Raw genomic sequence first — 72,089 nt, forward strand, 5'->3', positions numbered from 1 at the left:
TCTCTCCGAATGATGCTTCCCTCCTGGACCTTGTTGAAACCCTTTATGTATTTGAAGTTTTAGATCATGTCCCCCTCCCCTTTTATCCTCTAAGCCAGTGGTTCCCAAATTAAGTCCTCAAGGACCACTAGCCGCGCAGGTATCCTCTCATTAGCACAGGCGGCCCAATCATTTTTGGCGGAACCACCTGTGCTCAAGCAGAGATAGAGAGAGGAGGAGGTAACAGAGCACTACTCACGGACATCACAAAAATAGCAAAGGTGTCGCCCCACCAACGCGTTTCACGCCTAAACGCTTTATCAAGGTGTTTATCATACCTTGATAAAGTGCTTAGGCGTGAAACGCGTTGGTGGGGCGACACCTTTGCTATTTTTTTTATGTCCGTGAGTAGTGCTCTGTTATCTCTTCCTCTCTATCTTCATAACCACAACGGAGGCACACCGAGAACCTTTGGAGACAGGGATATCCGTGTGGACAACATACAAGCGGGCCAATTTGGTTTATGGGTTCCCATATCATGATTGGACTTTAGGTATGAAATTCTTCTGTCTTTGTACATAACCTTCACTTTCACTAAGTGGTAGGTCACCGAACCAGTATGCTACACCATATACCTGTCCATTATTTCATCAGTCAATTCCTGAGGTTCGCTATATGTGTTATCATTCATTGTGTCTGTTTACTGATCTTTAGCACCACGCAAGTTCTTTACTTTCTCATGCAGAGATATACTTAAAACCTGCGCTGTTGGTGTTACTTGAAGACTGGATTTGGGACCCACTGCTCTAAGCCATACGTTTTTTTTAAAGTCTTTCCTGATGAGCCTTATGTTGTAGATCAGGGGTGCGCAAACTTCTGCTGCTGTACCCCCTGCCTGCTCTCCCCCAGTGCTCACCCCCCCCCTTACCTTAGTGCAGGCGTCAAATGATGCCGCGGGGTCATGTGACGTAAAATCACGTGACCCTGCAGCGTAATTTCACACCGCATTGCCATGGCAACGAGTCACCCAAAGCCGACTGAATCCCGGTAATTGAGTTACAGCGGCCTCGTGCGGTCTCCCGGGATTTAATTTAAATGCCTTGAGAAGATCGTGGGGCCTCTGTAACCGCCATGCCCCCCCCAAAAAAAATCTCACACCCCCCAGTTTGCGCACTCCTGCTGTAGATTATGCACCATTTTAGTAGCCCACTTTTTTTGCTAATCTCCAATTTACTACCTTCCGGAGACCTGGACTCCAGAGTTTAACACCGCTCGCTAGGTGAGGTCTCACCACTGATCTATAATGTGACTTCACGCCCTCTCTTTCTGCTGCTAATCCCAGTCCCTATACAACCCCACACCCTGCTGGCTTTCCTCGTTGCTTTGTTAGGCCACGTCCCCACGCGCTATGACGTGCGCGGCCCGAACAAGATACGGCCCTCTATGGGGCCGGCAACCCCGCCTGCAGAAAGCGCGACCACCTTTGGCTACATCACGGTGGTGGCTCAGCCAATGAGGGCGAACCAGCCGCGTGACGTCATGGCCGCCCCACCTCCACGCCCCCCCGTTTCGCAATCTCCTGCTCTTCTCTTGACGCGTGTCCCAGGCCACAGATCGCGGCTGAAACTGGTGCACGTGCCGCCAGGCGCTCCGACGCACACAGTGACTGGGGCCGTAGCCTTACATTGCTCGCCTACTTTTAAGTCACCGGAAATAATGACTCTCGGGTCCCTTTCCTCTACAGTAATCGATATGGTGCCATTATTATTATTTTGTGGCCCAAGTGTATTATTTTGCACGTATTAAATTGTAGTTTCCACGCGTGGGACCCTTCCTCCAATCTACCTAAAGCAGTAGTCATTTTGCTTACCACTCCTGAATGGTTAACCCTGCTGCAGATCATTGGGTCATCTGCAAAAGACATCCTTTCACCTGCAGACCATTTGTAATGTCACTTAGAAAGATATGAAAGTGCACCGGTCCCAGTACAGACGCCGAGGTATCCCACTGGTCACCTTCCCCTTCCTCCGAATGTTCTCCCTTTACCACAACTCTCGGTCTCGTATCCTTCAACCAATAATCTTATCCATCGAACCCTTAGAGTCCAATCCAAAGCATTGCAAATCTGTCAGTTTAGGAGTCTTGTATGTGGGACAGTGCCAACTGCCTTACTAAAATCTAGGTAAGATGTATCTACTGCCCCAACCTAATCTCAAATAAATAAATTAGGTTTGTTTGACATGATCTCCATGCGTTAAATCCATGCTGCCAGTCCTTGTAGGGAGCAGGATTGGGGGGGGGGGAGGGAGGGGATATTTGCTGTCCTTGTAGGGAGCAGGATTGGGGGGTGAGTGGGCATTAGCTGTCCTTGTAGGGAGTGGGGTGGGGGGGGAGGTCAGTCGCTGTCCTTGTACAGACCCCTATTTCAGGGAGGGCACTCACCGTCCTGGTGGTTGTGGGGGAGCAGGATTTCAGGCTGGCTGTGGAGGGAGTTCCCCGAGTGAAAGAAGGACGTGGAGACCAGACGAGACTTTCTCTGCTTCAGGATATGCTGCAGGACCTCAAACAGGACGTCACCTGCGGAGGCAGACGTGTGTCACATGGCACAGTGACACACACTGGTACTTATGCTTCCATACACATAGCCTTCCATACACATAGCTGCTCTTAAAAGACGCCACCTACAAACAGGGGCACACAATATCTCACACCGCAGCTCACTTAAAAAAGGTGCAGTCCCAGTTAGTAAAGAATTTAACATCATTATTTTTTTCCCCTTAAAATTATATTTTCACCTGTTATTACATATATATGAAGGATTTGGGTCCAACTGACCCGATGGTTACCAACATACTAACTGGGTCCTCCCCTTCAGGGGAAACAAAATGGAAGTTTAAATCTCCTGCAGCATATGGGCCGATAGGAAACCGCTACGTCATTTATCACGTCTTTCCTACTGGAACGTGGGATTTAAAAATCCATTAAGTACCGGGAGCCCCTTCCACGGAAAGTATCTTGGGAAGAAGGGGGTCCTCTTAGCTGGAATTAACGAGGTTGTGCTCTGGAGACCCCCTGCTTCCCGCCCATGCTGAAAAAAGGAGGACCATTTAACTTGGAATTCTCCTTTAAGTTAAACTAATCATGCTAACAGCAAATATTTGGCTTCTTTTAATGATTTGAAAAGAAAGGACAAATTATATTTCTTTTGGGTCCCTAACTGGAGGTCGTGTTTGTCAAAGACATGTTTCCTTTCCCCTTATCCCATCCTGTCCTTATGAGAGAGCCAATAAAGATAAGGGGAGGGGGAGCCAATAAAGATAAGGGGAGGAGGAGAAGACAATGCTTCAGGTGCAAATAGAGTGTTTGGGGGAAACACTGGCATTGGTACATGTTGGTTCTAGGATTGACTGCACTGTATAGCACAGACTGATATACAAACACACACAGACATACGGCCACACACACAGTGCACAGAATGTCACGAGCCGCAGCGTCATGCAGACACAATAAAACTGGTACTGAAGGGGTCACAATGTAAACTCGCCCCATCCTCCCCCTTGTCACAGGGTCCTCACCGGAGTGATGGGAGCGGTATCTGAAGTCCTCCTTGGTAAGAAGCAGCAGCGCTTTCCCATTCATCTCGAAGGTGTTACTGTCGATGGGGTGCAGGGAAAATTCATTCTCTGCCCAGCGCAGCCACTGAGACACGTCCTCTCTGGTCCAGTGTGCGGGAGGCAGCCCTGCACGGGTACAAGAACGTCATCAGAACCGGCGCTGACCCAGAACCCGATCCTCCCAACCGGGGGCTGCAGCAAGAAATTCAAAACAGACTTGGTGGGTCACACGTCCCTGTCCCTCATTTTTTCAAGGGAAAGGATTGCCAGTTAGCAACAGCTGGCGGGATGGTAGCCAAGAATCCCACCACAGGTATAAAAACACTGCAGGGAAAGGTACTGTACACAGTATTCTGCAAATGCAACAGACTCAGAAACTAGGACAAATCGTACACCTCACCTTGGCCAAGGAGGAAAAAAAAAAAGGGAACAATTGGGATTCAAGGGCTAGATTTGAGCCTCTGTGATGTTAAATGTTTTATTGTAAGTTTCAGGTGAAGACAAACCTCTGACAGGCCAAATACAGAGACCGAGGGCTGCTATACAACTCATTGTTGCCAACGTTCAGTGTTATAGCAATTAGAATGTTCCGTTGCCAATGAACCGCATGATGCATGTTCTGCCATGTAGTTGGTTTTCCCATCATTGACTATTTACTTCTGTTGGATTATCATGAAGGTTGTATAACTTAAAACCTGTTGGTGACCCTTGAGGTCTGGAGTTGCCCACCCTGGAACTACAGGCTAGCAACAATGGGTGGTAGGGATGGGCGCTAGTTGGCAATTTGCCCTTGAACAAGTGAGCAGCAGCGCATAAATCCCCGGTTTTGTGTTTCAGATAATTGACACCTGGTGGGGGAATATCCCACACACCTTAATAGTTGCTCCCAAATGTAAGCCCTCAAGCATGAATGGTTTCTGTTTGGGCAATGCGAAGGAACACTTATGAGCGAGCCCGGTCACATCCGAGTCCAGTCCACAAACATACTTTCACTGCAGCAAAGGATTCTGGGCAATGGCTCACAGACGTGAACATGATCATAAGTGTTCTTGATCATCGCTAGACGGTGTGTGTCACTTTTTTTTTACTCATAACTGGAAATCCACCAGTCATTTCCCTAATAATACATGTCTGGAACCTATCTTTATAAAACACTTATTTTTGAAAATATTAATCTCCTACCTAAGAGGGCATCAGTGTGCATTACGCTCATAGCTGAAAGGAGCCGAGCCTTCTAATATTACGACACAAAAAGTCCCATGGACGGGAACACGTTCCTTAAAAACAACTAAAAAAGCAATGCCTGCTGCACAAATAAATATTCGCAGTGTTTGAAGACCGAAACAAATCTCTTTATGGAATCTTGTTTAAACTCATAGTATTATTTTCAAAGCAAATGAAAACAACCCCATTACTGTCCTGGAACAGGAATATCTATTTCTGCTCCCTCTGTTTAACTCCCCCCCCCCCCTTCTTGCAGCTCTGCCTGCTAGCTTTATTTTGGATGTAAGCTTTCCCTGCAGCTTCACTCCATGTGCAAATGGATTGGATACATTTAAGATACTTTTCACTCTCCAGTCTGCTAGGCCTTAGTTGCCCTGGCAACATCTTCAGTCCTCCAGGTTAATGGACTTTACCATTCTCCCCTGCCTGTTTTCACAGGTAGTTTAGCCCTGACCCTATTCCTGTGTTACAAGCAGTACACACTTCCTTTTCCTTCCCGACACGGGCTGAGTGAGTACTCCTATGCCCTATACTCCTCTTGGCAAGGCCATTTCCTTTTTACCTGCCTCTGATTATAAAGCACCCACACAGAGAAGCACTCTCTCACCACCATACCATCCACAAGTGCCTATATATGATTTATGCTTTCTCAATAAAGTAAAGAAAATATAGCAGGACTTGGTTTGCTTTGGAAAAGAGGCTGAGTTAAAGCTAACTGGAGCTATTCACACATCACACGTGACCCTGGTTCCAGGATAATTACCCTAAAGCTCCTTCTCGATTATGGTTGGCAGTGCCATCATATACTCAGTATCACAAGCACGCTGCCTAGGGGTTACATTTGACTCCTCCCTCACATTCACAATATTCCTAAAACCTGTCGATTTTTCCTCTGTCGCTGAAGTGCTAAAACTAACGTAGTCCCTCATTCTCTCCCGTCTCGACTATTGTAACCTTCTACTGTCCGGCCTTCCTGCCTCTTGCCTGTGCATGTGCCTGTGTGTGTGCCAACTGTAAATATTACTGTATGTACATTTGCATGTCTTAGACAGGTTTGCCACCCTATCTTTCCCCATTATCGCCCAGCATACAGTGCTTCCACTGCAGCAAGGGATTCTGGGAAATGACATGCAAATGTGCACACAGTGTCACCTTTTGTCTCAAGCTCGTATTACACAAGCAAATCCTCAAGCCAATGCATGCTGTTTTAAATACAGCTTTTAGACAGAGGCTGGGATGAGATGCAAAGCCAGTAAACCCACTCACAGACATGTTTCAACCTTGATGGGTATCATCAGTGTGAGGTTGGTTGTACTGGTTAAGCTGGTTTGAGACTAGACTAGGTATTCACCACAATTATTAAGGTTATGGTGGGTAAAAAAAAGTGACAAAAACCCTCCACAGTAAAGCATAAAGCAACTGTAAATATTACTGTATGTTCATTTGCATGTCTTAGACAGGTCTGCAACCCTATCTTTCCCCATTATCGCCCAGCATACAGCGCTTCCACTGCAGCAAGGGATTCTGGGAAATGACATGCAAATGAGCACACACACACACATATATACCCATATGTTAATTTCTAGACACTGTCAAGTCTAAATATGACTCTGTAAACGGGCTGTTTTGCTATTCCGGTGGCCTCCTTTTGGGGAGTACAGTGGATAAAGCGCAGACTCGAGCTCCCATGCAGAACATAAAGAGGCAGGATCTTCTAATCAGAACATGTCCAAAGAGAAGAGATTCTGCCCTATGTCAGAACTGTTTGAAAGGAAATATCTTAAAGATCATTGACGGACATACTGAAGCCCAAGAGACACGGACAGCCTCCGCAGTTTATATAAAATCAGTAAGACTTTCTTCATATTTAATATAGTATTTTAACCGGCGACACTTACAAAAGGCTGTGCAGCCCCAGGGTAAAGCTGTGCAAGTCTCGCTACGCATGGCTGTTTTGATCTGTATATTATTCAGTTCCGATCCAGTGGATGAAGCATGATGGTATTTGAGAGAACAGAATAGGACTAAATCATCCCCTGAAATGTACCTGCGTTTATTAAATGGCCCTTTGGTGACTTGCCATTAGAAGGATATACAACGTGCACTTATTCAGCAATGCATGAACCACATTGGCTCCAACTAGCACAATATTTAAACCTAGTTTGTGTGTATCTGCTCATAAGGGGGAGAGTCACCCGGTAAATATATGAGAAAGACATAGGTGATTTAAGTCGCTTTGCTCCGGGTGCAAAATCATAACAAAATCATGTGAGAAGCATGCTAACAAGTTCTATATGTGCAGCAGGAGGGCAAACCGGGCCACACACAATCCGCTATTTTGTTTTTTAATATATTCCCCTATACCGCCTCTCTCCCCCGATCCCCCTCTTTTAAAAACTAGTAGTTGGAGAGCTTGCAATCTAATTATTGATACCGCAGGCAAAGGGATATAAAGTGATGGGTACACTGACAGGCACAGTGCAATGACCCCTAAAACATCTCCATCTAAAAGAAATAAGCTAGAAGTGTGGACATTTTCCCAGTTTGAATGAAAGCTTCCAGACCCCCCCTATAATTATTTAAAGTAGCTGTACAGAGCTATGAGCTGCATGCGCACAGTGCCGTGTACAGAGCCATGAGCTGCATGCGCAGTGTCGTGTACAGAGCTATGAGCTGCATGCGCACAGTGCCGTGTACAGAGCTATGAGCTGCATGCGCACAGTGCTGTGTACAGAGCTATGAGCTGCATGCGCACAGTGCCGTGTACAGAGCTATGAGCTGCATGCGCACAGTGCCGTGTACAGAGCTATGAGCTGCATGCGCACAGTGCCGTGTACAGAGCTATGAGCTGCATGCGCACAGTGCCGTGTACAGAGCCATGAGCTGCATGCGCAGTGTCGTGTACAGAGCTATGAGCTGCATGCGCACAGTGCCGTGTACAGAGCTATGAGCTGCATGCGCACAGTGCCGTGTACAGAGCTATGAGCTGCATGCGCACAGTGCCGTGTACAGAGCTATGAGCTGCATGCGCACAGTGCCGTGTACAGAGCTATGAGCTGCATGCGCACAGTGTCGTGTACAGAGCTATGAGCTGCATGCGCACAGTGCCGTGTACAGAGCTATGAGCTGCAAGCGCACAGTGCCGTGTACAGAGCCATGAGCTGCATGCGCACAGTGTCGTGTACAGAGCTATGAGCTGCATGCGCACAGTGCCGTGTACAGAGCTATGAGCTGCATGCGCACAGTGCAGTGTACAGAGCTATGAGCTGCATGCGCACAGTGCCGTGTACAGAGCTATGAGCTGCATGCGCACAGTGCCGTGTACAGAGCTATGAGCTGCATGCGCACAGTGCCGTGTACAGAGCTATGAGCTGCATGCGCACAGTGCCGTGTACAGAGCTATGAGCTGCATGCGCACAGTGCCGTGTACAGAGCTATGAGCTGCATGCGCACAGTGTCGTGTACAGAGCTATGAGCTGCATGCGCACAGTGTCGTGTACAGAGCTATGAGCTGCATGCGCACAGTGCCGTGTACAGAGATATGAGCTGCATGCGCACAGTGCCGTGTACAGAGCTATGAGCTGCATGCGCACAGTGCCGTGTACAGAGCCATGAGCTGCATGCGCAGTGCCGTGTACAGAGCCATGAGCTGCATGCGCAGTGCCGTGTACAGAGCTATGAGCTGCATGCGCACAGTGCCGTGTACAGAGCTATGAGCTGCATGCGCACAGTGCCGTGTACAGAGCTATGAGCTGCATGCGCACAGTGCCGTGTACAGAGCTATGAGCTGCATGCGCACAGTGCCGTGTACAGAGCTATGAGCTGCATGCGCACAGTGTCGTGTACAGAGCTATGAGCTGCATGCGCACAGTGCCGTGTACAGAGCTATGAGCTGCATGCGCACAGTGCTGTGTACAGAGCTATGAGCTGCATGCGCACAGTGCCGTGTACAGAGCTATGAGCTGCATGCGCACAGTGCCGTGTACAGAGCTATGAGCTGCATGCGCACAGTGCTGTGTACAGAGCTATGAGCTGCATGCGCACAGTGCCGTGTACAGAGCTATGAGCTGCATGCGCACAGTGCCGTGTACAGAGCTATGAGCTGCATGCGCACAGTGCCGTGTACAGAGCTATGAGCTGCATGCGCACAGTGCCGTGTACAGAGCTATGAGCTGCATGCGCACAGTGCCGTGTACAGAGCTATGAGCTGCATGCGCACAGTGCCGTGTACAGAGCTATGAGCTGCATGCGCACAGTGCCGTGTACAGAGCTATGAGCTGCATGCGCACAGTGCCGTGTACAGAGCTATGAGCTGCATGCGCACAGTGCCGTGTACAGAGCTATGAGCTGCATGCGCACAGTGCCGTGTACAGAGCTATGAGCTGCATGCGCACAGTGCCGTGTACAGAGCTATGAGCTGCAAGCGCACAGTGCCGTGTACAGAGCTATGAGCTGCATGCGCACAGTGCCGTGTACAGAGCTATGAGCTGCATGCGCACAGTGCCGTGTACAGAGCTATCACATATAGAAAGCAGATCTGAATCTGAAACTGGCTGCATGAGAAGCAGGACAGTGTCTCGGAGAGCTGTGGAGTTAACTCTTTACACTCCAGCTATTCTACCTGTCTGGTGAGCACTGCCGGTCTCAACACCAGAACAAGCGGAGATCCGCTGACCCCTCACAGTGCAGCTACGCACAGGACAAGCGGAGATCTGCTGACCCCTCACAGTGCAGCTACACACTGGACAAGCGGAGATCCGCTGACCCCTCACAGTGCAGCTACACACAGGACAAGTGGAGATCCGATGACCCCTCACAGTGCAGCTACACACAGGACAAGCGGAGATCCCTGACCCCTCACAGTGCAGCTACGCACAGGACAAGCGGAGATCCGCTGACCCCTCACAGTGCAGCTACGCACAGGACAAGCGGAGATCCGCTGACCCCTCACAGTGCAGCTACACACAGGACAAGCGGAGATCTACTGACCCCTCACAGTGCAGCTACGCACAGGACAAGCGGAGATCCGCTGACCCCTCACAGTGCAGCTACACACAGGACAAGCGGAGATCTACTGACCCCTCACAGTGCAGCTACACACAGGACAAGCGGAGATCCGCTGACCCCTCACAGTGCAGCTACGCACAGGACAAGCGGAGATCCCTGACCCCTCACAGTGTAGCTACTCACAGGACAAGCGGAGAGCCGCTGACCCCTCACAGTGCAGCTACGCACAGGACAAGCGGAGATCCCTGACCCCTCACAGTGCAGCTACACACAGGACAAGCGGAGATCCCTGACCCCTCACAGTGCAGCTACACACAGGACAAGCGGAGATCCGCTGACCCCTCACAGTGCAGCTACACACAGGACAAGCGGAGATCTACTGACCCCTCACAGTGCAGCTACACACAGGACAAGCGGAGATCCGCTGACCCCTCACAGTGCAGCTACGCACAGGACAAGCGGAGATCCCTGACCCCTCACAGTGTAGCTACTCACAGGACAAGCGGAGAGCCGCTGACCCCTCACAGTGCAGCTACGCACAGGACAAGCGGAGATCCCTGACCCCTCACAGTGCAGCTACACACAGGACAAGCGGAGATCTACTGACCCCTCACAGTGCAGCTACGCACAGGACAAGCGGAGATCCGCTGACCCCTCACAGTGCAGCTACACACAGGACAAGCGGAGATCCGCTGACCCCTCACAGTGCAGCTACACACAGGACAAGCGGAGATCCGCTGACCACTGACAGTGCAGCTACACACAGGACAAGCGGAGATCCCTGACCCCTCACAGTGCAGCTACACACAGGACAAGCGGAGATCTACTGACCCCTCACAGTGCAGCTACGCACAGGACAAGCGGAGATCCGCTGACCCCTCACAGTGCAGCTACACACAGGACAAGCGGAGATCCGCTGACCCCTCACAGTGCAGCTACACACAGGACAAGCGGAGATCCGCTGACCCCTCACAGTGCAGCTACACACAGGACAAGCGGAGATCTACGGACCCCTCACAGTGCAGCTACGCACAGGACAAGCTGAGATCCGCTGACCCCTCACAGTGCAGCTACACACAGGACAAGCGGAGATCCGCTGACCCCTGACAGTGCAGCTACACACAGGACAAGCGGAGATCTACTGACCCCTCACAGTGCAGCTACGCACAGGACAAGCGGAGATCCGCTGACCCCTCACAGTGCAGCTACGCACAGGACAAGCTGAGATCCGCTGACCCTTCACAGTGCAGCTACACACAGGACAAGCGGAGATCCGCTGACCACTGACAGTGCAGCTACACACAGGACAAGCGGAGATCCCTGACACCTCACAGTGCAGCTACACACAGGACAGGCGGAGATCCGCTGACCCCTCACAGTGCAGCTACGCACAGGACAGGCGGAGATCCGCTGACCCCTCACAGTGCAGCTACACACAGGACAAGCGGAGAGCCGCTGACCCCTCACAGTGCCGCTACGCGCAGGACAAGCGGAGATCCCTGACCCCTCACAGTGCAGCTACGCACAGGACAAGCGGAGATCCGCTGACCCCTCACAGTGCAGCTACGCACAGGACAAGCGGAGATCCGCTGACCCCTCACAGGACAAGTACTTGACAATGGTTCCCACAGAACATGCAAAGAGCAAACAATTTCTGGGATCCCAATAGCAAAGAAAACATACCAGAATAATTAAAAAAAAACATCCTTAATCTTACTATGTGAAGTAATTTTTTCTGTGTGGGGGATCAGGGTCTAACACTCACTGCCAGGGAATCTCAAACAAGATCTGTGCGAGTCAGTGTATGGCTCAGAATGATATAGCTTTCAGGAAATATATTGGATGCTATCAAGCAGTTTCTGACCATTATACTGTAGTTCTATATTAATTTATGTCCCAATGCAGCATCGCATCAACTGGTCTTTGTTAGGCTCTCAAAGGAGAATTTGGGGAGGACTATTTCTCATGTTCCTTGCAAACAAAGGGCATTTGAAATCCCTTTATAAATGTCAGTATGAGCGTCAAACGACCCGACGGGAATTTCCTCTTAGCTGAGAATTTCTGGTGACGTTTCCTTCAAACGTAGGGGACTTTAGTCCCTTTCTGAAGTGTCTGTATAAGTGCCAAACGGTCTCCTGACAGAAATGTTCCTTTCCTGAGGAGGGAAGAGTCATTTCCTGAGAGGAAGAGAGGGCATCAAACTGCCTTTTAGCCCTTCTGTCCCTATTACTTTTGAAGCGGTACGTGGAGAGGCTTAGGCCCGTGGTGATGTCATACACACATCCTCCATGTTCCCGGCTATAGAGAAATCCGCTGTTCCCCAGAAAGTACACGTGATTGGGCGCTCTCCCGGTCACATGATCACAGGAGTGCACGTGATTGGGCGCTCTCCCGGTCACATGATCACAGGTGAGTGCACGTGATTGGGCGCTCTCCCGGTCACATGATCACAGGAGAGTGCACGTGATTGGGCGCTCTCCCGGTCACCTGATCACAGGAGAGTGCACGCGATTGGGCGCTCTCCCGGTCAGATGCCCGCAGGTATTTCTTACCTGTGTGCTTACGCTGCCATCCCTTCCCCTAGTGCTGGACGACAACCAATAGCAAAGAGTTCCTTCTATCGATCCCACCCCTAAGTGGGCAAGAGACTCAATGGTGAAAGGTCACACAGGTTCCCTTCATCACCGTGTCGCTAAGCAGTGGGATAGGCAGACGTGTTGGGGGGAGACCTTTACTGGACCCACCAGAATTGAAAGAGTTAATACGCTTCTCACTTTAACCCTGCACCTTGGAGTCGGGTTTCAGAAAGTTCACAATCGTAGCCATATTTTGTGGGCCGTGCGGATAAAATTTAGAAAAACAGTGGGTGATTCAATTAAATAACACAAATAGGATCGTAAAGGCAGCGGGAAACCATAGTTACATAGTTGATGAGGTTGAAAAATACGACACATGTCTATCAAGTTCAACCTATGTTAAATTTAGATGACGGATAGTTTATCCTATATTTGTATTTACCGTATATTGATCCAGAGGAAGGCAAACAAAAAACCCCAGTGACACATCATCCAATGATCTCTCATAAGGGAAAAATGAACGTCTTCCTGACTCTAAAATTGTCAATCAGATTTCTCCCTGGATCAACATCCTTCCAATGTATATGTATTTGGTGTATCCCTGTATACCTTTCCTAAAAATGTCCAACCTTTTTTTTGAAGACCTCTATTGTATCTGCCATCACAGTCTCCATGGGTAATGAATTCCACATTGTAACTGCCCTTACTGTAATGAACCCTTTCCTTTGTTGATGGTGAAATCTCCTTTCCTCCAACCTTAATGGGATGAACCTGTGTCGTTTGTACTGTCCGTGGGATGAATAGTCTCTCTCTATGAGCTGTAAAATTCAAATGCAACCACACACACAGGTACGTTGTTATGGTCATCAAAATGTATACTTTCTGTAAAGTCATACCGATACACCAGTTTCTCCCATTAACTGAAAATGACACACACACACACACACACACATCAGAATTAAGTAATGGGAGGAGCGGCTCAGTGAGTAAAGACACTGACTGGCACTGAGTTTGAAGCAGGGGGACCTGGTTCATTTATTTCCAGGTGTCGGCTCCTTGTGACCTTGGGCAAGTCACTTTATCTCATAGATTGTAAGCTCCACGGCTCATGGACCTGTGCCTGCAAAATGTCTCTGTAAAGCGCTGCGTAAAACTAGCAGCGCTTTTCAAGAACATGCTATTATTAATGATTCCTGAATACATTCGTTGTAATTACCATAGTTGGCGAGTTACTGTTCTAGCCGTCACTCCTACACATTTCGGAGCTTTAACTGCAGTATGACCACACGCTTAGGCCAGGTCCCCGCAGGGACAATAGCCCCTGCACAATGGGACCGGGCCCGCTGCGAGGGGGGTTGCTACGCTGCGCCGACAGTGACTCCTGCTCCCAAGAGAATCGAGTGCAGGAGTCGCGACGGAGCGCTAAGCCACGCCCCCCCCCCGGCGGTTAAGCCAATGAGGGCGAACCTGCCGGGTGACGTCACGGTCATGCCCCTCCTCCCCTCCCCGTCTTTTGGTCTGCAGCTCCCTGCAGACCAGGGGAATCGGCTGCACGCGCAACCAGCCTCGCTGACGCGCGTGCAGCGCAGGTACTGGGGCCGCAGCCTTAGTTTTAGCCTATAATAAATATATCATACGGGGTTAATAGCACCAGGCACAGAAGTCAAAATTGCCCAAAGAGCTAACAATCTCTCCCCATCTTTAGTGCACCGCTGCGCACGACAGCCCCATCACCGCGCTCTCGTCTTCTAAGTCTCACGCATGAAAGTTGTAGTTTTCCCGAGTTTATAATTTCAAGATTTCTCCCCCGTACGGTACAATTCGGGGTCTGTTTTCACCTCTCAGGTTTTATTTCCCTATAAAATATCCCAAAACCTCCATTAATGTGGCTGCTAATACCTCCTGGTGATATTTGTAGACATCAAAGAACCTTATCTGACAAGATTAAGAGAAGATGGCTTTTGTTTTAATAAGACCCTTTGATGTTTGCCTGGAAAACAGCTCTGTGCTGTTAAAATGGGTCACATTACGGGACTGCAGCTTTGTACGGCATTTTGCTTTGGGCCCAGAACCTCCGTGATTTTGGTCCTTTGCGATTCACATCTTGGGTGCCTTCCAGGCAGGAATGGGTTAATGGTGCATCCAAGCATGCACTTGCCCCTGTTCTCTCCCCCCCACCCCCATTAAACTACACTGGTGCTTTGCCAGCGACTCCCCCACAATTGTATTGTATTGTATGTCTTTATTTATATAGCGCCATTAATGTACATAGCGCTTCACAGTAGTAATACATGTTGTAATCATATAAATAACAAATAATATAAATAACAGGTCATGGGAATAAGTGCTTGAGACATAAGAGTAACATTAAGGAAGAGGAATGCCTGCTCCGAGGAGCTTACAATCTAATTGGTAGGTAGGAGAACGTATAGAGACAGTAGGAGGGAATTCTGGTAAGTGCGTCTGCAGGGGGCCAAGCTTAATGTATCATGTGTTCAGAATATCCACAGTGCTATTCATATGCTTCTTTAAGCAAGTGTGTCTTAAGGAGGGTCTTAAAGGTGGATAGAGAGGGTGCTAGTCGGGTACTGAGGGGAAGGGCATTCCAGAGGTGCGGGGCAGTCAGTGAGAAAGGTTTAAGGCAGGAGAGGGCTTTAGATACAAAGGGGGTAGAAAGAAGACATCCTTGAGAAGACCGCAAGAGTCGGGATGGTGCATAGCGAGAAATTAGGGCTGAGATGTAAGGAGGGGCAGAGGAGTGTAAAGCTTTAAAAGTGGAGGAGAAAAATTGAGTGTGAGATGCGGAATTTGATCGGAAGCCAGGAGAGGGATTTCAGGAGGGGAGACAGATTTAGAAAAGAGTAGAGTGATTCTGGCAGCAACGTTTAGTATAGATTGTAGGGGAGACAGGTGAGAGGCAGGGAGGCCGGACAGCAGGAGGTTGCAGTAATCGAGACGGGAGAGAATGAGGGCCTGAGTCAGAGTTTTAGCAGACGAGTAACAGAGGAAAGGGCGTATCTTTGTGATATTGCGGAGGAAAAAGCGACAAGTTTTAGAAACGTTTTGAATGTGAGAGGAGAATGTGAGAGAGGAATCGAGTGTGACCCCTAGGCAACGTGCTTGGGCTACTGAGTGAATGATGGTTTTTCCAACAGTAATGTGGAAGGAGGTAGTAGGACCAGGTTTGGGAGGAAGTATAAGGAGCTCTGTTTTTGCCATGTTAAGTTTCAGTCGGCGGATGGCAATCCAGGATGATATTCCAGACAGACATTCAGAAACTTTGGTCTGTATAGCAGGTGTAAGGTCAGGGGTGGAAAGGTAAATTTGTGTGTCGTCAGCATAGAGGTGATATTTAAACCCAAAAGATGTGATTAGGTCACCTAGAGAGAGTGTGTAAAGAGAGAAGAGAAGGGGTCCCAGGACAGAGCCCTGGGGTACCCCCACAGAGAGATCGATAGAGGAGGAGGTGTTAGCAAAAGAGACACTGAAAGTACGATGGGAGAGGTAGGATGAGATCCAGGATAGAGCTTTGTTCCGAATACCAAGAGTATGGAGAATGTGAAGGAGAAGAGGGTGATCCACGGTGTCAAATGCTGCAGAGAGGTCGAGTAATATGAGCAGAGTGTAATGACCTCTGTCTTTGGCAGCATGAAGGTCATCAGTTATTTTAGTGAGGGCTGTTTCAGTAGAGTGAGCAGTGCGGAAGCCAGATTGTAGAGGGTCTAGAAGAGAATAGGTGTTGAGAAAGTGTAGCAAAATCGAGAGAATACAAGACGTTCAAGGAGTTTGGAGGCAAAAGGCAGGAGGGAGACAGGTCAATAGTTAGAAGGACAGGTAGGGTCAAGCTTTCTGTTTTTGAGCAATGGTATCACGGTTGCATGTTTGAAGGAGGATGGAAAAGTACCAGAGTAGAGGGAAGAGTTAAAGATCTGTGTGAGCATAGGGATTATAGAAGGAGCAAGAGGTTTTAGGAGATGGGAAGGAATGGGATCAAGAGGGCAGGTGGTAGAGGGAGAAGAGGAGATCAGCAGTGACACATCCTCCTCCGAGATAGCAGAAAAAGAGTCCAGAAAGGCAGTTAAACTACACTGGCGCTTTGCCAGCGACTCCCCCACAATGCACTTCACCTCCACAGGAAGATCCCAAGACTTTCAGAGCAGGAAATTTCCTGCCGTCAAGCGGACATCCCCCTGAGCTGTTATCACACAGCACAGGCTTTTCCAGCCGGGCCCGAGGGTCCTAACAACGGCAGGCCGCGAGATACTGCGCTACTACCCGGACCAAGGACTTCTTTACCAGCCTGTAGCCCCAAACAGACACGTAGGGACATATCTACTAAGCACTGCTACTCCACAGGCAATTTCTAGCATGATTTAGTCATTATACTGTAGCTCTTGGGGATTGGGTGTCAAAAGAAGCTAGTTATTCAGAATGTGCCTCAAGAAAGCAGTTTATCATGATATTTTGTTTGGCATATGGGGCAATAAGAGGAGTTGTAGGGAGCGGCTATATGGCGTAATAGGAGGAGTTATAGGGAGAGAGGAGAAGTTATAGGGGGCAATAGGAGGAGTTATAGGGAGAGGTTATATGGTGTAATAGGAGGAGTTATAGGGAGAGGTTATATGGGGCAATAGGAGGAGTTATAGGGAGAGGTTATATGGGGCAATAGGAGTAGTTATAGGGAGAGATAGGAGGAGTTATAGGGAGAGGTTATATGGTGTAATAGGAGGAGTTATAGGGGCAATAGGAGGACTTATAGGGAGCGGTTATATTGAGTAAAAGGAGGCGAGAGAGAAATACAAGGAGAGTGGAAGGGGAAGGAGAGAGGACAGTTGAGACAGAGACCTTTGGTTCCCGTAATGTGTGTATTATAAGGAGCACTGGACATCGTCCCTAAATTAACCCGTGGCCACCAGTTGTCCCTGTCTGAAATGATAAGAAACACATCAAAAATGCCCAAATTGTTGAACCTCGACGTGCCGTAACTGCATTGAGAAGTGTTACCAGGTGGGAGCGGTTCTGTAGGACCGGTAACCCACGGAAATGGATCGTCCATCAGCACCGATCCGGATGAATAAAAACGGGGGCGGGGGGAATTCAAGGCGATTTCTGAAAGAGGTGCCGGCCGATCGAGACTGCTCCCCAGTAACCAAGCGGCCTTCTGCCCCAACACCCCCCTCATATTGGGCTCGAATAAGGCATCGTATGGAATAGCACCGCTCAGTAGGCAGGGCCCGTACGTAGGACCCGACGGGTAAGAGGCAGGCGAATGAACGGCAACTATTTCCTGTAATGAAGAAGCGCTCTGCGGTTGTTGACATTGTGCAGAGATACTCTGCATGGCTATATAGTGCAGCATATCCATATTTGTTCTACCTATTCCCCCCCCCAAGTGATCTGCTGCTTTTAACCACAGAAAGAATTTAAATAATAATAATACTGGCATATTTTATCAGGAAGACTTCCGGATGATCAGACACTTTCTCCCTTATAGACGTTCCCTCGGATCTCCGCAAGTCAGTGGAAGATAGTGAGACCTCCCTTGTTCGCCCCTCAAATCTCCGTAAAAGGAATTGGGGCGGAAGGAGTAGCCCGGTCACTACCTTTGTAGTGGGTAACCCGGGTTCAATTCCCACTGTCGGCTCCTCTTTGCCAAGTCTATTTTTTCCCCTCCCCCGCCCTGTACCTCTGACACGGAAATTAGACCGTAAGCTCTTCAGACAAGGGACTCACGGTGCCTGCAAAATTCTACGTACTTCGCAGCGAACGTGGTCATAAAAATAAAAAAAGGGGGGGAAAAAATATATAGCCGGGGTAACCCAACTCCTGCAGTGCGGCGTTTAAGGGTTAAGTTGTGAAGGACGGTCAGGCCGTGCTCGTTAGGACTTTCGTGCGTCATCTCGTTAGGAAACGCTGGCTCCTTCCAAGAAGCCTGCGGCAGGAAACCTCACCGACCCACACAGGAAATTCCTTCCTCTGCAAGTTCCCCAAATAGGAAATTTCCCCCATACTCAGAGAGAGGGGGGGGAGGGAATAAGGGAGGGAGGGAAGAAAAGGATATATGGGGGGGAAAGAAAAGGATATATGGGGGGGAAGAAAAGGATATATGGGGGGGTGAAAGAAAAGGATATATGGGGGGGGAAGAAAAGGATATATGGGGGGAAAGAAAAGATATATGGGGGAAAGAAAAGGATATATGGGGGAAAGAAAAGGATATATGGGGGAAAGAAAAGGATATATGGGGGGGAAAGAAAAGGATATATGGGGGGGAAAGAAAAGGATATATGGGGGGGAAAGAAAGGATATATGGGGGGGAAAGAAAGGATATATGGGGGGGAAAGAAAGGATATATGGGGGGGAAAGAAAGGATATATGGGGGGGAAGAAAAGGATATATGGGGGGAAGAAAAGGATATATGGGGGGGAAAGGATATATGGGGGGAAAGAAAAGGATATATGGGGGGAAAGAAAAGGATATATGGGGGAAAGAAAAGGATATATGGGGGAAAGAAAAGGATATATGGGGGGGAAGAAAAGGATATATGGGGGGAAGAAAAGGATATATGGGGGGAAGAAAAGGATATATGGGGGGAAGAAAAGGATATATGGGGGGGGAAAGGATATATGGGGGGAAAGAAAAGGATATATGGGGGGAAAGGATATATGGGGGGAAAGAAAAGGATATATGGGGGAAAGAAAAGGATATATGGGAGGGAAAGGATATATGGGGGGGGGGAAAGAAAGGATATGGGGGTGGGAAAGAAAGGATATATGGGAGGGAAAGAAAAGGATATATGGGGGGGAAAGAAAGGATATATGGGAGGGAAAGAAAGGATATATGGGGGGCAAAGAAAAGGATATATGGGGGGAAGAAAAGGATATATGGGGGGAAAGAAAAGGATATATGGGAGGGAAAGGATATATGGGGGGGAAAGAAAGGATATATGGGAGGGAAAGAAAAGGATATATGGGGGGGAAAGAAAGGATATATGGGGGGGGGGAAGAAATTATATATGGGGGGAAAGAAAAGATATATGGGGGGAAAGAAAAGAATATATGGGGGGGAAAGAAAAGGATATATGGGGGAAAGAAAGGATATATGGGGGGGAAAGAAAGGATATATGGGGGGAAGAAAATGATATATGGGGGGGAAGAAAAGGATATATGGGGGAAAGAAAAGGATATATGGGAGGGAAAGAAAAGGATATATGGGAGGGAAAGGATATATGGGGGGGGGAAAGAAAGGATATATGGGAGGGAAAGAAAAGGATATATGGGAGGGAAAGGATATATGGGGGAGGAAGAAAGGATATATGGGGGGAAAGAAAAGGATATATGGGAGGGAAAGGAAATATGGGAGGGAAAGGATATATGGGAGGGAAAGGATATATGGGAGGGAAAGGATATATGGGGGGGGAAGAAAGGATATATGGGGGGGAAAGAAAAGGATATATGGGAGGGAAAGGATATATGGGAGGGAAAGGATATATGGGAGGGAAAGGATATATCGGAGGGAAAGGATAATGGGGGGGGGGGGTGAATTGATTGGGGGGGGGGTGAGCATAGTGCGGGTACCAGTGTCAGCTCCCTGTGGCCTTGGGCAAGTTAACCATTTAGCCTCAGGAGCCACATTTAGATTGCAAGCTCTTTGGGGCAGAGGCACATAGTGCCAGCAGAATTATATGTACAGCGCAGCACAGACTATCAGGGCTGTGTCACAAACACATACAGTCATTATTACACCACCACGGACCATAATGAACTCATGGCAGTGCTGGGTCGAACAATGTGTTGTGGAAATGTAAGGGTTAAATACGGGTGAACGACGTCTTAAAAAATAATGCGTAAAACACGCAGAAAATACGAGCAAGCTGATAGAAAGACGGAGGTAAAGTCGCCCTCATCACCAGATGCTATAAAAGGTATTTTTAAACATTTTGGAACCACCCATTTTGCAGACAAAGTATCCCCTACAAGCTCATCAACGACTGGCCCCAAAAAACAGCTAATGGTGCAGGACAGTACAAAATCCAGGAAATTAAAAAAAAAAAAAATTTTTTACAGGCCACAAAGTGAAATTGTCACCTGCAGGGTATAGGGTTATTTATTATTTTGGGTAACTGCGGGACCGTCGTGTTAAATGGTAATTGACAGATTTGAGTGGGAAAGTCCTATCTTTGATTTATTTTTTTGCCATTCAGTCACCATTGCGCAGAGCGAGAGAGCGAGAGAGCGAGAGAGCGAGAGAGCGAGAGAGCGAGAGAGCGAGAGAGCGAGATATTATTATTATATTATATATACAAAGATCATATGTCTTAGACAGGTCTGCAACCCTGCCTTTCACCATTATCACCCAGCACACAGTGCTTCCACTGCAGCAAGGGATTCTGGGAAATGACATGCAAATGAGCACACTGTGTCACCTTTTGCCCGAAACCCATTTTTACACGGAACCCTTATAAAGCTAATGCCCGCTGTTAATACAGCTTTTAAGCAGAGCATGAGAATCAGATGCAAAGATGGATAGATATAAACGTTTGAAAGAATAAGCATGCGGGAGGTTAAAATGGGTCTCTCCGGAGTCCAGTGCAGTTTGAAGGGTGGCATAGTAAGCTCAGGCGCGAGGGATTGAGCAAACCATGCTTTTTAACACTCTCAGGGGGTAAGATACTAACATAGTGCAGGAGCGGCCAACTCCTGTCCTCCAGGGCCACCAACAGGTCAGGTTTTCAGGATATCCCTGCTTCAGCACAGGTGGCGCAGTCTTTGACTGAAGCAGGGATAGCCTGAAAACCTGACCTGTTGGTGGCCCTGGAGGACTGGAGTTGGCCGCCCCTGTCCTAGAAGATAAGCTAACAAAAGCTGTAAAGTAAAAATGCAAAGAGAAGTGATCCCAATAAGATCCCTCATCCGCCGGATCCTTTGCCAGAGACATGTATGTGTTAAACATATGAAAAGTAATAACATTGTCAGCACAGACCGAATTACCCAGGCTGAGAGACACAACGCACCCTTACAAGTGAACAGTGCAGCCGCATAGCACAGCGCCAGAGACGCCTCCAGCAGGAACACGAGACATTTCCCATGTTATTGTGTCATTTCTGCCTGCAAATTCCCCCTTCAGACGGCCCTGCGAGCAGCCTCCTGATGCAACGGTCACATTTTTTGTGCATGATTGCGCTGTTGCCTGCAGTCTGTGGAGGAGAGCGGCGTGGGCTGCTACAATCCAGGGCACAGGATCTGGGGAGGATTAGCCTGGCATGCCCTGGGCATAATGGACACGTATCATGCCAGGGCAAGACTTCACAAGCAAGGCACGCCGCTGGCAGTGATAACAACACTCATTCTTCTTGCACAGGTAACATACACTGCACTGTACACAGGATTAGCAGCTGCAATTAGTAGCTGTTGCAAAGATCTTATAATCTACATGCTTGTGCCTGTGTCACAGGTAGACGAACCCCTGCTCAGTCTCTCTGAAACCTAACTGCAGTGATAGGAGTAATAGGTTCAAACTAAACATGAAAATAGAAGCAATTTGAAATCACGTATGTATGTACATAGCGCAATACAATACACAATGGGAATAAGCGCCTCAGACATAAAACAATAGGAAAAGAAGTCCCTGCCCCGAAGAGCTTACAATCTAAGTGACCTGTACTGCCTTTATCTCTGCCATAACTCTCCCCAGGGGCGTAGCTGTAGCCCGGGCTCTTGGGGGGTCCGCTCTTCACCCCACCCCTATCGGTGGCCTATCGCTCTCTTCCGACAGGTGGGGGAGATGGTATGCGGCGGTGGGCCCCAGCGTTAAACAAACAGAGGATAAGCCGGCAGAGGAATCAGCAGCTGTTACACAGGCAGAGCAGGGCAGCAGGGGAGGAGCGCCCTCTAGCAGCAGACACCGGAAGTAAGAAAGACTTCCGGGTCAGAGCACTAGAGCGCGCTCCTCCCCTGCTGTCCTGCTCTGACTGTAGCTGCCGATTCCTCTGCCGGCTTATCCTCTGTTTAACGCCGGACCACCCACAGGTAGGCATGGAGGAGGAGAGATGGATAGAGATGGAGATGGACAGGATTATGGTGAGGGAAATAGAGAGGTGATGATGATGGGGGGGGGAGAAAGATGATGATGATGATGATGGTGGGGGAGGTGATGGTGGGGGAGAGAGGATGAGGAGAGGGAGGGATGATGATTATGATGGGCAGGGGGAGAGATGATGATGAGGAGGGATGATGAGAGCGAGGATCAGGGAGAGGATGGGGGGGGGGGGAAATAGCAGTCAATATTTATATTAATGGGGCCCTGAAATGTTATTTTGCCCGGGCCCCCGCCCATGTCTAGTTACGCCACTGCCTCTCCCAGTCCTGCCTCCTGCATGTCTCGCTGGTCACTCATTTCCAGGCGTGTGAAGAAATCTGCTTATTTTAATCACTTGAGTAACAAACTGGATTCTTGAATATATATATTTTTTTTTTAAACCAAAATATTTACACTTGTATGAATAATAGAATATGAACAATATAGTTTCACAAATTACAGAGCCCAGGAGACTTACAAGGAAGAGAGGGGTATACATACGCAGGTCCACCGCCAGCGCGGCCGGACCGGACAACTGCCCAGGGCGTGGTGCCTGTGGGAAGCCCGCAGGCCGGACCTGGAAGTTGAGCCATACAGGAAGTAGGTTGCGACTTCTGCCACCAGCCGAGAGCCACGAGAAAGAAGCAAAATGAATCCTCTGCCTCCCCATCGCCAGGCTCCCCATCTGCACCCCCCGCGTTAAACAAGCGGTCAGGGGATGAAAGAGTGACAGGCAGGCAGAGCGGGGCAGAAAGCCAATTCATATCGGTCACTGTATGGAATCCTCATCTGCTTAAAAGCTATTTTTGGGGGAACCCAAATCCAGGTAATTTCCCTTTGCCCACTGAATACAGAAGTGGGGGCAGTTTAAAAGGCTGGTGATCACGGTGTTAATCGCTAGTTCTGGGGCGGCCAACTCCAGTCCTCAAGGGCCACCAACAGGCCAGGTTTTCAGGATATCCCTGCTTCAGCACAGATGGCTCAATCAGTCCCCGATTCAGCACAGCTGGCTCAGTCTCTGCTTCAGCACAGGTGACTCAATCAGTGGTTCCGTGCTGTAGCAGGGATATCCTGCAAACCTGGCCTGTTGGTGGCCCTTGAGGCCTGGAGTTTGCCACCCCCCCCCCCCTGAGCAAGTTGAAGCAGAAGCTGGTTCCGCCTCCCACCTCCCGACGAGGGTGGACGCGCAGAGATAGGTGTAGGGGTTAGGGAGGCAGTACTCACGCAGGTGTGCCGGCAGTCTGACGGCGTCCCCTTCCATCCTGTAAGTGCGAGGTCCAGGAGCATGGAGCGGGGAGGGGGAGGAGGAGACGCAGTTTTGCCCCGGGCTCTCGGGGGGTGAGAAGGTAATCTGCTCCTGCTGGAACACGTTAAAAAAAGAAGAAGAAGAGAGAGTTGGGTTAAAAGTGCAGCCGGCACCAAGGGACATGAACAGAGTTTGCAATTAAGTACGGCAAAAGAAAATACCGCGTTGTGAGCACACTCGCACAGGTCTGCAACCCTGCCTTTCCCCATTATCTCCTAGCGAACCGTGCTTCCACTGCAGCCAGGGATTCTGGGTAATGACATGCAAATGAGCATACTGTCTCACTTTTTACTTCATTTTCATTTTAACATGGAGCCCTGTAAGCTTCTGCCTGCCGCATTACACCGCGTTTCAGCACAGCCGGGGTTAAAGTGAAAGAAGTCAGACATGGGACATGTGCCACTTTGCAGATTGGTTTTGGGAATTGGCTGGCCCTTCTGGCAGTGTAGAGAGAATATACATGTATATATGTATGTGCGTGCGTGCGTGCGTACATACATATATACATACTTTATGAGAGGGCTTTTTGTTTTTGTTTTTAAGACACCACATCTCTCACACGGCACAGAACCATTTTTACAGGTGTAGAATAAAAGGCCAGGCACGTTCTGTGCTACCCCATAAAACTTAAACATGGACATGCAGTCCCCTCTGGATTACAGCACACAGAAAGGAGAGGTCAGTGTCCCTGTGCACAGCATAATAAGTGGCCATTCGGAGTGCTGGTACGGCGCTGCTTGCGCAGTCCTGCTATAAAAGGCTACCAAAAAAAAAAAAAAAAAGGACATATTTGACAATTTGCTGTAAGTTTTCCCTTCTGTGCCTTTGGCATATGTGGGATTTTGAGGTATTTTTTGCACGTGAAGTAGTATTTTGCGCCAGTTGTAGGCACCTAAACGTGTCTTTGGGCCATTGCACCATATAGAATAAAGTGTAATGGTTACCTACGTTTATAGAAGCTCAGACGACACAGAAATTATCTGCACAGAATGATCCTTCGCGGAAGAGTTGGGATCAAAACATTTGACATGATTTCAATAGCTTGGACATCTGGACCACCGAGGTCAGACAGTGTCCGTCCACTGCACTATTTAAAGTGTCTGTTTGCCTGCATCTTTACATCCTCCAATAGCGCAGTTTGAAAGTTGAATGCTGAAGCAGAGTTTCTCTGTACCCGTCTGCAAAGAAGGGGGGGGTGGGGGGGAGGGGTCGCCGTGTTGGTCCTTTCTTCCGTGTAGTAACACAGGAGGGAGAGGGGGGAGGGGGTATGATGCCTTTTATTGGACCAACAAGTAGTCGAGATGTTACAAGCTTTCCAACGTCTCGGGGTCAGGGAAACCCGATGAAGGACCCGGAGAGGTGCGACAGCTTGTAACTTACTGCTTGTTGGTCCAATAAAAGGCTTCATAATCACCTAGTCCCTGTCCCTCCTTTGTCTGTACACGTCTAACATCCTACAGAACTAGGGCTGCTTTCATCTGCACCAGCAGCATGCTGGGAATGGGGAGGGGGGCAGATTGTACTCCAATAGCAAACAAAACACAAAAAAAAGACACCTCTGTCCCATAAGTGGAGCTCATCTACTGGTGTTAGGAGAAGAGGCACAAAAAAAGTTCTCCGGTTAGTGTGCTGTGACGTCATACTCAGCACCGATTTATATTTCGGGCGGGGTTCTGAATGCACTTTTTAGGTATTCAGTGTATGAACGGCTCTCATCTGCCCCCACGCTCTCACTCGTCCAGTGTGAAATTATTTCAGTTATAACCCGCTTCTCTCCCGGCATCTTCATATTCCAGCAGCTGCCAATGCTTCTTTATATAGACTCCTGTCTGCCTGTCCCCTCTGCCCTCTGTCTGATACTTGCCCTCTGTCTGTCTGCCCCCTCTGCATTCTTCTCTCTAAGCGCATACTATCGCGGGCGAATCGGCAATATCTGCCATTAACGTTAAGTTGATGATTTCTGGGTCTCATCTGTTACCCTCCTCCCTCCCTGCTTAGACCCCCTTCCCCACTTTGTTTCCCTTTAGCTTTTGTTTTTTCGCTGTACCTCCTGCTTCTTTGTCCCTGTCCTGTTACCAGTCTCTTTTCGCATCTCACACCTCTGCTTCTTCCACCAACTCTTCTACTTCTGTCTCCTTGCCATCTTCTCTCCCTTCTCTCCTTACCAATCTTCTCCACCTTCTGCTTCTCTGCGTGTCCTTTACCTCTTCCCCCCCCCCCCATCATCTTACATCGCTCCTATTACTCTTTTCTGTAGCCCAACCGCTTTCTCTCTTTCTCGTGACCCTCCAACCTTCTCTCTCACCCTCCTGTGACTATCGCCCTTCTGTTCTGCTACTTTCTCTTCCTATCTTCCCCCTGCTTCCTTCTCGGTCACTCTCATGGATACACTTCCAAGATCTCCGGTATGTTGGGGAGAGTCATCTCTGCCACTCGCAAGCAACTGGATCAAGCCCAACGAAGAACGGAAGACAAATAGAAAAACCGGTTGGACGAACATGAGTCAACATGGAAAAGCCCTAATCCGAGTATCAGGAATCTGAGCTAATCGCATGTGCAGCCCCAGCAGAGGACTAGGGCCCAGATTCACAAAAGGGTGCAAAGCTTTAGCACGGCTCTAGTCCCCTTCATATGTTAAAGTGTGCTACAGCTTGGCACCCTTTAGTGGATCTGGCCCTGTGTGTAGTTATCAGCTCACACCTATAACAAGTCAGTTATCAGCCCTTTGTTGCATGCACAACAAGTTACAGTTACCAACTTCCATCTCAGAAATACACACAACTAGTTGTAGATAACCAGCTCGCATTTTACACACAGACAACTCGTTAGATGCTTGTGTCTATCTCAAACCCCAGCATTACAAATAGTTGTAACCAGGGATATCCTGAAAACCTGACTTGCTGGTAGCTCTTGAGGACTGGAGTTGGCTACCCCTGTACTAATGTATGAGCGAGGCCATTCATTAATGAAGAATGCCACTGGGTTTCAGACAGACACTAGAGTCTGACAAAAGAAGGCAGAATGAAACACTGCAGAACAGCAGCCAGCCTAGCGATTAGCAAACATCTACTCTAAGTTCCACGTGAACCCAGATGGATACATGGTACTGATGGTTATATATCCATAGTCACCAACAGGAGGGGACAGCCAGACCTGCCCAGTTCCTCAATCCCAAGTCATACCCCTACACAGCCTCCTTTTCCTGCTGGACCAGCACGGGTCGGTCCTCCATCACCCCAAATACTACCCCTCGATGCAGTGACATGCCCACACTCAGGTGAGCACTGAACACCCCCCCCCCCCCCGCCCCCTCACCTCTCCCTATATTCTGCTATTGTAGCAGCTTTTGTAACACAGTTATAGCCAGATACATTTTTGCAGTTTATTTCAGTTACATTTATGAATTATAAAAGCAGCATTTCAACAGATTCTCAGCGCGAGTTTACGTACTGTACTTCCCCCAAAATCCACTCTCTTCCCTTTAACTCGCGCGCGGTTAATCTGTTCACTTCCATCTACACACACTGTCACTGTAAACTGCTGTAACAGCAGCTTAGAGAGTTTGGGTTCTGTTCTGGAGACCACATCTACAGCAGGAGATTAAAACAATTAGGAGATTGTACAAACAAGGGTTCCTCAAATGGTGCATGAACTGGATCATAACACGTCTTAGGACAGACTAGAGCAGTGGTGCGCAAAGTGTGGGACGCGCCCCCCAAAAGGGGGGTGCTGGATTTTTTTGGGGGAGGGGGGGGGCGCGGGCAGAGGCCCTGCACTCTTCCCCGCGGGATTTAAATGAAATGCCGGGGGGGGGGGGGGATCTCGTGCGGCCTCTGCAACAATAAAACGTACCTTGATTCAGACGCTGTGACGCGTCGCCATGGCAACACGGCATCAAATAACGCCGCGGTGTCACGCGGGGTGATGCCACACGGCCGTCTCCATGGAAACGGGGGTCACGTGATGTCATGTCACGTGATCTTGCAGCGTCAAAGACACCGCACAGAAGCGAAGGAGTGGGGGGGGGGGGGGCAAGAGCAAGGGGGAGCTGGCAGGGGGGCGCAGCTCAAAAAGTTTGCGCTCCCCCGGACTAGAGGAACCAGTCTTTTCAAGTATATCAAGTCTTTGTAAAATGAGCAGCTGCTTTAATTATAGGTGCAGCCTCTTGTAGAAAGTGAACTAATGGCTGTGAAAGGTTTAATATGAATGCCTTGAAAAACAGTGTACCCGTGGGTTCCCCAGGCACCCATAAAGTGTCCCCTGTAATTTTTAGGTCCTTTGAAAATGGTACCAAATACAGAAGAATCTACAATGCATCTGATCTCAGACGCGCTATTAGAGAGGGTTGGGGTTCCTTACAATGCATCTGATCTCAGGCGTGCTATTAGAGAGGGTTGGGGTTCCTTACAATGCACCTGATCTCAGACGCGCTATTAGAGAGGGTTGGGGTTCCTTACAATGCATCTGATCTCAGACACGCTATTAGAGAGGGCTGGGGTTCCTTACAATGCATCTGACCTCAGACGCGCTATTAGAGAGGGTTGGGGTTCCTTACAATGCATCTGATCTCAGGCGCGCTATTAGAGAGGGTTGGGGTTCCTTACAATGCATCTGATCTCAGACGCGCTATTAGAGAGGGTTGGGGTTCCTTACAATGCATCTGATCTCAGACACGCTATTAGAGAGGGTTGGGGTTCCTTACAATGCATCTGATCTCAGACGCGCTATTAGAGAGGGCTGGGGTTCCTTACAATGCATCTGATCTCAGACATGCTATTAGAGAGGGTTGGGGTTCCTTACAATGCATCTGATCTCAGACGCGCTATTAGAGAGGGCTGGGGTTCCTCAGAATTTAGCATCTTGTTTCCTTGAACACTTGGATAACATCAAATTAATAGATGCTCCTTCCTGGTAAAAAAAAACCAGCTAGAGACACAGAGGACAAGGAAACAAACGCCAAGTCTCAATGTACAATGTTTACAACTGTTGGCAACTTAAAAACAAACAAATACATCAATCAATCAAGATTTAACCCATTAAACCAGGGGTGCTCAACTCCAGTCCTCAAGACCCCCCAACAGCTCAGGTCTTCAGAATAACCCTGCTTCAGTTCAGGTGGCTCAAACTACGACTGAGCCACCTGAAGCAGGGATATCCTTAGTGCCGGACCTGTTGGAGGGGGCGGGGGGGGTTGGCCACCCCTGCCTTAACCCATAGTTTCCCAGCCTGAGGGGGCCCGGGAGGCTTAGAATGAGAACATCAGAATACAGCATATGCCCGCTACAAAAAGGGACACATCCCTGGAACATGACATCATAGGAGCCCCGCATGTTTCAGAGAAAGAAGCGGTAGAACAAGTCATTCTGGGAAGGGAGCGAGGGCGGCAGGTTCAGGGAAAATATGAGGAAGTGCTTCTTCATGGAAAGGGTGGTGTATACATGAAATAGCATTCCAGCGGAGGTGGTAGAGACTTATTCACTTGGGGAATTGACACAACTGTATGCTAAAACCCAAGTATCTAACAGGGTCCGAGGTGTCCCAGCGAACAGGAGGACGAGCAGAGTGGGCGCCGGCAATTTCTCGGGTTCTCTTAACTATTATCACCCTGTTGGCTAGGAGCAAGTTGGAAGCAATAGTGGCCTAACTGGGGCAACTGCCCAGGTCCCCTCACTGTAGGGGTCCCCCCAAATTGAGCCGATGCTGTGATATTTACATGACAGCTTATTACAGGGGTCCCCAAGCTTTTTGTGCCCAAGGGTACACTTGAGACTTCAAGAGAGTGGCGGGGCACCCACCAATTAACACACACACACACAATACTTACCTTGGGGGGAGGCCTCCCAAGCTGCGCCAGTCCCGCTAGTGGATGCGAAAGCTGGGCCCGCAGACCGGCACGAAAGGCATGCAGCAGCGGTCGGCGGCACGCTACTGACCGACAGCCGGCAAGCTTCCGGTAGCTCGCCATCCACGTGTTGGAGACCCCTGATCTATGCCGTATTATCATCAACTGGGTGGCCAGTCAGTCGCGGGGACCCACAAAAGGCTTGGCGGTCACCGTGGTGCCCGCTGGCACCGCGTTGGGGACTCCTGGCTTATTGTTACTCTAGTGTATTTTTCCCATTGCAATGACCTTTATTCATTTTAGCTTCGGCCTGTGGTAGGGGGGGGGGGAGGGGGGCGTCACGTGATCTGGAAGAAAAACGTCACGAAAAAAACCAGGGTGTTCTAAAGGGCCCCCATTGACTCCCTGGGTTCTAAGAACCTGAATGCAAACCATGCACAATGCACATCTTTCTTATATTTCTGAAGATGTCAGAATGCGCAGCACCGTGTGAGATACGAGATCCCAGGGAGAAGGTGACCCCAGGAGAAAAAATAAATAAAAGAAGGTAGTGTAACTCAGGGATCAGCGATGCCGTTATTAACCCATTATTCCCCTCCGTCCTGGGCTGCCACGGAGCTTATTGGAGCAGCCCAGTGTTACGAGATTTCCAGCCGCTGGGAGACGGGGGGGAAAAAAAGTTCGAGGCACGACAGCAAAGAGTTAAACCGTTGGCTGCTTTGCATGCAATACCCAAGGCAGACGAGTAGCTAACTATCAAGAATAAAATAAATACATGCAAATCTTTCCCTCCTCGCAAGCGCTCTTTCACAATATTGTTGGAATTAAAAAAAGAAAAAAAAAGTCACTTGTTAAATAATTTATGACACACTGGTACAAAATGTGAAGTCTGCCCACAGCAGTCGAAGACTAAACCAACCGTGCTGAATCAGGGACGGATTGAGCCACCTGTGCTGAAGCAGGAATATCCTGAAAACCTGACCTGTTGGTGGCCCTTGAGGACTGGGAGTTACCCACCCCTGACCTAGAATCTAAGGACAGGCATGAAAAGGCACAGTCGTCAACACCCTAAGGATTCCCAAAACAGGATTTCTCACCCACGCCTCCCTCCCATGCAAATTGTGTTAACCTTCTGATTTAATCATAACCGACCTTAAAAACTTGCCCCACAAATCAAGCATCCCAATAGCCTGTGGCTATTGTACCACAGTCAGTCCTACCACCCATTGTGGCCAAGCACTGCCATCTGCAGCACTTATTCCCTCACCTGCTGTCTCCCGTCATACCACTTAGATTGTAAGCTCTTCGGGGCAGGGATTTGCTTTCCTATTGTCTGATTTTGCGGCGCTTATTGTATTATAATTCCCCGTACTGTATTCTTCGTGAAGCGCGGAGTACACTTTTGGCGCTATATAAAGATATATACAATAGCAGCAAATCACGATGCCATTTTAGAGTTTGGCTGACGGCAGATTGGGCATTTTGCTTTCAAATAGAAAAGTTAGAAATGTACAATCGCCCGTACAAACAGCGCATCGTTCTCACACACTGACCGGAGCTGTGGAATTGGGGAGCAGCAATTACACATTGAACGTCAGTTTCTAGGAACAGTACTAAACCGAACCACTGATCCTTGGGCTAAAGTGTTCAAAACTTGGCACCGCGCTGTAGATATCCAGTTGAGACCAGTAGCGGGAAATTCCCAGAGACAGTTTCATGTCGGGAAGAAAGAAATTGCAAATTTATTCTTTTTACATTTAAAAAAAAAAAAAAAAAAAAAAAGGAAGGTCTGTGGGTGATATTTCCAAGTCTCCCCAGTGCAAAAAAAACAACACCTGATTCAGCAAAGAAATGGAATCTGGTTACAAGGGGAGGTTATCCTTTTAATAAACCTGGCGATATATATATATATATATATATATATATATCACAAAAAAAATCTACTCGCCACCTAGTACCAAACGTGTGCTGCTTGGGCCAATAGGAGCTCGCCACGATGTTAAATCCACTCGCCCGGGGCGAGCAAATGTATAGGTTTGTCGAACACTGTAAAATATATATATATATACACACACACATACACATACACATACACATACATATATACACATCTATCACATACATACACTGGTCTAATGAAGACACTTGCCAAATGTATGCTATATTTATTCTTGTATGGTGTGCCTGCTATCCCATTATTTTTTTGCATAGTTAATGAAGTGATCAGGACTACGTTTTAATGAGTTTGCACCACACACATTTTTTTTTTTTTTTAATGTATATTTGTATATCATTCCCCCCCCCCACCCAAAACAGTAGTGGCTAACTAGCCCTGTCCCAGGAGAGCAGATCTCTGCGGTGCCCCATGTGTACCTATAGGAGTTCCTATACTGTACCTACAGTATAGGAGTTCCTATAGTGTAAAAATAAAAAACCTGCACGTAATTAACCATTTGGCTGCCGGAGAGGCCAGCGCATGAGTGAGGCGGACGCTGCCATGCCTCATCTGTTCTATAGGTTGCATTTAGTTGGGTGGCACTGCCAACACTTTGGCTGTCTATAGGGGTGGGGGTGGCCTGTGCACACTTTACCTGCCTACTGCACACAAAGAGCTTTTGTGCATACACTGGGCGTGAGGGGGAGGCTGGCACTGCCACTGCCCGTTCTGTACCGGAGCTGTGTGCAAACATAGGGTTTGCAGAGAGAGAAAGGAGTTTGGCAGAGCAAAGAATGATTGTATTGAGGGAGGCTGGCACTGCCGCTGCCCCCCCGGGCTTTTCCTTCTTCAAGCTGAACTAGGGTGACGCTGGCACTGCAGTTGTCTGTGCTATTCCTAATCTGTGTATACTGCCAGGATGGGCAGAGCAGTGCGTGTATGTTTGGATGTATATATACATACTGTGCCCTTGCTGTGCATAAAGTGAAGGATTAACAAGGCAGCATGAGTATGGACTGACACTGGCGCTGTAACCGCCCTTAGCGCAATCCTCGAGGGCCATGTTTGCTAAATAACAAGAGACAGGGGGTGCCCAATGCTGCATCCAATTGACAAAACATATAAAGTAAAATACTTCAATAATAATAATTGGTTATTTAGTTAACCCTTTGGCCAAAGGCGTCATAAGCCTGCATACCAACGTCAAGGTATAACCAAAATAATGCAGGTCCTACACTACACTGTGAACCCTTCCTTATGGTGCCATTTCAGAAGACCCTTTCCCTTGAGTGCGCCACAAGGTGTCTTCTGGCGGAATACGCCGTTTTACAGATAGCAACACTTAGCAGATATGGCCCTTAACCTCTGAAACACGTCTCTGCCATTATTTTGACCCTGGAAGGAACCGCACCTTTACAAGATCTCCCTTATCTGCTCCACAAATCTCCCTGCAAGGAGAAGGTAGGAGGAAGCCCAGGAGGAAGCCTGGTCAGCTGTGTAAAGTTAACCCCTTAACTGCCAGGAGTCAGCAACACACTACTTTGCATGCACTGCGGGACTGTCAAATGGGAGTATAAGTGCAAAGCCATCCCGCGATCCTTCATCACGTGGCTTAATAAACCTGGTAGTGCAAGGGTTAATACCGAACGTTATTAACATTACTGGAAGACAGGGGGTTCATTTAAATCTGCTTCAATGCGCTGGGCTTCCCAAGACAAAATTAGACTGGAAAAGGGACCTGCTACCCAGCAGTGGTTGCTACTCAAAGTTCTGCCACAGGGGGCCTGCAATGCTGTTATGCGACGCCATTCTCCCAGCATAACTGGGAGGATAAAATGGCCGCCGCAAACAAAAAAAAAGAAATCTGTCAGGTTTGCAAAACAAAAACCCACGTTGTTTCAGCGTCAGGAATGGCGCAGTGAGCATTTGGTTTAAAGGACGAAACAAAAAGTGCATATTGGATATGCACATTTTCAACAGAAGTATCTTCTCAAGACCTGCCTCACGGGTTCGGCCATTACGATATCACCACTTTCAATCGGCCGCCAGACTGAGGTCGATCCCAGCGGACATATTGGTTTTTCTCCTGAAAAATTAATTTCACAGGCTGCGATTATACTAGCTGGGCGTGCGATCTCGTGACGTCATCATTGCGATGCGTCCGAGCGGCATGCGCGCTGCATGCAGGGGCAGCCGGGAGGAGACAGGGAGGCGTGGCCGTGAGCGGTTCACCCTCGCTAGCTGAGGCGCTCACGTGACGCGGCCGTCGCCTGAAGAAAACAAAATTCCCAGGTCCGCTCTCCCGTTCCTGTCTGCACGCGCGTCGCGCTAGGTAAGTACACTTTAATGGTATTGTTCCTATTTGTTTTGGAGCTACGCAGCGGCGCCGGCCGCTTTGGGTATAATCACGGCCTAATGGAATTCCAAAATTCCACCTAATGACGGAAATGGAAGTGGAGTGGGCCGGCTGCTTCGGTGGAAAGGTTAACCCAGGGGTCCTCAAGACACCCCTCACCTCCAACAGGTCAGGTTCTGAGAATATCCCTGCTTCAGAACAGGTGGCTCAATCAGTCTTGACTGAGCCACCTGTGCTTAAGCAGGGATATCCCGAAAGCCTGACCTGTTGGGGGGTGGTGGGTGGGTCTTGAGGACTGGATTTGAGAATCCCTGCGTCAACCCAATCAGCCCCTGGAAAACGGCCATTTTTACAACGTGCCCGGGACGGCAATGGCTTCCGGCGTGCCAGGTCCCCGACCGTACCAGGGCAGTGTGACCGGGAACCCCTTCTCGTTGCTCGGCAGTGCCGGCTCCTCTGGTTGGTAAAGTAACCGTTTAGTAGTAATATACAGCGGCACGGTTTCATTACAAAGTGCAAAGATAACTTTTTTTCCCCCCTAGGGCGGGAATTTTGCTTCCTGATCATAAAAAAAGACTTTATTTCCCAAGTTCTAAGGTCCAGGTGAATAGGACAGTACAGAGCCTATACTCGCCTACCTGTGTAAGATACAGTAACACCCACAGCGGTATATGACTGGTACTACAAAAGAGTAACAGAGTAACAGAGTAACAGAGTAACAGAGTAACAGAGTAACAGAGTAACAGAGTAACAGAGTAACAGAGTAACAGAGTAACAGAGTAACAGAGTAACAGAGTAACAGAGTAACAGAGTACCCTCAGTATGCAGAAACAGGTACTGGAGTCCTATCCTCACTGTACACACACCCTCCCATAAAGCAGCAAAATGTCAAAAATCCTATATGGTCTTTTTAAATAAATCATTTCTGTCGTATTGGATAATACTGTCTGCATTATTTTTTTTAAACGCCTAATGCCATTTTTAATGATTTTTTTTAATGTAGTGAGCATCCTTTGGTTGCTACAGCAACCATTTAGAAAAACCACATATCCACTTCCTCTTTTGAAACAGGCTCTCACACGCACCTTTTAAAGCTCTGCCCTTTGGCAACAAAGTATCACAAATAGAACTGTTGCGGTGTATCTAACAGCAGGCTGTCTATTACTCTGAAAGCTGAAACATTAATCTGTGACAGTTAGTAATATAATGTTGCATATCAGACTGCAGCATTTCGTTAGGGCTTGTACATGGTTGTCGCGACAGAGCTGTTGACGTCACGAGCGCCTGCAGAACAGGCGATTCGTGTCCCGCGGCGTCTGGAGCAGGAGACGCGACCAAGAGCAGCCAATGAGGGCATCGCAAGACTATCAAAAAGTGTTGTCTCACGAAAAATTGTTCACACCGTCGCGCTTTATGGCCGCGTGCATTGCCTTACAGGCTTGTGTGCGGTGCGCACAACGCCGCGCTTACTATGTATGGCCGCAGGCTTAGGCACACAATAAGGATTTTTACAGATTTATAACCGGAGCACCAAACGATGGCGGGGGGGGGGGGGGGTGAGTATTGCCGCTTTAAACGAATGGTAGTAGATGCAATGAGCAGCTTCCCAGAGGGGTTTATAAAGCAGGATTCACACATTTGGGGGCATAAGAAAAAGAAAAAAAGTCCCAAAGGGCCATCTTTCTCACCCATTCTTGTCTCTGTAGGGTTCCATTATGTGATATTAAGAGTATTAGTGAAGAATAATGGAAACCACCACTACATTCACAACAGTCATTAGGATAAAACCGATTGCTAATGCAACAGGAAATGTACAATTTAATAGCGACCTGTTCTCGCTTCAGTTTCTCACTTTTAAACCCATTTGGACACCCTGTAACTAACAGATACGATGCAGTGTTTTTACAAAACACACGGAACACTTATGACATGAAAAAAAAAACCCCTAAACATCATGCATGGAAATCCATTTCAGAAAACGAGTGTAATGTATCAAAATGTTGCCATTTACCCCAGAACACGGAGCAAACGTTTGGAAAGCGGTGTCATTTTGCGCCAGCGGCCGCCGCTTGCAAATGATTCCTTACATTTGTACAGAACTCGCAGGAGCAAAGAGTGACGTCACGTTACGCCTGGCGGATTTACACAATATAAAAGATAATAAAAAGAAGTCACCAGTTATAGGCGCAACTATTGATACAGGTCATTAAAATATTCCGCCAACTCCCCGGAAACACGCAGCGACGCATGTGGAGCGCAATTACAGAAGAGCCGCTTGTTACAATCAATGCAAAGTGACACAGAATCAAAACGATGGTTTGCAGCTGTGTTGTGGAGTAATGCTCCAGTTTGAAAACACGATACCCGTGCCCCAGAGTCCTTGAATGGCTTAGTCTGCCCAGTGTGTCTCCTTGCTGTCGGGTACGCAAGTCCTGTATAATGCACAAGGCCGTCCTTCTACATGCGTGGATCTGTGTGCACAGTATGTCATGGTCTAACCCACAGCGCTCAACTCCAGTTCTCCCCCCCCCCCCCCACCAACAGGTCTTCAAGATACCCCAGCTTCAGCACAGGTGTCTCAATCAGAGGCTCAGTCTAATGAGACTCTAAGCCACGTGTGCTGAAGCAGGGATCACCTGAAAACCTGTTGGGGGGCTTGAGGGCTGGAGTTGGGCACCCCTGGTTTAATCAGACACACAATTATACATATAGGGTATCAATGTGTTAGTAAAAGGTATGCAGTGAGTATTACAGAGCATCAGGTACTGGCTTCAGGGGTCAGCAACTGACAAAGTGCATCAATTAACCCCTTTAGTGCCTGGGGGATCAGTACCAGTAGGTGCTGCTGGCTCCTTTGGAAACGCATTTGAAGTTGTGCTTACATAGTATATTTACCCTTCCCAACTCCCTGGTCGGTAAAAGTAACCGATCCCATTTAATGACTTTTCCCCTATTTAGCATGTCCTTGTGCCTGTCCCAAACATATGCAAATGCTTTCCCCGTGTGTCCACCACCTCTGCCGAGAGGCCATTTCTCACACCCATACACTACCCTTTCAGTGCAGCAGGAATTGCTCATATTTCAAACAATTATATTAACTTCCATGAAAAAAAAAAGGTGTCCCAACTCAGGCCTGCTGCATCTTCAGGTATGAGCACCTGACCAAATCTCATGCGGCACAGATGTTACATGGGCGAGTGCTTTTCGCTGCACTGCATCCCCAGGACGCACTGCTCTGTTCAGGTGCTGCATTAAGTAGATCAAATGAATAGATCCCGTGAGCCACACGATCCTTAACCGTTATTGATCTCCCCGTGTAAAATACTAACCCACGCTCTGTGTAGACCAGCCGTTCACAAGCCGCGGCTGCGGACCCCCAGGAGGTCGCCAGAGACTAACCAAAATCCCCTTCTGCCGGCTCTCCTGCAGCCTGTGCATTTTCTAACACTACGAAGGGCTGAAAGCTCAATGGTCCTCAATGCAGGGGAGCACAAACTTTTTCGACCGCGCCCCCCCTGCCTGCTGCCCCCCCACCCCCCACCTTTTCTCCAGCGTTTCTGACATCGTGTGACCATGACGCCACGTCGCCAGAGACAAGTTAAGGGAATTTACAGGAGGCCTCGCACCCCCCCCCCCCCTCCCGGCATTTAATTTAAATGATTTGGGGAAGAGCACGGGGGCCTCCGTAAGCGCCATACCCCTCCCCCCAGAAAATGTTGCAACCCCCCCCCCAAGTTGGCGCACCCCTGTTCTAGAGTGTAAGCTCTCCGGATCAGGGCCCTCCCACCCTTCTGTATCTGCTTGTGCTCGTCTGTCCTCACTTGTATCTCATTGATGTTACCCTATACCCCCACTGGACCGCGCGGCGGAATATGGCGGTAGCCCCAGGGCCACCTTTTCTTCCGACCCGCGGGCAAGTCACTGAATATCCCCGTGATTCAGGTACCACAATGACATTTCAAGCTGTACGGGGCAGGGACTCATCGAGCCTGCAAAATGTAGGTACAGTGCCAGCGTACATGGTCAGCGCTAGATAACAACAAGGTTATTATTACCGGTCCAATATTTGTGAAGTATTCATGTGTGAAGCATGTCAGAGCAACAACCAAAAAAAGATACAAATATCTTATTTACAGTAAATACACATATCACAAGTCAGCACATTCACGTCTCAGACGCGTCTGCAAGCCTGCTTTCCCCCATTATCTGTTAGGCCTTCGGCCAGGGTGCTGCTGGGCGGGCGGGCGCACTCATGCTGGCCGCGATGGAACACATTGATGCAATCTGTGTGGCCAGCGTGAGCAAGCGCCTTTGAATCTGCCGCTCGCTAGCGCGTCACGTGCGCGGTTCGCCCCAATGAGGGCGAACCAGCTTCGTGACATAATGGCCGCGAGCCCCCCCCCGCGCGCACCTAGCCAGCCGCAAATCTCGCGGCTGAGCAGGGAGTGTGATGTCACCGCGCACGAGCGCCAACACGCCCGCTGCCTGCCTGCCCACAGCACGTCCACTGCAGCTAGGGATTCTGGGTAACGATATGCAAATGAGCACTCGCAGTTTGTCACTAAATAACGTATTATTTCGCATACATGTCATTGTTCCATAGTCGGCCCTGCATACCGCACTTTCTAAAGTAAACACAGAACGCAAAGTTCAGGGAAACAACAACAACAACCACCCAGAGACAACAGAAAGAAACCTTGTAACGCTAAGACTCTCGTGTACAGTCGCGAGGGGACGTCTTTAGGACTTAAAGCATACGTGTTTTCCAGGAAATAGACATTCTTCCTTGGAACAAGCAGGAACTCAACAGAATGTTAATAAAAAAAATATATATAATAAGGCAGACGAACCCGTTTGCTACAGCTTCCTCCACGAAACTTTATTTTAACCCCTTCCCTGCCTAATCAAATCCTCTGTGGGGGGTCTCCAGCCCAGGCAAAATGAACACTTTCAGCACCGAATCCTAATTAGGTTTGCAGTGCAGCGTCCCGCATTATAGATAATCTGGACCCCCCTCCAAAAAAATAAACAGCCATCGAATTCACAGCCGGAAAAAGTCATTGTTGCCCCTTTGCAGGCGTACGGAATAATCTCCGATAACGCGTTTTAGATGGTAAGCTCCCGGTGTCGGGTTCCGCGTCTAGCACTGCGCACCCTGCGCTGTTCCCTTTACGGATAGATTTTATATTGCAAAGTGCTGAATACAAAGTCGATCCGGATGTGATAAATAAATCTGAACACCTGCCAGGACTCGACAAAAAATATTAATTATTATAATAATAATAATAAAAAAAAAAAGGACATCCCATTTTGCGATTTTCTCTTGTATTTTCACGCCATCCCTTGTAAAACTGACGCAGGTTTTGTTAGCGGCAAACAAAATTAACCCCGTCATTGCCAAGTTTTCACCCTGTGTTTCTCAAAGCTGGTGAACTACCCCATAAACTGTTAGAAAACAGACGTATTACAGCCACCCCACAGATAGAAGAAGTTGGTGGCACGCAGGGCGGTCACAAATGACCTTTTCTTCTGCGTTGCCAAAAAGGTTTGATTTTAACCCGTTAACGCCTGAAACGAATAACCAACAACGGCCTGTATAACCAAGAGAAAGATAAACCCCCTTGATGCCGGTGCTGAACCCTACCCTAGTTTTTGGTTTCTTAGGGTAGTTACAGTTGCCAATACTGGTTTAAGGGGTTGTCTGAGAGTGCCTGGGATGCATTTCGTAGCAGGCCTGTGTGGCGAGGAGAGAGTTAAATGTAGTAACAAGCCTGTACAGTACTCAAATACATGGGAGCGTTAAGGTCAAAAGAAGAGTTGAGGTGAAATTAACCAGAGCAGGGACGGTAAATGGATTATTAATTAACCAGTTTCCCAGCACATCTTTATAGGGTTAATCCCATCAGGGCCAGAGGAGCCCTGTCCTTGCAGCACTGACAGGGTTATGCAAAAGCTTTGGGGTTAAAATAGCCTAAATCCTTTTCACCCCAAATTGTTGTTGTTTTTACCCCAGCAGTGCAGACAAAATGAAAAAAAAAAAAGGGCTATAAATTTATCCCAGTGCAAACCCCCAATCTCACCCCAAAACCACTTGTGGGGTCTGCACTATGGGGACTAGTCACCTGTGCAGCAAAAGGCATTAGCACCTGCAGGGCACCTACTGTACAATGCTGCAGGGCTGGAGGCTGCATGCAGATCCCCTGTACTGTAAAGGAAGAAGAGGAGAAAAGGGAAAGAAAGTGTCTGGTTAGAGACTTTACCTTAATACAACACTGTGCCGAAGACATTGCCAGGAGTGAGGAAGGTCCCTGTTTATGGGGTGGTAAGGGTGGGGGGGGGGGGGACAGAGAGGGGGTGCCCCCTATCCCCCCCCCCCTGGAACCCCAACAAGTTAGCACATTGTAGTCCCAGGCTGTGGTGCTGAGGTCCTGTCCTGGGGGTGAGGGGTGCAGGAAGAGGGGCTGCTGCTGTTTTTAGGATCTTGCTGCTTGTTTCTGGTGTTTTAGGATGTCAGGTTTTTTTTTTCTGTTTTTCCTTCCTGGAAGAGAGAAACTAAAAGGCAGAAGTGACTGAGTTCCCCCTCTCTCTCCCTCCCCTCTCTCCACCTCTCTCTGTCTCTCTCCCCCCCTCTCTCCTCCTCCTCCCTGCGGCTCATTGATCTCAGTGTACAAGTCCTGAAACTGACGCGTATTCCCAGCACTCAGCACTGCCTCTTAAAGGGACGCCAGCACCGGGAAGCCAGGGCAGGGGAAATGGGAGGTGGGGAGGGGGAGAGACAAGGTGGGGAGGGGGAGAGACAAGGGGGGTGGGGGAGAGACAAGGGGGGTGGGGTGGGAGGGGTGAGAGAGACAAGGGGGTGGAGAGACAAAACGGGGGAGGAGAAAGGGAAGAGAAGGGGGGGGAGGGAAGAGAAGGGGGGGAAGAGAAGGGGGGGGAAGAGAAGGGGGGGGGAAGAGAAGGGGGGAGGGAAGAGAAGGGGGGGAGGGAAGAGAAGGGGGGGAGGGAAGAGAAGGGGGGAGCGAAGAGAAGGGGGGGAGGGAAGAGAAGGGGGGGAGGGAAGAGAAGGGGGGGAGGGAAGAGAGAGAAGGGGGTGGGGGGAGAGAAGAGAGAGAAGGGGGTGGGGGGGGAGAGAAGGGGGTGGGGGGGGGGGAGAGAAGAGAGAGAAAGGGGTGGGGGGGAGAGAAGAGAGAGAAGGGGGTGGGGGGGAGGGAAGAGAGAGAAGGGGGTGGGGGGGAGGGAAGAGAGAGAAGGGGGTGGGGGGGGGAGGTAAGAGAGAGAAGGGGGTGGGGGGGGGAGGTAAGAGAGAGAAGGGGGTGGGGGGGGGAAGAGAGAGAAGGGGGTGGGGGGAGGGAAGAGAGAGAAGGGGGTGGGGGGAGGGAAGAGAGAGAAGGGGGTGGGGGGAGGGAAGAGAGAGAAGGGGGTGGGGGGGGGAGGGAAGAGAGAAGGGGGTGGGGGGAGGGAAGAGAGAGAAGGGGGTGGGGGGAGGGGAGAGAGAAGGGGGTGGGGGGAGGGAAGAGAGAGAAGGGGGAGGGATGGGTCAGAGAAACTGGAGAGGGGGTGGAGAAATGGAAGAATGTGAAGGGGGAGGAAAGAGAGATAATGGGGGAGGGGGAAGAGAAGAGATAAAAAGGGTGGAGGAAGGAAGAGAGAGAAGGAGGTGGGGGAGGAAGGATCAGGAAGAACAGGTCAAGGGAGAGGAGGGGTGAAGGGAGAGAGAAAAGAGGGGTGAAGGGAGAGAGAAAAGAGGGGTGACGGGAGAGCGAAAAGAGGGGTGGAGGGAGAGAGAAGTGGGGTGGAGGGATCAGGGAAAGCTGGGTGGAGAGGGGACGGAGATAAATATATAGGGTGAGGGGGAGATGACAAATCACGAGGGAAAAGAAAGAATGAGCGGGCAGGGAGAGATACAAGGGGAAGGAAGGTTGGCAGAGAGAAGAGGGGGTAGTAAAGCAGGTTAGGAAGTGCAGTGAAACAGCAGTAGGGGGAGGGTAAAGGAGAAAACTAGAGAGGTGGCAGAGACAGGAGGGGGGGGGGGGAGGATAGAGGAAGGATGTGGAAGAGTGGGGGAGGAGATAAATGATCCAGGAAGGAGACCGGATTAAGAAAAGAGACAAAGGGAAATGAAAAACAGAGAGGGGGGAGAGAAGGGGGGAGCCATCAATCACCTGAAGAGAGAGGGAAAGAAAGGAGAGACTGAGCTTAAAGGTGGGAAATAAAGAGTGTGATATCAAGAAGAGGAGAGAGAGAGGGATAACAACTGAGAAATGAAAGATGGAAAGAGACTGTAAGCTCTTCAGGGCAGGCACTCCTTTCTCCTAATCTTTATTTAGATATTTGATGATCTCGCCATGCGGAGATATATATATATGTTTACGTACACAAGAGTTGAGAATAAGGAATGAATGGGGTTAGAGAGAAAAGGGGGAGGAGTGGAGAGAGAGGGGGGAGAGAAGGGAGGGAGGGGGAGAGAGGGAAGGGAGGGGGAAGAGAGGGAAGGGAGAGAGGAAAGGAGGGGGAGAGAGAAGGGAGGGGAAGGTTAGTTGGGGAGGGGGAACGAAAGGTAGGGGGGAGAGAAGGGAGGGAGGGGAAGAGAGAGAAGGGAGGGGGAGAGAGGGAAAGGAGGGGGAGAGAGAATGGAGGGGAAGGGTAGTTGGGGAGGGGGAACGAAAGGTAGGGGGGAGAGAAGGGAGGGAGGGGAGAGAGAGAAGGGAGAGAGGGAAAGGAGGGGGAGAGAGAAGGGAGGGGGAGAGAGGGAAGGGAGGGGGAGAGAGGGAAAGGAGGGGGAGAGAGAAGGGAGGGGAAGGGTAGTTGGGGAGGGGGAACGAAAGGTAGGGGGGAGAGAAGGGAGGGAGGGGGAGAGAGGGAAAGGAGGGGGGAGAGAGGGAAAGGAGGGGGGGAGAGAGGGAAAGGAGGGGGAGAGAGAAGGGAAGGGTAGTTGGGGAGGGGGAACGAAAGGTAGAGGGGAGAGGAAGAGAAAAGGGGGGAGAGGGGGTGAGCCTGGGGGTCCACATTCACTTGAATGGAATTTCATGCACCATTAACTGCGAGTTAACCTGAATCCCATGATATTGGATTCGGTGCTGGAGAAGGAAAGAGGCAGGAAAACTACATGTAGTAAAAGGAAGTGAGGCACGGACACTGGGTGCATTATTTACCTGGCTGGGAGGGTTACCGCGCATCGTGAAAGGGTTTAAGACACAGCAGAAGATTTAACGAGGGCCTGGGAAGGAGTTAATATGATTTCGCTGTAACTAACCAGAGGGGCAGAGAGTTTCCGTGTATCTAAGGGCTGGTGGGTGTGGGGCATAGAAACCAGCGCTGCCCCTTTAATTAAAGATGTACCCGGAAATGGCTACTCCCCTTACAGAAAGAGCAGTTGGGAAATGAGGAAGGAGATTAAAAGGGGGAGGAGAGAGTAAAGGGAGGGTGCAGGGAGAAAAGGGGGAGGGGGAAGAGAGAGAAAGAGGAGGAATACAGACAGAAAAGGAAGAGAGAAATAGGAAAGGACAGAGAGATTGGAGTAGGAAAGGGGGAGGGAGAGGGTGCTGGAGAAGGAGAGATAAGGAGAGAGAACCTTGGGGAAAGGGGGGGGGGGTGAGAAGAGGGAGACAAGGTTTGGAGAAAGAGCAAAAACTGGGGAAGGGAGACAGATCGGAAGGGGGGGAGGGGGAGGGATGGAGGAAGGGAGTGTAACAGCGTCTAGGGAAGAGAGAGGAAATAAGGGAAAGTGGAGGTAGAGAGGGGAAGAACTTGGGGAATGATGGGGGAGGGGCTAGGGGGGGAAGAGAAGATAACATATAACATACATTCACCTCCCCTCCGTAATCTCATTTTGTAACAGAAAATGAGAAAAGGGGAGCGTCTGTCTGCACAGAACCAGGAAGCGCTGGTTAGGGAAACGAAAGCACCATGTCTATGTCACTAAATCACATCTGCGTGTCACACATCACTACAAGCACATCACATCGAATAATAATAATACATTGAATTGGCTGTACATAGAAGTTTTGCAGGCATGAGTCCCTGTAGTGCAACAAAACAATGTTATCTAAGTGGCGCTTAAATATAATCCACTTCAGAATTATATAAGTGATAAATAGGTGCAGTGAAAGTCAGTATGTGCACATCTTACAGACAGACAGTGCCCGTGCAAATTGATTGATATCGTGTAGATGAGTCCCTGCAGCAGATGAGCTTACAATCTATTCTTTTGGTGACTTACCCAAGGTCACAAGCAGCTGTCAGTGGGATTTGAACCAGTCTCCCGCGCTTCCCCTGCGCACCCATGCCTGTACTCACCCCTCCCCCTTACCTTGTCTTCGGCGGCAAATGACGGTGCGGGGTGATGTGATGTCACGTGACCCCGCTGCGTGATTTGACGTTGCGTTGCCATGATGACGTGTCGCCCAAAGCCTGCGGAGACAAGGGAAGGGAACTTACAGAGGCCTCGCGCTGTCCCCCGGCATTTAATTTAAATGCTTTGGGGAAGAGCGTGGGGCCTCTAAATACCACATTCCCCCCAGAAAATCTGCGCACCCCAGTTTGCGCACCCCTTCTTTAGTGTGTCAGCGCCTTTACTCACTCAGCCACATAGCACAGTATCCCAGCTCTATATACATACAAACATACAGTATATCAACTTCTGTCTGAAGAGGATCCTGTAGTTAACCCTGGAATCGCTATGGTATGGGAGAAATAATTAAATGTGGGCACCCCAATGCAAAAATGGGCTAAAATATGGGTTACTGGCAGTACTTCTTCAATCTCAACCAGTAGAATGGAAAACACGTGTAGCCATGCATTTCAATGGTCTGCAGTTGTCTCTCCTGCTGGCAGCAAAACCTGGTAAGTTACAGGAATGCCAGCAGTAATCATGGAGGTTTGCCCTCACACCCTGGTGAGGTGCCCTATGTATGGATGGGAGTGGCTACATGCTCTGAGTCCACAGTTAGTGACATCAGAGATGTGCCTGCCTCCTGAGGTATATAAGGCACAGCACTGCCCAAAGTTAGTGTTGATGCTACGAGGTGAAATGTGTAGCAGTAAATTCTGAGAGAGAGTTATGAGGATGGCGGTGGAATCCATGTGCCCACTAGTGCAGTAACTAGTGGCACTGTTTTATATCGAGCAGTATCCAGCCAGAGAAGGCCAACTGTGTCCAAGGACCTGGCACAGGGGTGATCCCCCTGCGAGGGAGAGGGGATCCCACTCTATTGGGAGGGCGTACCTTTTAAAGGGGACACGGAGAGATGTGCGGCTGAGCTGCTAGCTGTGAGGGGCAGCTGGCCCATACCACCATGCCAATAAAGATGCCCTGTTTCACAACAACCCCCATGTGTGAGTGTGAAGTTATTCCACAGAGGAAGGCACCACCGAGGAGTTCTTCATCAGAACCATCCCCATGCGGACGCAGGGATCCTGATGAGGTGGAGGCGCTACACATGATATAGGTAGGACTCGCACCCACTACCTCAGCTACCTGTCTGGGTTGACAATCCCCGATTACCATCATGCGGGAGACTCAGGAGTCCTGTTGCCTACAGGTGCACCACCAGACACGACCACATAATGGGGGCTGGCTAGACCACAGGTGCCAATATGAGATTGGGGGGGTCACACTAGTAGGGAATACCCGTTACACACGTACAAAATCTTGTTTAGTTGGTATTGCGACTGATGCAGGGCTTCCAAAACTAGAGGTGAAGCCCTGTCCTACTGCCCATCGTCGCCAGGGTTACCACTGGTCATCCCAGGGTTAATGGCAAACACCAGGGCTTTGACAATGTGCTTATATGCGTGGTAATATGGAAGCAGTTGTACTGTTTTTATCCCCTTATTATTGTAATGTTGGATATGGTATGCTTCAGCATGCTTGGATATGGTATGCTTCATGCTTCAGTGATAAAGCCCTCTTTCTGGACTGTTGTATGCCAGGGATAGGGATGCTCTTGCAAGGGCATGTCGCTCCATGTGCCTGGACCATTTCCCCAGACTTTTAGGGCCTGAGTGCAAAGCACACCGTGTGCAGAGGCCAGAGTGCAGAGCTGTTTTCTGCCCCGACTGGATAGCGCCAACCAAATCGACCGCATGGAACTCTGAGGCGGCTGAGAAGAGGCTTCATATGAGCTTTCCCCATTGGTCAGCTCGAATCTCCTGCCTCTGCAGATGTCATGGAACAAGAACTACATTTCTGACTCACCCCCCTCTCTCCTTTGCAGCTTCTGCCTGTCAGATCTTATTCTCAGCTGCATGGAGTTTGCACACACATACTGTGCCTGTGTAACTTGCAACAATGTTGCATTTCTTGCCTCTGAGCATGAAAGCAGTGAGCTGCTACTGCAGCCCCTGTGATCCTCACCAGAATGGGCTAGTCTGCCCCCCCTCCTGTTTGGTCTAGATAGTCTGTCCCAAGGCTATTCCCTTTACCCATACTGCCCCTCACTTCCTTTTCCACCCTGGAGACAGTGAGTACAGGACCCTTCTCTGTTAATCTCCCATGGTGAGGCCATCTCGTTTTACCGGTTTCTAACTAATAATCACCACTACATACCATCCACAAGTATCTGTATTCTGCTGCTTTTCCCAATAAAGTGGAGGAAATATTACAGGGCTTGGAGTGATTTAAAAGGGAACTGAGTTAATGCTATCGGGAGCCATTCACACATCAAACGTGACCCTGGCTTCAGAAAAGTAAAAAGAGGACCGTGTGCCTTGGGGACACACACAGAGGAGCTGCTACCCACAGTCTTTATGCTAAAGAAACAAGCAAGCAGCTTAAACAGCAAATAAACAGCAGTCTCTCACCACCACTGTACAAGCATACTGCTCCACGTTGCTACACAGAGCCGCCAGCCTCCTCACAGCAAACAACTACAGCTTTATGCAAAGACAAGTGAGCAGCCTTACTTTGCTAATAAGAATACAGAATAGTCTCTGGACAAGCAGCAGCTTCACTCTGCCAGACAGGGCAGCAAGCTTTATACAGCAAACTGCACGCAGCCTGCAGCCTTTCAGATAAGCAAGCGGATTTACACTGGACACAGCCAGCATACACCTTGCACACGAGGCAGCAGCTTTGCAAACAGACAGTACAGTTTACACACAAACCTAATTGCCTTTCTCTGTCTGAGTTCACCCTTTGCACAGCCCCATAGTGAGGAGCCACCATCTCACCTACCCCTGCGCACGTCCCCACGGCTAGCGCCATCAAGGGCCACGCCACCGGACACCCGCCAGGACACGGGTCAGAGCCACTGGACACCTGTGAGTACAGCTACCCCCATGCTGAACGCTGCAGGACACCGCTCGGCATCATCTGAGACAGTCGCCCATCGCTGACACAGGTAACAGACCGCACGCCACACGCACTGGCTAAAGGCCTACACACACCTACAGCATGGCAGAACTCAGAGCCTCACCAGACATCACGCAGGAGAGTGACCACTCAGACACAGAGACCGCTGCGCAACTGCAACAGGCGCAGGCAGACCCAAGGCCCAAACGGACAGTCACACTGACACAAAAGGCCCGTGAAAAATACGAGACTGAGATTGAAGCGCACCGCGCTAAATTAGAGTTGGCCTGGAACACTACCATACTTGGGATACGCAATGTCGCCACCGCTGGCAATTCTGTACAACAGCTCGAGCAGGCAATAACTCAATTAAAGATAGACCACTTATGCTACCAAGGGCTATCAGAGGCATACGTCACTTACCTGGCCAGGGCTAATACCGGCGAAAGCCTGCATGAAAGGGACTTACAGCATGACATTGACTTGACACGTGACAACCGCGTGCGAACCTCTATCACGGAAGCCGAGAGTAAGAGGAAAGACCTTTTGCTGGAAACCGCATCGCAGCGCTCAAGCACATCCAGGCATTCTTCAAGGTCAGCGAGATCAGCGCGATCTAACGCGTCCAGCGCTAGCGCAAGCGCTACCAAGGCGCGAGCCTCCGCAGAGGCCGCACGTGCCAGGGCCGAATATGGTCGAAGAGAGGCAGCCGTAAGGGCAGAAAGAGCGCGCATAGAAGAGGAGGAGCAGAACGCCGCCGCTGCCAATGCTGCCGCCGCTGCTACTGCCGCCGCTGCTACTGCCGCCGCTGCCAATGCCGCCGCCGCTGCTACTGCCGCCGCTGCCAATGCCACCGCCGCTGCTACTGCCGCCGCTGCCAATGCCACCGCCGCCGCTGCGCGCAGAAAGGCCGAATTAGACGCGGATCTAGAAGCTCTAAGCAAAGAAGAGGACGCCGCTGCCGCCATGGCCCAAGCCGAAGTCCTAGAAGCAGCCGCGCAACAGGATGGTGGGGAGCAACCGTACAGATGGATAGCCTCAGAGGATCCAGCCCAACGCACTGAAGACTACGTAAGGAGCCTCTTCAGTGTAAACACCAGCGCACCATCTCAACACGGATGGAGTGACTCCACAGACACCGAAGACTTGCTAGGCCCACGAGGAGAAGATGCTGTTCCTTCAATGGTACATGCTGCCTGGGATAGCCACAGCCGCAACAGTGATCCACATGCCAGCACGCACACGGATGCACCACAACAGGCTCGCAATCCAGGTACACCCACGTGGGAGAAAACAGCCCCTCACACTGGCCAGCAGCCATCACGCGTCCACACCAAGGAAGAGGCGACCGCACAGACCCTCCCAGCAACTACCTCAGAACGGGACAAACACGCCGATGCCTCAGGCCTGACAGACATAGTCAAGTACATGATCCGGCGTGACCTGGTGCAAGCAGGACTCACCAGCTTCGACGACCGCCCTGAGAACTACCGGACGTGGAAGTTCACGTTCAAAGACGCAATCAACAGCTTGGACTTCTCAGCAAGGGAAGAGCTCAACCTGCTATTCAAGTTCCTCGAATCCAGAGAGCACGCGAATAGACTGCGGGCGGCAAACGCGCACCAACCCCAAGTAGGTCTCGACCTAGTGTGGGAAAGGCTAGAAGAGTCCTACGGCAGCCCCGAAGCAGTCGAGGATTCGCTCTTTAAAAGAGTCGACAGCTTCCCCAAGATCACAACTAAAGACTACTCGAAGTTACGAGAGCTCGGGGACCTGCTGCAAGAACTGGAGTTCGCAAGGAAAGACCATTCCTTAATAGGTCTCAACATCCTAGACTCAGCTCGTGGAGTGAGACCCATCCTGGAGAAGCTACCCTTCAACCTCCAAGAAAAATGGATCTCACAAGGCTCCAAATACAAAAGGGAGAAGCAAGTCGTCTACCCCCCATTCTCAGTTTTTTTGAGCTTCATTCGCGAAGCAGCAAGGACGAGGAACGACCCCAGTTTCATCTTGGGTGCGCAAACCACATACAGTGCAAGCAGCCTGAGAAACGAGAGACCAGCGACGAGATATGGTAACACCCAAACACCCATCTCGGCCTGCAGGACGGACGTGCCTCCACCGACCCAAACTACTCCCGATCAGTCGGTCGCCGGAGACAAGGAACCAAGGGACCCAAACAGGGAATGTCCCATACACAAGAAGCCACACCCACTCAACAAATGCTTTGGGTTCAGGATGAAGTACCTAGAGGAACGCAAGAGGTTGCTTGGAGAATTCAGAGTTTGCTTCAGGTGCTGCGGTTCCACGACTCACCTAGCCAGGGACTGTAAAGAAGAGATCAAATGCACAGTGTGCGAAAGTGACAAGCACGTGACAGCGTTACACCCAGAGGCGCTGACCCTCCACCAACTCAAGAACCCATCCTCCGTAGCGGAGCATGGCGGGGAGAAAGAAGGAGAGTCAACATCCGTCACATCTCAGCGCACTGAGGTTTGCGGAAAAGAAGGTGACAAAATATCCTGCTCCAAAATTTGCCTTGTCGCAGTGCACCCCCAGGGACAACCTGAGAAGGCTATTCGGATGTACGCAATCCTCGACGACCAGAGCAACCGATCGCTGGTCAGGTCAGAGTTCTTCGATATGTTTAACATACAAGACGGTGCTTCTCCTTACACTCTCAGAACGTGCGCAGGGCGAATGGAGACCACAGGGAGAAGAGTGAATGGCTACACCATATGCTCAATAGACGGCAAAGTGAACATGCCCCTTCCCACACTCATCGAGTGCAGCCATACGGCCACAAACAGGGACGAGATTCCCACACCAGACATGGCACGCCATTACCCGCACCTCAAAGGAATAGCCAACTACATCCTGCCGGTAGAACAAGGCGCCAAGATCTTGCTGCTGCTCGGCAGGGACATCATGAGGGTACATAAAGTCCGTAAACAGCATAACGGACCCCACAACGCGCCATACGCCCAAAGACTTGACCTAGGATGGGTGATAGTGGGCAACGCGTGCACTGACACAGCACGGACAAGACTATGTTGACGCCCGCAGAACGGTGGTAACAGAATGTGGACACACATCTCTCTCTGAACCATGTCTTGGCAATCTCCAAGTGACCGAAGGGCCAAGTGAAGAGAAAAGACAAGGTCATAGCCCTGAGGTCAACAAAAACATCCTTGCATCGGGGGGATGTGACAATGGCCTAAGATGCTTAGTGGTTCAGATAACCAAGGATGACGAGTCGACTCCACTGAAGGAAGAAAGTAACCTCCCAAAGGTGACCGACAAAGGGGTCATCCAAAAGACAATAAACAATCGGACGATCCTCTCGCGAGCAATAGCACGGCTAGGACGTACAGTCGTTCCTCTCCACAGAGTATCCAGCGATAAAGCAGCCAGCTGTCATGACGGGCATAACCGCAAAAGATTGCGCCTTACAGGTGAAGCCACAGTGTCAAAAAGACTGTCGTCTCACACGTCTAAAAAAAGACAATCTCTGAGACATCTCATAAAGGGATTTACTAGGGCAAAAGAGACAGTTTTTCGTCATGTCCAAGGAGAGAACAACCTCCTGAGGGCAGTCAACAAAGAGATACAAAGGCGTATCACCAAATTACGTGGAGATGTTCTCGTGCAAGAGAAATGCACCGATGACCTACGGTGCACAGCGTTCCAGACTACAAGGGACAACGACAAGCAAACACCATCGAGGGAAGATAGAGGATTCCCGAGGTTAACAACCAAGGAGCTCTCCAAAGACGGACCAGGCAGTTGGGTGAACCTGCTACCATTCCGTTCACCAAGAAGGCGCTTCCCAAACAATGGAGAACAGGCCATCTCTAGGTTCACTTCGCACCTCTGCGACCTAAAAAGAGAACCAGAGACCAAAAACAACTTTGTGGCCTTCATCCCGAAGATATTCCTTACCGACCACGCAAAGCCAGCACCTCTAATGAAGGAAGGTGAAGAATGCTGGTACCTCCAATCATCTGGGGCCTACCACCGTCAGGAACCCGATCAAATCCGGGTAGTGTTCAGCCCCAGCACTCAGCTTCAGGGAGTCTCCCTGAATGACGCCCTCTTTACTGGACTAGATTCGACAACCAGTCTTCCAGGAGTGGTGTTCCGCTTCCGCAAGGAGCCAAAAGCCATCTACTTCTGCCAAACGCCAGGTGATAGAGCGACAGGCTACCACGACTGGCATACCTACAAGGGGATGCATTCTGTGGGTAAAACTACAGAGACAAAAAGACTGTTCTCTCACAAGGCTAAAAGGAAACAGTGCCAGAGACCTTTACACAAAGAGATTGTGGTGCAACCAGCAAACCTGGAGCTGTGCATCCACGCTGCATCCTTTGCCAAAGAACCTTGACCAAGGGACCTTGATACCAGTGATTCTGGCCGGTGTCACATCGATACGTGGACATGGACTCTTGCATTGTTTGAGAATGTGATGTTATCTTTGTTTGTTTGTTTGTTTGTTTGTTTGTTTGTATGCATTGCACATATGTTCCACATAGTCTGTTATATAGTGGTATCTACAGATACCAGACGGGGAGTGTCATGGAACAAGAACTACATTTCTGACTCACCCCCCTCTCTCCTTTGCAGCTTCTGCCTGTCAGATCTTATTCTCAGCTGCATGGAGTTTGCACACACATAGGGTGCCTGTGTAACTTGCAACAATGTTGCATTTCTTGCCTCTGAGCATGAAAGCAGTGAGCTGCTACTGCAGCCCCTGTGATCCTCACCAGAATGGGCTAGTCTGCCCCCCTCCTGTTTGGTCTAGATAGTCTGTCCCAAGGCTATTCCCTTTACCCATACTGCCCCTCACTTGCTTTTCCACCCTGGAGACAGTGAGTACAGGACCCTTCTCTGTTCATCTCCCATGGTGAGGCCATCTCTTTTTACCGGTTTCTAACTAATAATCACCACTACATACCATCCACAAGTATCTGTATTCTGCTGCTTTCCCCAATAAAGTGGAGGAAATATTACAGGGCTTGGAGTGATTTAAAAGGGAACTGAGTTAATGCTATCGGGAGCCATTCACACATCAAACGTGACCCTGGCTTCAGAAAAGCAGACGTGACTCCACCTGGACCGTTTTTGACCGGTGATTGGTCTGTTCTGTCCGCCCACCTCGCTCCTGATTGGCTAAAAGTTTACAGGGACGCTCAGAGTTGATTTAGCCCGCCTTTCTCCAGCAATTTAAAAGGGAGCGACAAAACTAATTGTAGGAAGCTACTCGGGAGTTCCAGAGGGTCCTTGGTTAGTCTCAGTGATGGCGACTTACTGGAAATATGGGCCATTGGTGCTCCTGAAGCACGGAATTTACCCCAAAAAATAAGTGCATTACAAAATCCCTCCCAAAGCGCTTCCTATTGCTCAATATAACTTCTCCATATAACGCATTTTACTCTATATAACCCCGTAAGGGAGTCCAGGGGTTAAACTCCCTTTACAGGGTTGGAAACTGCACTGGTGTCGGGATTCCTACCTGAACTGGGAGGTGGAGGTAATTAAACTCCTGATTGAAAGGGTAGAAAAGTCAGGAAGTGGCTGCTTTGCACTGTCCCTGTTTGGAGTCTGTGAGATGATCACAGACAGAGCTACCGCCCGCAGGGATCCAGGCTGGTTGACCAGAGGATTTTGCCTGTCAACCGTGATGAACTCAAAGACACACACACACACAGACACACACAGACACACACACACACAGTAATTTATAGCATATATTGTCTTGAAAATAAATTTTAAACTTACATCTATATTCATATCTATGTGTGTTGAGATGATAAACAATCTGTTTGATTAAATGTTTGTTTTTGTTTTGATAAAGTTTTTTTGTTTGATAAAGTTTTTTTCTTGATAAAGTTCTTTTAATGTTTTTTTCAATGTTTGCATTTGTAACTTTAAGGTGTAGGGACAACAGAAGAGCTCCATTCGCCGCTAGCACTGCCATTCATCTCACCATGCTCCTCGATTGGTCATTATACCATCACAGAGGAACCAATGAATGAGAGATAGGCGGGACTTCAGGTAGAGGATCTCCTTCAAAGGTCAGCACCCGGGAAAGGTTATTTACTCTTTGACAAAGTGCAGTGGATGCACGAAACGCGTCAGAGTTCTTTCTTAAAGATGATTTTTTCTTTTTAAACTTTTTGTCTTTGCTGTTCACTGCTGTGTATTAAACTTTTTTGCATGAAAATTGACAACCAGCTTCCGGTATCCTTCCTGCTTCCGGAACCCACGAGGCACCTGTTGGCACGCTGTGCACCGCCATTCTTCTCCCTATCTAGGGTGATCTCCTACCTCCACACACACACACACCCTGCACACAAAGAAGGGCAAATTACTTATTGGGAGCAGCAGGACCTCAAAGCCTGCAGCTGGAGAAATCGGAGACGCCGGACCAGCATCAATGTCAGCTATGACTTTCTATATTGTTCCCTGTCTTGCTAATATTGTGCTTATACGTTTTGGACTGGTAACTGGCTTCCCAGCCAGTCAGATAGAAAGCGCCACTGTAATGTTTAGTCAGTCTCCTGAAAGTAGGTGTTGTTTTTTTATGATTTTGTGTTTTGCCTTAAAGGGGCGGTAGCCCTACTGTTTGGTTGCTGTTTTGTGGAATAAAATCACTCAAGTTTGGTTTATCCTAAAAATTGTATGTGTGGAATCTGATCTGACCTCGCCTACAGGCCTCTCTGTCACAAACCCTTTCCTATAACTCCTCCCATTGCTCCATGTAACTGCTCCCTATAACTCCTCCTATTGCCCCATATAACCGCTCCCTTTAACTCCTCCTATTGCTCTATATAACCTTTCCTATTACTCCATATAAACCCTCCCTATAACTCCTCCTATAAGTAATGTCTCAGAGTGTACCTTCTTGTAGATCCCGTGAGCAGCAGAGGGCGGAGCTTATGGCAACCAGTGCAGTGGTAGCGGCAAAGAGTGAAACAATAGCCGTTAGGGAGGAGACTTTAAGAGGAGTTGGAAAATAGCAGAAGGATAGTAAAACAGGGACTATGGGAGTAAATAAAGGGAAAGCAGTAATAAGAGAGGACAGGAGAGATTGCGTGAGATTGAATCAGCGTATAAAAGGGTGAGAGAAATGCTTTGAGAGGCAGAAAAGCTTAGAAATAAGGAATGGACAGATTAGACAATAAATAGACTAAATAAACAGGTGTATAGATAAGGAGGTAATTAGTTAGGTATATATAGTAGTAAAATATAGATTTTATAGAGATTGGTAGAAAGCTAGATATGTATATTGATAGACAGGTGGATAGATTAATATATATCTATCTCCAGAATATAGGTAGATGGATAGAAAGATAAGCAAATAGATATCTAGGCACTGAGGTGTGTGTGTGTTGCTTATTAGATACACTTATATTGTATTAGAGTGAAGGAAAAAATACAAGTAGTCAGATAATAGGAATATTAGACAGATGAAATAAACCAATAAAGAAGGATAGTGGGAGTGTGAGATAAGAAGTGAAAGGGAATAAAGGTAGAAACGAATGTAAATGGAATCAAATAATATTTATAAAAAAACAACAAAGTGAGGGCAGACAGGACACACACATAGCAATGGAGGACGGTCACGTCATTATACATCAGGTATATGGAGTTACGCACAGTAGGAAGAGTAACCGACTCCACGGAGTCGGCAAGAAACGGCCAGCAGATCTGGAAGCGGTGACTGACGCCCCGTGCCGAGCCCGCAGCAGCCAGAAGAGAGCTGAGCGGGGAGACTATTCGTACCCCACAAACCATAGTGCGACTGTATCCCTGGCGGCGTTCAATAGGTAAAGGCTGGCGAGGCGACACTAAATCCTCGCACAACGCCATAAAGGGAAAGGTACCCGTTACCAAAGAGCGCTATAAAATAAAAGCCGGGAGAAACCATAGTCAGAACTCTTAGGGCGTCGGCCCCAGTCCCTTCTAGGTGTGCGCTGTACGTTCAAGCTCCGCCCCCCTGGTCCTAGTTAGTACCCTGTCGTGCACCTTTCCCCTTCGGTGCGCGACAGGTTTTCAGGCAGGCAGTCAGGGAAATTTAAACTCATAGTTTGCGACGGAGGCGTGGCCACACCCCACCTGCGGTTCCGCTAATGAGGGCGAACCAGCCGCGTGAGGTCATGGCCACGCCCCTGCAAACCCACCGCCATGCCCTCTCCCATCACAAACGCTCTCTCTCCCCCAGACCGCAGATCGCGGTGCAGCGCTGTGCACACGTCAACCCCTCCCCCCCCCTCGCCGGGCACGCGTGCTACAGTGCTGACTGGGGACTCATCCTTATCCCACAGATTACAGCGCGCTAAGTGCATTGAACATCTCGATAGGGATATATTTGGGTTCATATAGCATATATAGCATTTTTTTATTACTATTAAAATGCAAACTCGTAGTTTTGTTATTAATCAAATTATTTTTAGGAGGGGATTCCAGTTGAATAAAATTCTGTTTTTTATACGGCGGACTTTCTGCTCAGCCGCTCCCAGTGTGTGTCTGGGAGGTAACAGTATAAGTACTTGTGTGTGGGTTACTCTGCAGGGGGTTGTTGAGGGAACCCCACAAAGTTTCATCAGGTCTCCAACTCTAACCAAAGTGCTGCCCCTGCTCAGTCCATCACATTCTTCTCCATGTAACTCTCCCTATTGCCCCTTAGGGAAACCCAGGTATATCTCTCCTAAGCACCCAGCTGGGTTTGGGTGCAGGGCATCTTTATCATCAGCTGTAGGGGCGGTCACTCACGTGAGACAGACGGGCAGAGGTCTCTGCTCTGCCCATCTACTGCAAGATCAATTCTGTATTTCCAATGCTGGGTGTTTATTTGAATACTCCATACGCAGGGGAGCGCAAACTTTTGTGCTGCACCCCCCTGCCTTTCCTCCCCCGGTGCTCGCCCCCCTCTCTTACCTTAGTGCGGCGTCAAATGATCATCTGACCCGGCATCATCATTTGACTCCGCGTTGTTATGGCGACGCGTTGCCAGAAGCCGCCGGAGAGAAGGTAAGAGACGTACAAAGGCCTTCGAGCGCTCCCCGGCATTTTATTTACATGTTGTGGGGAGGAGCGCGGGGCCTCTTTAAGCGCACCCTCTGCTCTAAAGGGTTGATTTTTTCCCCCCCAGTACCTTCTAGAAGGCAATAACTGACCAATCACTGAGCTAGATGATCTGCAACATAAAATAAGTTACACGAAATTGGTTACATTTAGGGCCTGGATTTAACCCCTTGACTCCCTGTAGGGACCAGAACACACCAAAAAAACTCTTAGCATACCACCATGGGTGCTACATATCTATATAGTTGCCCGCTGGCGCTAGGGGGGGAAAGGGGGATATTGCCCCCAGCCCGGGCAGAATTGAACATTTCGGGCCGGTGTGAGACTAGGATGAATCCTCCTCTGTGCAGCAGCTGGCTCTGGCCATTAGGTGGCGCTGCAAAGCTCACTTCACAGCTCCTCCTCTGCGGGGCCGACTCCTCTCCTGAAGGTGTGCTGGCAATGGGAAGGTAAGTTCTTTCCCTACTAGTTGTAGCTAAATATTGCAAATCTATCTATATTGGGAATATTGGGCTTAAATTGTTATTGTTCCATCGTAACCTGAAGCTTGGAAACCCCAGGAGTATGGAGTTCTAACCATGCTACATAATCTGCTACATATCACCAGTGATACGGATATACCAGGGAAATGGGGTAAGGGACAAAAAGATGGGGCAAGGTGGGGATAGAGAAGGAAGTCCTTAAGTCAGGGGTGCGCAAACTTTTTTTGTTTGCGCCCCCCTCCCGGTTCTTGTTACCTTCTTTCCGGCATCGGCGGCATCATGTGATGTCGCGTTGCCATTTGACCCCGTGTTGTCATGGCGATGCATCGCCGAAGCCGCCGGTGAGCCGGTAAGAGGGAGTTGCAGAGGCTTTGTGCGCTCCCTCTGCATTTTATTTAAATTGTTGTGGGGAAGAGCGCGGGGCCTCTGTTTCAGGATCATGCGTGACGCGCCTACCCGTTCCTCCGGAGGGGCACGCGGACTACCGTCAGCGCACGCACATCCGCAAGATGGACGATCCTCCCGGACGCTCCCCAGCCACTGCAGCCAGGAACGGAAACTTGGCTGTGGTGCGTCCGCCGCATTCCCGCCACGCGCCCGCTCCCCGCGTGTGCACAGCAGTATAGTATCAAGGACGGGATCATCCTCAGCTATGCTACACCTGTATCTAAGGTAATTACAGCCTATCAGTTCTCTACCTACTGCTAGTACTCTCCCCCCTGCCTCCTCTCCATTGGTTCATCCCTCTATTTATATCCACCCAGTCCTCTGTCTTGTTGTGGAGCATAGACCCATGTTTATGCGCCGTGCTCACTGCAGCCTGAGCTTGCGTGTATCCGGAACCTGTCTTTATCTCTGTTGTGACCTTTGCCTGTACCCGGCTCATCTCTTCTCCATCCCTGGACTTCGGCTCGGATTGGACTTCTGCTCTCTTCTACATCCCACGACCCCGGCTAAAGGACTACGACTATTCTGCTCTCTCCATCCCACGACCACGGCTTACAGACTACGACGATTCCTCTCTCTCCAGCCCCAGGCCACGGCAAGTACCCCGACCTATCTACACTCTCCTACCCTGACCTGGCTACACGCCCCTGACCCTGCTATCTGGACCTGGTCCCGTGGTTGTAGGGCGGCGGTAATCTACATCCCCAGCTCGGCCTCGCGGTCTAGTCCAGGTTGTAGTGAGCATCCGTGACACTCTGTGTGCCCCACACCCCCCCCAGAAAATCTCACGCCCCACAGTTTGCGTACCCCTGCCTTAAGTAATCGAGAGATGCATGGGGCGACAGAGTAGTGGATTAAGGGAGATAGAGCGAGGTGGAATGAGGTGAAGTAGAGAGATTGAGGTGTGGGGTGTAGGCACAGGGATGGATGAGGGGTGAGAGGTGTATTAAAGGAAAGGTAGAGATTAATTGGGGGTTATTCAATATCACAAGGAGCGGATAGCATAGAACAGCGGTGCGCAAACTGGGAGACGCAAGATTATTTAGGGGGGGGGGCGCGGGCTGCGTGCGGGGAAACCTGGGGGCGGGCAGAGCTGTGCACGGGCGGCCAGAAGCTCCGTGCTGAGGCTGCTTCTCTGCTCTGTCTTGCAGAGGGGGCGGGGCCTTGCTGCGGGGGCGGGGCTTTCCTTCCCTGCACACAGACATCCCCTCCTCCTCCTGTGTTACCCGTCCCAGTTTTCAGCAGCATGGGGGACCGGAGCAGGCTTACAGTAGTACTTCCTCCCCCAGGTGAAAGTCTGTGACTTATGATTGTGTGTTGTGCCTGTGTTTGTTGTGATTGTGTTTGTGGGTGTGATTGAGTGTGTGTCTGTTGTGTGTGTTGATTGTGATTGTATGTGTGTGTGTGTTGTGATATTAGTGTGTTGTGATTATGTGTGCTGCGTCTGTGTTGTGATTGTATGTGTGTTGTGATTAAATGCAGCGGTGCGCAAACTGTGGGCGTACGGTCTCCAACGCTTGGCGCTTCGGGAGATCAACAAAATTGACTTTGAAGCGCGCTCAGCAGCAGTCAATGCATACACACAGCCACACATACACCCACAGCCCCACAAACAGCCCCGATCCATGCCCCCCCGCTCGTGCTTGCAAAATGATGCAGGAAACCCTGTGCTCATGCTTGGAGAGTTGGTGATGTCACCGCTCTCAGTGGCAGCGTGGACGCAGCCTAATTTTGCAAGAGAGAGCTGTTGAAATATGTAAGTATTTAGACATATTTGTATTTACACTGTATACCGTTCAATAAAGGGTTTTTTTTTAATGTGATTGATTACATCAGGCAGGGGGGGGGCCCCCGAGAAATTGCATGGATGAAAAGGGGGGCTCGGCATAAAAAGTTTGCTCACCCCTGGCGTAGAATACATTTAGATGGGTGGGGAATGGCTAAAATAGAAATGGATTGGGGGGGATTGAAGAGAGGAAATAATCAGTCTATGTAATTTTCTTTTCTTCCAACTTTTATTGTTCTTAAACTTATTTTGCATTTCGAAGCAAACACCCAACCACAGAAATATTCCAATACATGTATCACCCAAAACAAGAAAAAAGAACAACACTCTGCACCACGCTACCACACGTGGAGGACAGGAGAGTGAACAGAGACAGCCCCAGCGCGCGGGTCTGATCTCTCAGAACTGAGATTACCCTTCATACTTCCTATGTGATGCCCTACTCCTGTGATGGACACCAGAATCGGGGATTATTAAAGAAATTTTATATGTAAGTTACTAATTTTATTATTTGTTGCTAATACATTATCTATCTCTCATCTTGGTGCGCTTTTGTGTTTTTTCTTGTTTTGCTGATATTGGTATCACCATCGGGGTTCCGGTGGAGACCACATTTGGAGGTGGGGGAGACACCTCATAAACACAGAAGCAGCAAGAGAACTGAGAGGGACCAACACTCCAAGTTTAAAGAGCCAGAGCGCGGACTGAACTTTTCATTACATGTATCACCCAATAATGGACACAGAGTAATGAGATAAGGAGTGGAGCATTCATAACAAATGTTTCAGAATCATTGTTACAGATCACATTAAATCCAGAATTAAAATATTAATTAGAGGTAATCGACATCCTAGTGTGCTTTGTGGCATCTACTGACACATAAGGCAATGCTCAGTGCAGAAGGGGTTGGTATATGTCTAACATACTGCAGAAATACAGAATTTGATGGCAGATAAGAATCACTTTGCCCATCATGTAGATGTTTCCTATCCAGAAATTCTGGCACGACACTAAACTTGAACCAAATGAATCAGAAATACCTGGGCACACACAAAAAAGGAAGGGAGGGGGAGACAAAACACGGGAAATATAGTGCATGATATCTCCCAAGTATTGCACTGGAATCTCTAAAAATGTTAGTTAGTTACCCACCCTGGAAAGGACTCTCTTCTCTGTGTACAATCACCTCCCAGAGAAAAGCAGGAAGAAACATACTGGGCGTCGCTTTTATTCTTCACACATTCAAAAGGCACTAAAAATAAGTGATATAGCCCTCCACAGGCAACAGGAGTCAGATAATATCCAAGCTGCTTGCAGTGCTACTCCTTGCGCTGCTTGCAGTGCTACTCCTTGCGCTGCTTGCAGTGCTACTCCTTGCGCTGCTTGCAGTGCTACTCCTTGCGCTGCTTGCAGTGCTACACCTTGCGCTGCTTGCAGTGCTACTCCTTGCGCTGCTTGCAGTGCTACACCTTGCGCTGCATACACTGGAATTGTTTCCCTAAACAGAATTGCAGAAAAACTGCCGTCTGTCCGTACCCAAGGGTAACCCAAACCCTTAGTGCCTTATTGCACTACCAAGTATTAATTACTTGGGGGTGTCCCCAAGCACAGAAGCATCAGGCGCACCAACCCCAAATGTGCTTCTAATGCTCTGTGATTTACCCTTTCAGTTACACTTAAAGGTTTTAAGAGGCAGTTCATTTTGCGGGGGAATTGATGGGGCGAAATCCCACCCCACTGAAAATGAACATACCGTCATGTACATTGATCCAGAGTATCTTTATTCAACTCCTGCTCCTCTACTTCCATTCTTTGTAGAGGAACTAAAATGTTGAACTCTGACGTATTGTGCAGCAGTAATAATCCGCAGCACAGTCTCGCCGTGCTGCGCCCGCCTCTCTGCCAGAGCTTGTAGATGGCCGGAGTAGCAGGACTGCTGATGGAGGGATACAAAGACACCCTCCCCCCAAACGAAGTTTGGTCACCCCCCCCCTCCACTCCCCCGCACTTGCTCAACAACCTGGACTCGAAGCTCAAGACTTCAGTCCCCGTGAAAGCGGTCGGCGGAGGTGACCCCAGCAGAAGGTTTGTGTCAAGTGATTACAGATTACAGTGATTACTGTGATTACAGTGCATCAGGATTTCTGTCTCCAAAGAAATTTAAAAAAAGACAGATTTAACACCTTTTCCATTACGGTGGCTGCCATCTTTAAAGTTGTGTCCATAATTAGGACCGTACAGTATGCTGCGTATAAAGTACAGGGAAAGCACTCAGTCATGCAACATCTTGTTTTCTGCTTTGCAATGTGTTGCCGACTCTCCACCTCCCCCCCACCCTCGACTGGCAGCAGGGGGGTTAAAGTACCCAAGCGGAGCAGGAAAATAACATTGCAGCCATATTTAAGAGGCCCCCGTAATTACAATATTTCTCTGAGACCGAATATTGTTGGATGATTTGATCGTGTGATACTATACTATTAGTAGAAAAGGTAAAGTAAGGACAATTTCTAAAAAATAAAAAGAATATTTTAGTAACCAAGTCTTCGGCACATTTTAGTAGCCTAAGTAGCACAGGTGGCTCAATCAGTCCCTGCTTCAGCACAGGTGGCTCAATCAGTGGCTCAATCATCAACTCACCCACTGATTGAGCCACCTGCGCTGAAACAGGGATATCCTTAAAACCTGACCTGTTGGGGGGTGTCGAGTTGAGAACCCCCGGGGTAAGGTCTGGCGCGGACACATGAACGCGCTGTGCAGTAGGGCGCCGTTACAGAGAGACTTATCAGAAATAAATGTTTTAATCTTAAATCTTCCCAGCTTCGGTTTTTTGAGATATGTCACAAAGTGCGAGATCTTCGCAGCCACATCATTTAGGTTTCGGTGCTTTTTCTTTTTTTAGGATTAAATGCCCAATTAAAAAAAAAAAATGAGATAGTAGAAAAATAAACAGGCTCGAGCTGTATAGTACAGGGGAGAAATCTGTGCACGATTTAACATGCAGGGCAGTGCAATGTTAAACATATCATTGGGAATAGTTCATTGACGGGGACCTCAAACCACTCTGATATCTTTGCCCAACCAGAAGATGGTGCTGGAGAGCAGGATTAGCCCAGTAAATTAGCCTCGCTGGCTATGTTTCCTTTATTGACCAAAAATCCCACTTGGAGTTAAGACCCTTACGTGACAACTACTAAATTATGAGTGGTTATATAATGGATTCCTGATTTAATATGCTTTAAAAACTAAAATTTTTTTATTTGAACTCCAATGAACATGCTACACTATCTGGCTCTATTTTTGGGACTTAAGGTACATATTCATCCTCTGTTCAATACCCTGTCGCACTGATCATAGGACTGTTCCCATCCAATATTCCTTAACCCTGTTGCCCCCTCAGCTGACGCAGCATTGCTTCTTCTCCTCTTCATACTCCAGGACGTATTCAGGGTAAATCTGATGTTTTTCAAACACCACAAAGATGGACGGCTGAAACAAGGTGTCCACGCAGCTGTCGTAGGCGTGGGTGCTGCTGCCATGTTTGGGTGGTGGGCGTAGCAGGCTGGGGTTCCCCACCGCCTGGTCTCCCACGAGCACGCGGGCCACGAACATGGTTCTGATATTATCCTTGCTGGGCGCTGCGTAGTTGTGGGAATAAGAGGCGTCTCTGGCAAAGTAACTTCCTGCGGGGAAAATATCAGAGATGGATTTAGTTGGCTGTGCCCAATTCTTAAGTGCTACATTTTAAGTGTCAGTGTAGTTACATTGAAGTTCCTCATGGCTCCTGTCCCACACCCACAGTCACTCCTAACTACCATTGTGGCCAAGCACTGCCATCTCCTGCACATACCCCCTCACCGGCTGTCTCTGTAAGTCTACACAAAATACCACGTAGATTGTAAGCTCTCCGGGGCAGGGGTTTTCTTTCCTACAGTCCGATTTAGTCTATTGCTCTTTTTTCTATGATAATTTCCTGTATTGTCTCTTTTGTAAAGCGGTGAGTACACTGTGCGAGCTATCTAAAGATATACATGTATACATTTATGTTATTGCTAGTGCAGAAATCCCAGGATGTAGAAACTCCTATCAGGGAAATGAGGAAGGAGAGACACAAACTCCTAAAATACTCTATACAGAATACAGCCGTCTTTAAACAAGGGGCTTACATTGGACACTGATTGTTAACCACAGACACAAAGAAAACTGGGGAGTGAGGGTAAAAGTTGCAGAATTTAATCCCAGAGGATTTGGAAGGTGATCATAGGAGAATCTAACAGCATTAAGGTCCGTATATATCCAGCTAAAAGTTGAGAAATTCTAGCACATTCAATCTGCATCATAGGGATATGAGGATAAAATCCTATTGAAATCAATAGTATTTTTTGTGATACACATGGTATGATACCGAGGTATTAACAAAGCTCATCTGAAAGAGCAGCCAAAATCGTCATTCAGTTGATGAAGAGACACAGGCTTCAAATTCCAGTGTATGCTCGAACATCAGGTTACACAGGCAATGAAGGGGAAGACTTCTACCATGAAATCACCCAACTTAAAGGAAATCTCAAAGCAAAGATTGGTGCCCATCTGAAAGACGAAGCATCAGTTGGTCAGTATGGTTACGGTAACAGGAATGAACGTAGGGACAGATTGGTGGAATGAGAAAACTTCTACATCATGAATTCATTCTTCAGGAAGAATCCAAATAGAAAATGGACATGGAATGGCCCCAATGGAATAAAGAATGAAAGGGACTATATCCGAGCTAACAGGAAACACGTGATTGAAGACTGCACCACCGTTTTATCAGGAGGCGTGATTACCGATTTGGTTCCCTTCAAAATACAGCTGAAAGCGAAATGTGGAAAGAAAAAAAAACTGATTAAAAAGAACACGAAAAACAATAAACATCAAGAATAACGGCATGTCACTAGTTTCAAATAGAGCTGAAAAATGGCTTCAGCTTGCGCAAAATGCGTGGGGCACTTCAACAAACAATGATGAAGATTGTAGTTCAAGATGCAGAAAAAACTGAAGGAGTAACTAACAAAAAAAAAAAACCAGATAAGAAAAATATTAAATGAAACAAAACAATTACCGAGGAGATGACAAAAAATGAAAACAATCCCAAGATGCAAGAGCATGACTGGAATATGCAGAGCTGTGCAAGACGCTCTGCAAGACTGCAGATGTAGGAACATGTAACTGTGACATGGTGAGGAAGACTAGCGAAGATAACAAAAGCGTAAAGAAGATGAAGCAAAGACTTATTATTGTGAAGAAGCAAATCATCGCACTCAACTAAGACGATGGAACAACAATAAAATACTGTGCACTTATCATGAAGAGAGTTGAGGATTTCTACGTGAAATTGTACAATAACACAGGGCATAATCCAGCAGAGGATAAGCGAGAAGAAACCACCAATGGTGTACCATGCGTCGTCCTACAAGAAGTGGCAAAGGCCATCAAATCCATGAAGAATGGGAAGGCCCAAAGAGGAATAAATAGATATACAAGTGACAGCTTTAAAGAAGGTGGGGAAGTAGGGAAGATCCTTGCAAAACAATGGAACAATGCCATACAGTAGTTATCCTTATCCACAAAAAAAAGAGACAAAGACGACTTCACGCACTACAGACCAAATCCGGTCTACTTCCACTCTCTTACCTTTTACAAGGATACTCACTAATTAGCTGCAACAGACCCTGGACTTTGCCCGGCCTAGAGAACAAGCGGGATTTTGCAGTGGCTACAAAACACTGGACCACATCCAAGTCGTACGAGAAGTGATTTCCCGAAATAATGAATAATGAACCACTCGGCTTATGATTCATGGATTATGAAAAAGCATTTGATTTTGTCTACACTTCAGCAGTTTGAAATGTATTAAGAAAACAAAGCACTGAAGAAGCGAGCATTGATATTCTAGCATTTACGAGAAAGCCACATTAGCCATTAGAAAAAGACCAGCAAGGGAGTGTGACAGAGAGAGACCAGGTCACCAAAGCTTTCTATGGCAACACTTGAATTGTTCAGGACATTAAATTGGGAAGAAAAGGGAACCCAAATCAACTGTGAATACTTGAATCACCTACGATTCTCAGATGAGATTATTATTTTTGATTCAAGTTCAGAAGATCTCCAGCAACAAATCACAGCACTCAAAGAAAGTACCTCCATAAGGCCTAGGACATAGTGGAATCAGCGTCGCTGAGGCGGGCTGAGCCACGCTGAACAGATGCACAAAGCCCCTGCATCTGTCATCAGCGCGGCTATAGTTTCTCCCTCCGCATGCGCGCGGATGCGTGCGGAGGCTGAGAAACTTTCCCGAGACAGGCAGTTTTGACATTTGCCGCTGGGGGAAGCGGAGGAGCGGTCAAGTGACCGATCCCATTGGACTAGCCCCGCCTCCCGCTCCGCCTCCTAGCATGCCTCCCGCCCCGTCTCCGCCCCCAGAGCACGCTCACTGCCTCGACTGCAAGGACAGGGTAAAGCCCCATTTTCAGCAGGCGAGGCAGAGCAGGAGCGCGCCTCAGCGCGCTTATAACTCACTATGTCCCAGGCCTAAGAAGCTCAGCAAGAAGATGAAGCAGCGACTTATTATTGTGAAGAAGCAAATCATTGCACTCAAACAAGACAATGGATCCACAATAAAAGACTGTGCACTTATCATAAAGTGGGCTGAGGACTGGTACATTAAATTGTACAAGACCACAGATAACACGGCATAATGAAGCAGAGGAAGAGCAAGAAGAAATCACCAATGGTGTACCATGCGTTATTCCAGAAGTGGCAAAGGCAATACAGTCTACAAAGAAGGGGAAGGCCCCCGGGGGAACATGGAAGTACATCTGAAATCTTGAAGAAAAAAAGCTGTGGAAAAAGTAGAGAAAATCCTTACAAAAAGCTCTGTAAATGCTGCCTGAACTGGCCGCAGGAGGAAAATGAGCTTCCATGCTGTATGAACCTCAGCAAGACCAAAGTGATGTTCAACAAACGTGTCAACTCTACAAAGATCGAAATACATGGAATAGAACTAGAAAAAGTCAAAGACAAGGTCTACCGTGGCCAGCAAACAATAATGGATGGGAACCTTTTAAATGACGATCGGATGGAGCATTTGGAAGAAAAGACGATAATAACTATTTCATATAGCGTCTCTCCCAATGGGACTCAAAGCGCGGCACAATTACAGTATAGCGCGCGGGACGCAGCACATAGGAATGTTACAGACAAATCGCTGACCTGTGGAGCTTACAATCTGTTTTTGGTGTCTGAGGCACAGGGAGATAAAGTGACTTACCCAAGGTCACAAGGAGCCGACACCGGGATGTGAACGAGGTTCCCCTGATTCACACTCAGTCATTGTTTACAAAGTCAGTGTCTTTACTCACTGAACCACTCATCTCACACAAGGGAGCTTTCCACTGTGCCACAAAAGGACCGTGTTTGACCAGTGTATCCTGCCAGTGCTCACTTATGGATGGGAAACCTGGACCCTAAATGCGAAGATCATTCAGAAGCTTCAGACAACTGAAAGAAGTATGGAGAGATGTATGCTGGAAAAAGAATGGGTCCCAAAGCAAAACAAAAAAAATGCTGTGACATCACCCCAACGAAACAGTATATAGCTCTGTGTAACCCAAGTCCAGGCCAGGTGAAACACCACTTCATACTGGCTGAAAAGTGAGAAGCCGAGAACTAATTGGGACATTGCATGATGATAGCAATGAACTATCTTATTACTTAATGGCGGCAGAATACATTGAGAGAAAAACGCAACATCCACAGAATGGTATATAGTAAAATTCAGCCAAGCACATAAACATAAAAAAAAAAAATATTTCATTATTGTTGTTTTTATTTAGTATTATTTTTTAACCAGATTGTTTTTAGGTAAGCGGCCCAGTGCAATAAATTATATTTTTACGTGAAAGCCGTGTGTTCTTTGCTCTGTCCTTTCGTCCTAAGGTTTTGTCATCTGCTTAGCGTCTCCCGATGGGAGGATCTCTCTACGCAGATAATTAAAGGAACCTGGGAGTGAGTGGCTCTGGCTGGGGTGAGGGATACCACACTTGGCACCATTTTGTTGATCTGGGCCTAAGTTTTAGCACGCATCAACTCCCAGCCACATGAATGGGAGTAAAGGTGTGCTAATGCTTAGCACCCTTTTGTGGATCTGGGCCTTAGGGGGCACCCGGGAGACAATTGGGTTCTCGTGGTCTGTGCAACAACAGTGCAGACCATCCCACTGCTACCATCCATCACACTAAAAGTAGGAGATGATGTATCGAAGTTCCCCAAACTGCAACACGGGAGCAGAAAAACTGTGCCAGATTTATCAGAAGAACGGGACCTTGTTGCTCTCCACGGGACTTTTTACTTGATAAATATGGAGCATTTTCTTTGCACTCATTGTGTCCCAGTTTTGGAGACGGGAGCCTTTGATGTGTCACCTCCAAAGAACAAAGATAGATTGACGCATGGCGGTGCTGACCGCTCTGGCAGTGAAAGGGTTAGACTGGTGACCTACCTTTGCCGTACAAGGTTCCGTGGGTGCCGCAGATGCGCCAGTCAAAGTTCTGATGGCAGATGGCCGTGAAGTGGGTACGATCCGTCCCGTGGAACAAATGTCGCTCGTCCACATCTCTCCCCCGGTTTGTCTTCTTCATCTGCTCCTTTTGCCTACAAACACGGGCCAGTTACACCGATTCAAACACTACAGGAGTCGGGTTATAAGGAGAAATAGATAGTGTCCTAGAGGTACAATGCCAGCGTAAACCCTTTATCATGTGTGTGCGTAGGAGAGAAGATTCCATTTTTGGTAGCACCAGATTCATTAATAAATAAGGTCCCATAGGAATGAGATTTTTTTATTTTTAGCTGCAGTTTTGCAGCCGGGACATTTTGATGTAGATCTTTTGCTTTTTGGGATGAGTATATGAAGGCACATACTGAGGAGAACCAAGTACAGGAGGAGCAGGGGGTGACTTCGGAATTGTTCCTGTGCAACGTTTTTAAATGACACTAGGTTTTGTTACAATAAAGGTTAATGTACCATTGTTGGTCTTTGAAACGCTCTTCAATCTTTCACAGATTCTCCGTTCCTGAAAGGTTTGGGGACAACTACCCTTAAAGAGGAAGAACCCGGGACCCCATTCAAGGAATCGGACGGAGATTCCATTTACACCCAGTGAGGACTTTTTACTCTGAGCACAAGAGTTTGCTTTTTTTGGATATACACAAATTACTGTGATACACTGATGTTCAAAGACCACCGCATGAAAAAAGCTCTCGGTTACATTTCTTGCACAACAAACTACAATGCATTGTGTCTCCACGAAACCCAAACCATTTATCCTATGGACATAAAATATACTTAACAGCTGACTCTATTATATAGAATTGATAACAATATAATGCAATATTCAATAACATTTTTGAGTTCTTATATTAAAGGGCACAACAAAATAAAAAAGGATTGGGGCTTGAAGAACCCAGGCTGAGAACCACTATTCTAGGACACAAAATCCATGTGGATCATCACTGTGCACAGAGCACCCGCAGGGGGAGATTCCCGTGAGACGCAGACGTACCACTGGAAGACCTGCCAGAGGGAGGGGTTCTGCACGCGCTGCATCTTCTTCACCACGTGTCCGGACACCGTCTTGGTGAACATGCCGAGGATTTTTGTGTATTCTGCGGACTTGCTGGGGACATCAACCAACTGGGAGAGAGAGCGGCACACAGAGGGTTAAACTCAGTGTATGTGCAAAGTAATGAGTTACATGGTTGTATGCGAAAAACATTGTATATTTGTGTACATATATTCAGAACAATATGTTTGTATGTTCAGAGCACTGTCTATTATATATATGTATACAAGCAATACACACACACACACAACACACACACAATGGAAGCAGACACTCCAGAACTTTAGAAAAAAATTAATAAAGTGATAGTTTTGCAATAAAATGTTTCGGCTCTCAACAGGAGCTGTTAGGCACATGTTGAGAGCAGAAACATTGATAGTTCTGTAATAAGCTTTATTATTTTTTTTTCTAAAGTCCTGGAGTGTCTTCTATTATATATATATATGCCCCCCCCCCGCTCCTAAAGGGTTTCCAACATGGATATAAGATGCTGGGCCCCATCCTGGGTTGCTATGGGGATTCTGATGTCACGCAGGGGTCTTTAAGCAGGAGGGACTATTCTGGAAGGTTAGGTTCCAAGAGGACATGAGGAGAGGAACCTCGGGGAGAGTAGATCAGAAATGTTTCTAAAGTAATAGTACAGACCAGGCCCCCTTGATTATTATGTTGTAGATAGGGTTCGTACACGTAAAATTAGGATCCCTGAAAGAAGGAATGGAATCCAGAATAAGTAATAAAAAGATATAAGGCACGCCATATAGAGGGCCTCAGGAAAGAGGGTTCCTGGGTGCTGGCAGATCAGCTCTAACCGCGGATCGGCGCTAGTATTCCTCATCCACCTGTGCGGAAGAGGCAGAGCCCAAGCAGGCAAAGAGAATTGGGTCAAGTAAGAAGAAACAGTCAGGATTCCCGCAGGGGCCACGAGTAATAGGATCCATACTGTTGATGCAACAGGGGGGCCCGGGACCCACATTTACTCAGAGCAACTACATCAAAACACCTTCATTGAAGTGTTAATAGTGGGCACTGAAGGAAGAACTGTATTCATGTGTGTCTGATATAACATACAGTACAGTGCTATTAATAATGTGTATGAGCGGCCCCTGTCCATGGGGGCACAAATAAATTACTGTTGTACTACAAAAGTTCCTGGAGCCCATTATTATACGACTTTGCTACCTCATCGCCCAGCCGCCTGAATCCAGCCCCTGAGTCACGGTAACCCACGCAGAGTATCCATATATAACACCCCCTCCCGTGTAATCTCCCGAGAAGCCGGGCAGGGAAGGTTACACACATACATATAATTCCGTATATGAATCATTCACCCCTGAAGTGTATCACGACCCACAATGGATGTATCTATGACAGAGCAACATGTACATGTGAACATGCTCCTGTGTCCGCTGTTCTGGGCACTCAAACCGTGAGCATTGTTTCCCCTGGGCCACGACACCTCAGCGCCCTCTGGTGCATGAAACTAAAGGTGCATCAGCCGCACAAGCTGTACACCTGCACTGGTTCATTTATCTTATACTATATTAGTGAAAGCACTGTATGTTTGCCTGCCTGGATGTCCGGTGTCCCTAGGGGAAATCTCATTGGTCCCTTGGGCCGCCCGCCCCCGCACACCTCTCATTGGCCTGAGGCGGAGTGACGGGCCAAAAAAAACACACCCACACACACACACAGTGTCACCACACACACACAGTGTCACACACACACACAGTGTCACACACACAGTGTCACACACACACACACACACACACACACACACACACACACACACACACACACACACACACACACACACACACACACACACACACACGGTGTCACACACACACACACACACAGTGACACACACACACACAGTGACACACACACACACACACAGTGACACACACACTGTCACACACACACACAGTGTCACACACACACACACAGTGTCACACACACACAGTGTCACACACACACAGTGTCACACACACACACACACAGTGTCACACACACACACACACACACACACACACACCTCCCTGAACATCGTGACCCGCGCGCACCTCCTCCTCTCCCCGTGTCTCCCGCGCTTTCACCCCGCTCCCCCCCCCGCGCCGCTACAGTCAGCGGGACACACACTATTATTACCCCTTCAGCGCCCCCCCACCCAGTGTCAGCGGCCGTGCGAGACCCCCCCTCTATATCTCCCACCTCTCCCCCCCCACACATATACATGCCCCCCCCTCCCCGGCGCTCACAACTCACCCCTCTCCCCGGCGGGGGAACAGCCAGTGGCCAGGCAGCCTGCCTCGCGGCACCGAGTGGCCAAGATGGCGGCGGCGGCCGGAAGCCTCCCTGTTTCCCGCGCTTTCAGTCACCCCCCCGGCGCCGCTACAGTCAGCGGGGGAGCGAGCGCCCGGGACACAGCGGGGGAGCGGCCACAACACGCTGCCTCCCGCCTCAGATCCACGTGGGACCTGCCGGACGGGTGAGTGAGCGGCCTTCACTTCAACTCCCCTCACCCACCCCTCACCCCCTTCACCTCCCCTCACCCACCCCTCACCTCCCCTCACCCCCTTCACCCCCCTTCACCTCCCCTCACCCACCCCTCACCTCCCCTCACCCACCCCTCACTCCACTTCCCCTCCCTTCCACCTCCCCTCCACCCTCCTTCACCTCCCCTCCACCCCGCTTCACCTCCCCTCCACCCCCCTTCACCTGCCCTCCACCCCCCCTTCACCTCCCCTCCACCCCCCTTCACCTGCCCTCCACCCCCCTTCACCTCCCCTCCACCCCCCTTCACCTCCCCTCCACCCCCCTTCACCTCCCCTCCACCCCCCTTCACCTCCCCTCCACCCCCCTTCACCTCCCCGCCCCCCCTTCACCTCCCCGCCACCCCCCCTTCACCTCCCCTCCACCCCCCCTCACCTACCCTTCACCTCCACTCCACACCCCCTTCACCTCCCCGCCACCCCCCCCTTCACCTCCCCGCCACCCCCCCCCTTCACCTCCCCGCCACCCCCCCCCTTCACCTCCCCGCCACCCCCCCCCTTCACCTCCCCGCCACCCCCCCCTTCACCTCCCCGCCACCCCCCCCCTTCACCTCCCCGCCACCCCCCCCCCCCTTCACCTCCCCGCCACCCCCCCCTTCACCTCCCCGCCACCCCCCCCTTCACCTCCCCGCCACCCCCCCTCCACCTCCCCTTCACCTCCTCTACACCCCCCCTTCACCTCCACACCACCTTCACCTCCCCTCCACACCCCCTTCACCTCCCCTCCACACCCCCTTCAGCTCCCCTTCACCTCCCCTCCACCCCCCTTCACCTCCCCTCCACCCCCCTTCACCTCCCCTCCACCCCCCTTCACCTCCCCTCCACCCCCCTTCCACCCCTCCACCCCCCTTCACACCGCCTCCCCCCCTTC

At 49.1% G+C, this 72,089-nt stretch overlaps 2 protein-coding genes across 7 annotated transcripts in view; both read right to left on the reverse strand.

Annotated features, from left to right (window-relative positions):
* Positions 1-2,372: 2,372 nt before the first annotated feature.
* Positions 2,373-43,265, reverse strand: ETV6 (ETS variant transcription factor 6). Of its 5 annotated transcripts, none has more exons than XM_075602477.1 (5): positions 43,067-43,265; positions 40,175-40,452; positions 23,699-23,834; positions 3,555-3,719; positions 2,373-2,556 (listed from the first exon to the last, which is right to left on the reverse strand). In XM_075602477.1, the coding sequence occupies exons 2-5, from the start codon at positions 40,199-40,201 to the stop codon at positions 2,405-2,407; spliced, it is 480 nt and encodes a 159-aa protein (XP_075458592.1). In that variant the 5' UTR covers positions 40,202-40,452; positions 43,067-43,265; the 3' UTR covers positions 2,373-2,404. The 5 variants fall into 5 exon arrangements, with proteins under 5 accessions (XP_075458592.1, XP_075458591.1, XP_075458589.1 ...); XM_075602476.1 differs by having other exon boundaries at positions 40,175-40,466; XM_075602474.1 differs by lacking the exon at positions 43,067-43,265 and having other exon boundaries at positions 40,175-40,705.
* Positions 43,266-62,241: 18,976 nt separating this feature from the next.
* LOC142496089 (zinc finger CCCH-type antiviral protein 1-like) overlaps positions 62,242-72,089 on the reverse strand; it is a 62,099-nt gene continuing 52,251 nt past the window's right edge. For both annotated transcript variants that reach the window (XM_075602479.1, XM_075602478.1), the window contains exons 11-13: positions 68,607-68,737; positions 67,544-67,695; positions 62,242-62,690 (exon numbers count right to left, since the gene is read on the reverse strand). In XM_075602479.1, coding sequence (XP_075458594.1) covers positions 62,404-62,690; positions 67,544-67,695; positions 68,607-68,737 — 570 coding nt within the window. In that variant the 3' untranslated portion in view covers positions 62,242-62,403. The remainder of the gene's footprint in view (positions 62,691-67,543; positions 67,696-68,606; positions 68,738-72,089) is intronic.

Source organism: Ascaphus truei, chromosome 5, assembly GCF_040206685.1.
Source record: "Ascaphus truei isolate aAscTru1 chromosome 5, aAscTru1.hap1, whole genome shotgun sequence".
NCBI classification, from domain to species: domain Eukaryota; kingdom Metazoa; phylum Chordata; class Amphibia; order Anura; family Ascaphidae; genus Ascaphus; species Ascaphus truei.

Excerpts from the sequence above, each read along its gene's own strand:
- ETV6 (XM_075602472.1), bottom strand. The coding sequence starts at position 40,105 with ATGCAGCCTCCAGCCCTGCAGCATTGTACAGTAGGTGCCCTGCAGGTG. Across the intron at positions 23,835-40,036 it reads TAATGCCTTTTGCTGCACAG|CAGGAGCAGATTACCTTCTC; the intron begins GTGACTAGTCCC and ends AACGTGTTCCAG. Across the intron at positions 2,557-3,554 it reads ATACCGCTCCCATCACTCCG|GTGACGTCCTGTTTGAGGTC; the intron begins GTGAGGACCCTG and ends CTGCCTCCGCAG.